The sequence below is a fragment of the Sarcophilus harrisii genome, chromosome 3, assembly GCF_902635505.1.
Source record: "Sarcophilus harrisii chromosome 3, mSarHar1.11, whole genome shotgun sequence".
In the NCBI taxonomy this organism is placed as follows: Eukaryota; Metazoa; Chordata; class Mammalia; order Dasyuromorphia; family Dasyuridae; genus Sarcophilus; species Sarcophilus harrisii.
The window spans coordinates 556,040,822-556,112,207 of record NC_045428.1 but is presented as its reverse complement, the minus strand read 5'-3'; the positions used below and the strand labels follow the sequence as shown (position 1 = coordinate 556,112,207).

Below are 71,386 nucleotides of genomic sequence, written 5' to 3'. Positions count from 1 at the left end.
GCTCAATGGGCTGTTGTCCATCTGGAGACACCTAATCATCTGAACAGCAGACGTTCTTTGTGCACTTGATTGTTCCGTGGGTGGAACGTTGGGCCTCCCTATTTCCAGATTGTGCGGTCATAGATCTCGATTGATTCCATACGTTCCCCATGAACAAGAACCCCTCGATGAGACCCCACCCCCTTGCAGGAATCCCGCTTTCATTCACCTTGCATGACAAACACTTTCTGCAACAGTGGCAAGCCCTTTGGCAAACATACGTCTCCTGGTTTTACACTTCACTTGACATTATCAGACACTGAACAGTTAATTCTTCAGGGGCATCTCTCTCAGAGAATCTCGCAGGATCTTAACTTGTGCATGGACGGCAGGGAGCCTTTAGGGTTGAATTTACCAACCAACCGTAGGCAAAGCGGATCTAATATTGTCTGCCCCCTTCCGTCAGCCGTGGCCGTGAGATGCGGCCTGCCACAGAGTACTGTTTGTGAGGACCTGCTGTCGCTGCCTCCCGCCTTTACCAAGGACACCTTGACTAGACAAGCAGGTCTTTCTCCCCAAGATTGCTTTGTGATGAGACGTTGGTTGTGTGAGCTAGACCGGTGACTCATCCAGCCAAGATCAAATGTGAACTGCGCTCTCCACCGCGCTGCTTAGTGAATAATGGAACCAACCTGATATCTCTTTCAAAATTAGATTTTTCTTCAATGAACAAAAAATAATTTTCTTTCCTCATACACTAAACTTTCCTCGTCTCCAAATTGGAAGCAATAGTAGATGTCCCAGGGCTCTTAGAAAGTTAATGAGATTGTTTCTAAAAAGCATTTTGCAGATTTTAAAGCTCTATGTTACGAGGGTTCTTTCTTTGGCTGCCCCCCCCCATACCTGCAGTTTTCTCCCACTTTATCTCCACTTCTTGGTTTCGTTCATGTCCCAGCTAAAATTTCACCTTCTGTCACAATCCTCTGCTGATCTCCTTTAATGTAAGGGCCTGTCCTCTTAGATTATTCCCAAATTTTCCTTCTTTTGTACACAATTGTTTGCAGGTTGTCACTCACATGAGGGTGTGAGCTCCTTAAAAGAAAGGACTGTTTTTGGCTCGGCACATAGTAGGTGCTTAATAAATGCTTGCTAACTGGTTGACACATAATATATGTGGATAGATCTAAGGGGAGAAATCAGATCCCCTAACAAAAAAACTGTGGCGGGCACAGAGATCAGTTCGCCAGTCCTTGATCCTACAGGGTTTTCATTCTGGATGTAAATGCAAAAATTCAGAGAAAACAGGTACAAGGAAGGAATATGGGGTGGGAGTGGGGATGGTCAGAAAAGACTCAGGAAAAAGGTGCTTGAGCTAAACCTTCAGGAAAACCAGGGATTCTCTAAGGCAGGGGTGAGGGGGGAGGGCTCTCTAGGTGTGGGGCACAGCCAGAGCAAAGGCGCGGAGGTGGGAGGTGGAGCATTAGAACTGCACTGGAGGGGGAGTGGTGGTCGCTGTCGTCATTGTAGTAGTAAAAGAAAAAGTGGAGGAGGAGGAGGAGGAGCAGTAGTAGAAACACTCCTTTTGGTAATGGTAGTTATGGTCGTTATAACAGCTAACACAGGGCTTCTTTTGCTGTGAACCCTCTACACCCTTGGGCCAGATCGGCAGCTGAGGACTGTTCATCCCCCTCACTCAGGGCTATGAAGTTTCTTATTTAAAGGCCCACAAAACAAAGTGTTTTTTGTTTTTTTACTATAGTCCAACCGCCAACAGTCTGAGGGACAGGAACTGGCCCCTATTTAAAAGTTTGAGGACCCCTGGTCTACACGGTCCATAGACCACTGAACCTAGAGTCCAGAAGACCCTGATTCAAATTCAGCACCAGACATTAAGCCTGCGGGCCCGGGTTTAACTTTTGTTTGCCTTAATCCCTTGGAGAAGAAACAGGGAGGGGCATGCCAGGGTCTCTGCCAAGAAAAACTCCTCTGAGGCTCTCGAAGAGTCAGGACGCACAGGCACGGCGCTCAATGCTTCACAGTTATCGTTTGATCTGATCTTCACAACAACCCTGCTCAACAGGCGCTGTTATTACCCCATTTAGCAGATGAGGAAACTGAGGCGGAGCAAAGTGACTTGGCTCATGGGCCTCTGAGGCTGCCCGGGAACTGGGGAAGGGGAATCTTCCCGGCTCCAGCTCTCTGTGCACTGCGGCACCCTCTAGTGATCAGGTTCTGACATACAGTAAGCACTTAATAAATGCTCGTCTAGTTCACTATTTCTCTGTTGTGAGAAAACGACGGTCTGGAATAGAGAAATGGCTTGTCCAAGAGGGGACCAGCCAGAGCAGGGCCAGGGCAGACCCTGCCCCTTTGGGCTGGACTCACGTACAGATGAAAGGACTGGAGCCCACGTTCTCAGGGAGCCCCCTGAGCCCCGGCCCGGGCAGTCTAGTGAGAGAGTTGGGCATCCTAAGAGAGCGTTCTAGGGAGAGCGAGCAAGCTCATTGTTCCTCCCGAGGGATGATGGGAAATGAGTGACAGAGCTCTGCCGGGGTCTCATTGTAGGCCGGGGCCTTGAATGGTGGCTTAAAAGAATTTGACAGCCAGAAGCATGGTTATAATAATAATAAAATAATAAGTGAGGATTTTGAAAATGTTATGTGATTTTCCTCAGCTAACAAAGGGTTCCCAAATGTGGTGTGTCTTTTCTTTAAGAACCTGGGAACCTAGTATGGTCTGGTGGAAAGGGCCCCAGCTCTGGAGTCAGAGGTCCTGGGTTCAAATATGATTCTCCTACTGAAGAGCCAGGTGGCCCTAGTTACTTTATCCCCAAAGCCTCAGTTTCCTTATTATAAAATGGGAGGGAAAGAACCAGATCTATTTGTGTTTACTGGATCTTCCTGTAGATAGAAAATTCTTGGAGAGGAACTCTCCTCACCAAGGCAGATTCAAACCTCCCCGAGATGTCAGTCTAGAGAATCATGGAGACTGAGAGAAAGGAAGTGATTGGCCAGGATCTCACAGCAATAGTTTTTCAGGCAGGATCTGGGCCTGAGATCAGCTCTCTGTCTGCTACCTCAGTGCTCTGAATTGTTTTCTCCCTCTCCTTGTTTCCCTTTCAGTTCCATATCCTGGGTTCTAAGGGCCCTCCCAGCTCTGACATCCCGGGTTCTAAGGGCCCTCCCAGCTCTGACATCCCGGGTTCTAAGGGCCCTCAGAGTAAGAGTCCAGTCAGAGGACTTGAGTTCAAGTCTCTCCCTCAACTGGTGAGATTTTGAGAAATTCCTTCTTCCCTCCTCTGGCTTCAGTTTTCTCCCCTTAGAAGTCTGGGGGGTAAAGGTGGACTTGCCCTCCACGGCACCTCAGAGGTCCCCTTGCCCCTTTTTCCCCAGGGCTTAGGCCCGCCCACCAGGGGGCACTCCCTCCCCATCTGTAAGCTCTGTCCCTCAGCAGAGCCCCTTGGGGGCAGCCCCTGTTACACTTAGATGCTGCAGATGGTTTTTATCAGACACTCCTCGTTGACTGCCCGCAGTCGCCGCCCTACAAGGGTCTGAGCTGGGAGTGGAGGTTTCTTTGGCATCAGGGACCAGGTGGTCCAAGCTCCCTCATTTTACAGAGGAGGGCACCGAGCTGTCTGCCCTCACCCAAGCGGGACCAGTGGGACCCGGGTCCTTTCCTCTTTCTGGAGTCCTTCAGTCGCTTTTCACATGTGCCCTCTCTTCATGCCGCCATTTGGGGTTTTCCTGGCAAAGCTCCTGGAGCATTTGCCATTTCCTTCTCCAGCCCATTTTACTGGTGAGAAAACTGAGGCCGACGGGGTTACTTAGCTGCGTGTCTGAGGCTGAATTTGAACTTGGGTCTTGATGCCAGGATGGTGATTCTGGGCACTCTGGTGCCACCTAGCTTCCATGAGGGGAAGTGGAGGAATCTGGTTTTGCTCAGGGTTCAGCTCAGGGGCCATTTCTATCGGGGTCTGCCCCGCACCTCGTCCCTCCCACCCAGACCCAGCCAGACAGTGTGGCTGGCCCGAGGACGGGGGCTTTCATTTTGTCCCTGCACCCAGGCCCTTGGCCGGTGTTCCAGGCAGCGTTTTATAACCTACAAATTTTATAGTGCTTTCCCACAAAGGCAGCCTGGGAGATGCATTTGGGGGATAGGTGGGATTCTGACAGGCAGAGAAAGGTGGGTCAGACGCCGACGTTCCTTGGGGAGCACCGGGCCATGGCCTCTGAGCACAGGGCTTGGGGTAGGGCTCCCTTGGCTGCCTTGGATGCAGCTGTAGGCGAGCAGGAGGTGACGGCCCCCCCCCCCCGGGTCCGGGGTTTCCCCTGGGATAGGGACCTAACCCCTGGCCAGGGGCTCCCTCCGACCCCTGGGTCTGGGGTCTCCTCTGGGATAAAGACTTAACTTCTGGCCGGGGCTCCCTCCGACCCCTGGCTGGGGTTCCCTCCAACCCCTCCTTGGGGCTGTCCCCTGGGTCTGGGGTCTCCCCTGGGATAGGGACCTAACCCCTGGCCAGGGGCTCCCTCCGACCCCTGGGTCTGGGGTCTCCTCTGGGATAGGGACCTAACCCCAGGCCAGGGGCTCCCTCCGACCCCTGGCCGGATCCCTCTTTGAAGCCAGCCACAGCTGTCTATTTTCAGAATCTTTTTCTTCCTCCCCCCATCCTTTCTCTTCCTGTTTATGAAAGCCTGATCCCACTCAGCAGAATGTGACAATGGGCTCCTTCTCCCAGGTGCTGGAGGGGCTCAAGGAGCCGGCCCAGTTGCCCCCTCCCCCAGTCCTGGGTCCCAGCTGTCCCTCTCCCCTTCCCAGGGAAGGGCCATCAGGACTGGGCCCCCAAGGCAGACATCCAGTCCAGGGCTCCCGCTGGCCGGACATCTCCCAGCCTCCACAGCAAGGCTTCCTCCCAGTCCTGATGTTGGAGGGGGAGGTGTGCAGGGTCTGGAACCCCGAGAGCTCAGGTCACGTCGCCTCGGAAATGGGACTTGAACCCAAGCATTTGTGGTGTGGCCCAAGGCTTCCTGAACTTTTCTCCCTCAATACCTTTTTTCACCCAAGAAATTTTTGTGTGTAGATATAAAACAGGTACACAAATCAAACATTTACCACGAATCATGATTTTGCGGCCCCACATTTGGTTACGAGACCTGGGTCCCAAACCAGAGTTTAAGAAGCTTTGGTTGAGAGGCCTATAACTCTCCTCTGGGAGCCTTACAGAAATGCCGGCCCGAGGATGCTGAACTCCCGAGTCAGTCCCCTCATTTTTGTGGGCTCCAGTTTCCTTATTTGAAAAATGAGAATATTGGACCCTGAGAGGTTGTATACTGCCGTATTACCCCCATTTAACAGAAGACAAAACTGAGATTCAGAGAGGTCTAAAGTGACATCATCATCCACAAGCATGTAAGTGCCTACTGCATACTAAGCATTGGGCACATAAGAAAAGGCAAAAATACAGTCCCTGTCCTCAAGCAGCTTTTAATACAATGGGAAAAACAAGACAGAGACAACTCGCAATGTAGCTGGGCGGTGATCTCAAAGGGATGGGCTTAGCATTTGGAGAAAATTGGGAAGGTTCGCTCAGGATCACAACTAATAAATTGTTTTGTTTTGTTTTGTTTTGTTTTGTTTTGTTTTACTGTCACCTGGGGCTGAAGCCCCATGAGGATGAGGGCGTGAGAAGCTCATTCCCCCCCTTCAGAGTCCCTTAGCCAGACAAACAGAGAATCTGATTCAGATTCAGAGCTCTTCCAAGCTCCTCCTTCCCTCTCTCCTGGTGTCTTACCCCTTAGGGAATAGAGATTGGTTCTAGTATACTGTAGGTGCTTAATCAGTACTTCTGGACTTAAGTCTTGCCGAAAACCCTACTTAGGCCTGCAGCAACCACACTCCCTCTCTTAGAAGCTTGGGCCCCGGAGTTACAGTTTTAATGTCTCTGGAAGAGTTTTCTGATTGAGTCTCACCAGCTGGGTGAGCTGGATCCAGAGCTGCCCCTTTCCCTGGGCTTCCCTTCTGCGAGAGGTAGAGCAGCTGTGGCCCGAACCCCTAGGCCCAGCTGTGGACCCTCACTTGCTGTATGGCTAGATCACCCCCCCACACACACACACGCACACACCAGGAGGCTGCAGAGGCTGATGGTTGGAGGGTTATAATTAGAGAGAGGAACGGCTGTTTTCAAATCCCACTCCTGACACCTTATGGTTGTGGAAGCTTGGATGAGGTATTTAACCTGGCAAGCCATTGGTCTGTGAGAGAAAGAGATCACGGCTGGGCAGCTCCCATGGCTTCCAGCGCTGGGTGGGCTGTTCCCGGCCCCGGGTGATGGCAGGGAATTGCTTCCAGGACTCTGGGCTTCCAGCTTGGCCTGGGGCTGCTTTCCTGGGGCAGTGGGATGAGAGGCTGGGCTTTGAGGAAACTTGGAGAGCAGCAGGATGCTGGTGTTGGCTCTCCTGCAAAGCTCTGGGTGATCTTGGACTAGTCTGTCCACTCCACACCCCTGTTCCTAGAGAGCAGAGAAGTGGCCAGAAGTGGGAACATTAACTTTCTTCTCCTGCATGGACCAGACTGGGGCCCACTTCTCTCTCCTTTTCCCAGCCTTGGTCTGGGAGACCCAATGTCAGAGCTGGGAGGGCCCTTAGAGCCTGGGAGGTCAGAGCTGGGTCTTAGAACATGGAATGTCAGAAGTGGGAGGGATCCTAAAATACAGAATGTTAGAGCTGGGAGGGCCCTTAGAACATAAAATATCAAAGCTGGGAGGGATCTCAGAACACAGAATGTCAGAAGGAGGAGGGCCATTAGAACATGGGATGTCAGAGCTGGGAGGGGCCTTAGAACACAGAAGGCCAGAGCTGGGAGGGCCTTGGAACAAAGAATCTCAGAACTGGGAGAGACCCTGGAACAGAATGTTGGGGCTGGAGGAGCTTGAATCTTAAAGATCATCCACTGCAGCCATCTCCCTGACAAGAAGAGGTTAATGACTTATCCAGAGTCACACAGCTAGCTATAGTATTAGGCTCTTCCCTTTCCCTTCTCCTTCCCAAAGGGGGAAGTGTGAGAGGTGGGGAGGGACCAAGGACCCCAGGCTGCACCCCCCCTTCCTTCCTCAAGCTGGGGAGGCTGAAAAAGCAGAAGTAAGTAGGGCCCAAAGCTCCCCCTGCACTGACACCCTCCTCCACCATGCAGGCCTCCACAGATGTCTCCTGGACGGAGAGAGACTCGGCCTCCTGTACCCAGAAGGTAAGAGCCCAGCGGGGGGAAGGGGGAGAGCGCTGGTGTTCAGGGTGGGGTGAGTCTGGCCCAAGTCCCCTGGGAGGGCTCCTCGCCCATGGCCCGGGGCTGGATCCCCAGGGGACACTATAAGAGGCATTGGCAGCTGGCGTCTCCCCAACACTTCTTGCTGTGAGTCCCACTGGCTGGCGGCTGGGGGAGGGTCCCAGGGGGCTCACACAGGAGGTTTGGGCTGGTAGAGTGGGAAGCCCCTAACCTGCCCCGGGAGGGGGGGAGACGGCACCGTGGGCCGGACAGGATGTGACTCCCAGCCTCGGCTGTAATCTCTCCCCACCTGCTTCCCCCGGAGCCCACAGCCCCAGTTCTGTCTTCCTGGCACCTGGAGCCTGTTTCTCTGCCCCTGAGCCGGCTCCATGGGCCCCCAGGCGCTGGCGCCCGGCCGGTTGGTCGCCCCCCTGTCTGTTCCAGTCCCATCTTAACCATTCTTCCAGCCCCTAATGGGGAGGAGGAAGCTCTGAAGGCAAAGTTTGGGTGGGAGCCGGGTGAGGGGAGTGTTCCTGAGCCCCCCAGGGCCCACAGGGTCTGAGCCAGGGTCCCTGAGTCCTTCATTTAACATATGAGGGAATTGAGGACCTGAGGGCAAGTGACTTGTTCAAGATCATCCCGGCAGTGAGCTACAGAGCCAGGATTTGGAACCTTGATCCACTTCTGCAGACCCCATCGAGCCTGGGAGCAGTTCTAGCCTATGGGATCCCACGTGTGTCCGTGGGGGGCGGTTCTGTGGCCCAAGGGACTGGGGGACAGCGGAGGAGGGGCCTGGGCCGCAGTGAGCATCTTCTCTGGCCTCCCGGGGGATGAGCTGCAGGGCAGCTTTGCCCTTGTGTACCCCAGCGCCCAGTCTGAGCCCCGAGGGGCTCCCCAGACCTGGCTCAGGACAGCCCGCCGGACCCTCCTCGCTCTTCACTCAGGTTCTGACCCATTTCAAGGCTGGTCACGGAAAGAGGCTTCCAAGGCCATTCTGTCCAATCTCCTCATGCTCAAGAAAAGGAAACTGAGTCTGAGAAGTGGCGGGGACAATGAGCCAGGACCCTTGGGGACTACGGAGTTAGCTAGGGAGAAGGTAGCAGCTGATGGGAGTAGTCCCCCTTTACCTGGTGCCTGACTCAAGGAGTGTGAGGCCCTTTTCAGATATTGTCTCATCCAATCCTCGCAACCGGCCTGGGAGGCGGTGCTGTCACTGTCCCCATTTTAGAGATGTGAAGGCTGAGGCTGAGTGAGTTTGCCGGTTTGCTCAGGGCCAGACCTCCAGGAAGTGCTTGAGGCAGAATCTGAACTCCAGGTCTCAGAGAAAGAGCGGGTTGCAGAGGGGGGATTTGAACCCGGCTCCTTGGACCCCGCCCTTGTGCATCCCCGCGTGGCCTGACTTGGTTCTGGGGTGCTTCCCGAAGGCACCGCCCCCGGGGACAGGGGCTGGCTGAGGTGACACCGGCTTCAGGCCACGGGGAGGGGCGCAGACCAGGCAGGCCGAGCTTCCGTGTTTCAAAGCGGCTCCGGGGAGGGAAGGGGGCGAGCCCAGCGCGGGGAAACCACAGGCAGGGGCTGATTGGCGCCGGGTTCGGCCTAGGCTGGCCGGCCCCGGCCATCCGCCCCCAGCCGGGCTCCCGAGCAGCGGCCCTTGAGCCACCACCTGCCATGGTGCGGCCCCACAAGTGGATGGGCGCGCCGTGGGATGGGAGGTGGGCCGGGACCCTAAAGCTGCCCGCTTCCGGGCCTTTTCAGCCTCTGGCTGCCCAGGAGCAGCAGGGCAAGGCCTGCAGGGCCCAGGGCCCGCTCTGGGCCCAGCCCTGAGCCAGGACACGGTTAGTGATGGCCAGGGGCAGGGGGGAGATGCTCCGGGAGGGAGGCTAGGGAGGAAGGAGGCTGGGGAGGGAAGGGAGGCCGGGGAGGGAGGCTGGGGAAAGGAGGCTGGGAGGGAGAGGCCCTTTCCTTCTAGCTTGGAGTCATCATCCTCTTGTAGAACAGGTGTTCTTGGGAAGCTTAGTGAATGTCCTGTGGCAGGGCACCGGCTTCTTGCTTTCCCGGCCCCGACAGGTCACTGGGACCAGCTCCTTGGGGCTCCGGCTCCAGCCTGGGTCTCGGCAGGCGTGCCGCTGTGGGTGGCAGAGGGCTGGGGACAGGCAGGGCGCCAAGGGAGATGTACTCTGAAACCTGAGAGGACTTAGGGGAGCTACGGGGGGTCTGGGGAGGGTCTGGGGACCTTTGGCCTGGGGGATGTTGAGGGGAGAACTGAAACCCACTGTGGGCAGAAGCTCTGAGACTGGGGATGGGCTTGGGCCCAGGCAAGCAGCCTGGCTCGGTGCGTTCCCCACCGCAGTGAGGGCCCTTGCCCCCCGAAGGCTTCCTTCCTGTGGGGAGGCTGGCGGGCAGGGCGTGTCCCCGTTTCAGCAGGGCCCAGGGGCTCCCTGTGCCCCTGGGCCGGTGAGAACCGCTCCTCCCCCAGCCAAGACTCAAGGCCCTTGGGGAGAGCTGACGGAGGCTTCTCACAGCAGATAGAGTGGGTGTGAGGCAAGGAGGTCAGAGGGGAACCTCACTTCCTATTGTGGCCAAAACAAAAGCCCCGGCCCCTTCCTCTCCCTGCCCTTCCCCCTCCCAGGGAGAAGGCCGAGGCAGAGCCGCAGGGGCCGGGTCCACTGTGGTCCCCTCCCCCTCCCTCAGACCCCCCTTCCTGGGGCCCCAGCTGAGGCGCTCCATGCCAGGGCCGAAGCTCTGGGGACTGGTACTGGCCGTGCACAGAGAGGCCCAGGCAACTGGCAGGCAATTGGTGCCCGTGTTGGCGCAGCCTCCCGTGTTGCCAATGAAGCAAAGGCTCCCAACTGTTACCTTTGCTGGTGCCCAAGTTAGTGGGGAGGGAGTAGAGAACCGCTCCCACAGCTTCCTCTCCTTGGCAGCAGCGTTGTTGAACAAGGGTCTCTGCCAGGCAACCACCTTGGCGCCCACCTGAGCTACCGTGGGCGGCCTGAGGAGGTTCCAGGAAAATGCTGCCAAGTCAGGAGAGTGTGTGACTTAGGACACCTGCTCTTCCTGTGGGCCTCGCTTCTTCTGTAACCTCAGGCAGTGGAGTTAGAGGCTCTCGGACTCCAGCCCTAAATCTGCCATTCTTGATCCTAAATAGTCATCCTTCCAGCTCTGACCTCCCGGGTTCTAAGGGCCTCCCAGCTCTGACCTCCCGGGTTCTAAAGGCCTCCAGCTCAACCTCCGGGTTCTAAGGGTCCTCCAGCTCTGACATTCTGGGTTCTAAGGGCCCTCCAGCTCTAGACCTCCAGGTTCTAAGGCCCTCCAGCTCTGACATCCCATGTTCTAAGGTCCCTCCAGCTCCTGACCTCCGGTTCTAAGGGCCCTCCAGCTCTGACATCCGGGTTCTAAGGGCCCTCAGCTCTGACATTCTGGGTTCTAAAGGGTCCCTCCCAGCTCTGACATCCATGTTCTAAGGGCCCTCCAGCTCAACCTCCCAGGTTCTAAGGGTCCTCCCAGCTCTGACATTCTGGGTTCTAAGGGTCCTCCAGCTCTGACATCCCATGTTCTAAGGGCCCTCCCAGCTCTGACCTCTGGGTTCTAAGGTCCTCCCAGCTCTGACATTCTGGGTTCTAAAGGTCTCCCACTCTGACATCCCATTTCTAAGGCCCTCCTGCTCTGACCTCCGGGTTCTAGGGCCTTCCAGCTCTGACCTCCGGCTTCTGGAGCCCTTTCAGTCCTGACATTCTATTTTCTGAGATCTTGCCTAGGTATAACACTCTCTTTTGAGGGAACCTATTCCCCAAGGACTGGACCTTGTGGAAAGGGCTTGGGAGATGGACCCTGCCGTTGGTTTTCCCAACCCCTGCCTGCCCCTTCCTCCCTTCCACCGCCCCGGCACCTGCTTCCCCAGGGATGAAGGGCTTGTGAGATTCTATCAAACCCCGCAGGGAGGGCTAGAAAAGGCCGACCCCTCCGGGTTTGAGCTCCCTCGGTCCTGGGCCAGGGCCCTTTGGCAAGGTGAGGTGTGGGATGGGGGAGGGGCGTGGCCTGGCTTGGCCCGGGTTTTCCGGTGTCTGGGAGCTGGGCCGGGAGGGGTGGTCGCAGGCACCGGACCCCAACCCCCCCCTATTGCAACCCTTCTCTACCCCCGGCCTGTTCTTTCCTCCCTTTCCTGTCTTGATGCTCTTCTCCCATGTTCCTTAGGTCTTTCTGGTGAGGAAGATCACCCGCCCAGACAACGGGCACCTCTATGCCATGAAGGTACTGAAGAAAGCAACCCTGAAAGGTAAGGGGCTGGGGGGTCCATGGGGGGCCCTGAAGAGAGGGCCCATCCCAGAGAGGCTTAGGGACACAGAGTGAGTGAGCAGAGAGATAAGGGGGGCTCTCGAACAAGGCAGAAGGAGCCACCATCCCTGTTCTTTTTTTTAATGGAGAGATGGGGTTAAAGGAGGATGCTGAGGTCACCAGAGTACTTCAAATGTCTGAGGCTGAATTTGAACTCCGAACAGCCACTTAGCTGCCCTTCCACATTCTTGCAAAGAATAATGTAGAATTCCAAAATGTCAGAGCCAAAAGATAATTTTCAATGAACTACTTGGCAAATTGCCTTCTCAGTCCCTCCATACCCCTCCATATCCATCCGCTTCCCTCTGGTCACACCCCCCCCCCCCACCCCATTTGCTTCCCTGCTTCCAGGCTCGCCCTCCTGCCTTCCTCCCTCTGGCTTCTCCATAGCTCACAGCTGGGGGGGAGCCGTCCCCTCACTGGCAACACGTTCTCTGAGCCGTTCCACGCTGTCTCTTGGGAACGCCGCACTCTCGCCAAACCAGCCTGTTTGCCATCCCCCCTGCCCACCCCCCTCCTCAGCCTGTTCCTGAATGCTCAACGTCCCAGCCTGTCTCTTGCTCCCTTCGATTGGCCACGGACCAGCTCCTTCAGCATCCTTTCCCCAGTACCCCCGTTACTAACAACGCACAGCCCCGAAATCTGCAATTGTTTTGTAAATCTCCCATATTTGTTTTTTCTGTAAATATATCGTATCATCTCCCTTCATTTCCCCAGTGGTCTGACTGAACTCCTGAGAGCAGGGACCAATTTCCTCTCTGTCTCTGTATCCCTAGTGCCTGACAGAGAACCTGGAAGCAACCAGTGCTTAGTGAACTACTTGTTGGGTGATCAATGGGTTAGAAGGTAGACCTTAGGGACATAAGAATTGAGAATATGGAGGTTAGAATGGGAAGACCTTAGGACATAAAATGTCAAAACTGTCTGCCTTAGAACCCTGGAGTCAGAGCCGGAGGGCCCTTAGAACCTGGGATTTTGAGGGGAAGGGCCTTGAAGACAGAGACTTATCAGAGCTAGGCAGGACATCAAATGTCCAGACTGGGAGGAACTTTACCACATAAAATCCAGGACCATGTGTACAGTGTTTCAGCTGAAGGGACCTTAGGGTAGTTTAGTCTGCCCCTTTCATTTTGTGTTCTGAGCTGTGTTAAAAGGATGACCGCTGGTCCGTGAAGGAAGGGAGAGTGGTCCAATTTCATCTTGTTGTTCTGGGAGATGTGATGAGATCCTGATGGAGGCTGTGGCTGTAGGACTGGGAAGAAGGTGGGGTGTGGGAGGCTTAATAAAAGCTGCCTCTTTGGAGCCGGAGCCCCTGATTCCAAGGACCTGACAGCGGGCTGGCTCTAGGACATGGATTCTTAATGGATTACAAGGGGGTTATAGGTAGATTCCAGGGATGCCAAGAACTTGGATGGGGAGAAATGGCAGCTTCATTTTTACTCATCTCTAGCCAAAATGTAGTATTTCCTTTAGTCCTTTAAGACTATGACGCTAAGAAGTGTCTGGAGGTTTCACTGAGCTGCCAGAGAGCTCCATTAACACAAAAAATATTGAGAACACCTGCTCTAAGATGTTGGAGGTCTGCAAGATGTCTGGGTTTCAAATCTAGGTCACATGGCGTGATTCCATAGACAGGAAAATTGGTCTAGGAAGGGAGAGGTTTTTTTCCCTCTGAGACAATTGGGGTTAAGTGACTTGCCCAGGGTCACCCAGCCAGGAAGTGTTAAGTGTCTGAGGCAGATTTGAACTCAGGTCCTCCTGACTTCAGGGCAGGTGCTCTCTCCACTGCGTCCCCTAGCTGCCCCAAGGAAGGGAGCTCTCGAGCTCGGTGGGGGATGTGCTGCAGGTGTTGGGGGTATCTGGGGGGATTTCCTGTGGGCTGGAGCTTAGTAAGGACAGAGGGCCTCGGAGATCTGGACCCAACCCTTCCCACTGTCCGGGTCTTCTTGTAACTCCACTGGATGGCCACAGTTTGAGGGGTAGGGAGGTAACAGAAGGAGGAGGAAGAGAAGCAGAAGATGGGGTGGAGGAAAAAGGAGGAGGAAGATTTCTAGAGGGAAAACAGTGAAGGAGAAAGCAGTGGGGCCGGAGCCAAGGAGGTCTCCAAGAGCAGTAATGGGTTGGCTAACGTGTCTCAGTTTCTGACAGCACCGAGAAGTCAAGGAGCCTGTGGCCAAGCAGAGGCCGGAGGGTTTGTCTCAGGACGTCCTAGAGATGGCTGTCGGTGCCATCTGGGTGGGGGCAGAGGTCAGTGTTCAGGAAAAGACGCAGCAGAGGCAAGGAGTGAGACTGGATCCGTCTCATTCAGCAGCGTGTACAAAGTGCCCCCGGTGCCTAGGCTAGAGCCCAGCATCCCAAGAAGGAGAGGTTCCTTTGGGAAGGATGTATGTAGATCAGTGAATCCAAAATATGGTGCAAGTCAGCTTTCTGCAGGACTAAGGCAGGGCAAGGTCATAGAAAGTTGGTGGAAAAGGTGGCCCTGAGCTGTCCCCTGTAGGAAGCCAAAGAGGCAGAAGGAAGATAGGGAGGAAGGAATGTCGTAACTAGGACATAGAAGCCGGCCCGTTTGGCTGGAACCTAGACTGGATAAAGGGCCGGGAGGTGAGAACAGTAGTGCTGAAGGGAAGCAGTGGAGAAAGGGAGCCCCTGCGCCTGGGGAGCTGGGGTTAGGAAGCCGCTCCCAGTGTCTGAGTTGAAAGGCAGAGGGGAGAAGGGCTGACCAGGGTCAGTGCTAAGGAGAGGAGGGACAGGGTACACGGAGGGAAACGCTGTGTGAGCCGCAACCTTCCGGTTCCTGGGAAGAGCACATGGAGTGACTGGTCTCTCTTTACCTCCCTGACAGTTCGGGATCGAGTCAGGACCAAGATGGAAAGGGACATTCTAGCTGACGTCAACCATCCGCTTGTGGTGAAGCTTCACTATGGTGAGCGCCCTGCACCACTGCCCTGGGGATCCCAGGGCGCGGGGCCCTCCTGAGTGTATCTGGTGTGTGTGTGAGACGAGGCCGTGTTTAATCAGTCCTTGGCTGCCTTGGGAGACGGGACAACTTAACTTCCACCCCAAGCAAGGACGCAGTTCTCCCCACATATCTCTGTCTCTGCCTCCTGGGGCCAGGCTGGCTCCTTCCTCGAAAAAGAAAGAAAAATTGTCCCATCTTCCACTCCTCATTCAATGGTGATTTCCTTGAGGGGAGGAACTGGATTTTACCTCTTTTGAATCCTCAGAGCTTATTTATTACCCGGCACATAGTAGGTGCTTAATCAGTGTTTGTTGCCTGCCCTCCTCCTTCCAAAGAGATTTTCTTGATTGTCACTACGCCCAGCCTGGCCCCGTGGGCACTGCCCGGGCCTTTTGGCCAGAGGGCGGCTGCGGATACTCACCTCTGAGTCCTCCGTGGCCGTCAGGCCAAGGGGCAGTGGGAGGAGCGGGAGCCGGGCTTGCAGCCCCTGACACCTGTTCCCTTGCCTCAGCCTTCCAGACGGAGGGGAAGCTCTACCTCATCTTGGACTTCCTCCGGGGAGGAGACCTCTTCACACGCCTTTCCAAGGAGGTGAGTCTAGCCCCGGGGCTCCGGCAGTTCTGCCCCAGAGGCATAGCCCCTGAGCTGGCATCTTCAAGCCTTGGTCAGGCTCATGAGGAAGGAAGAAGAGGTGTTAAGGAAATGCCCAGGGGAGCTCAGCTGTAAATGGCCAGGCCCCCGGAAGAGTGCCCTGAAGTGCTCCCAAGAAACCTCCCAAGAAGCTGCTCCCAAAATGATTGTGTCCCGGAGACTGGGAGGGGGCAAAGAGGGACGTGGCCCCCATGAGGGAAAGGCGGGCTGGCCCTCTCCTCCTGCCCCAGAGCTCTCCTGACCTTGGGTCTCAGAGAATCTGGGCGTTGTGGGTAATGGAGCTCACTGACTTTGTCCATCCCAGGTCATGTTCACGGAAGAAGATGTGAAGTTCTACTTGGCTGAGCTGGTCTTGGGCCTGGACTCACCTGCACAAGCTGGGGATCATTTACCGAGACCTCAAACCGAGAAGTATGTGTGGAATGACTGAGGGTGGGAGGGCACTTCTTGGGAGCACTGGGCTCCAGACTTGAGCCAGAAGGTGATCATAGGGCTTCCAGATGGCCCCTAGATACCCTCTTCCTTAGCTGGTCACCAGCACAGTGCCTGAAATTCCTCATTAATGAGCCATTCCTTTGACTAACGTTGCCCTGCCCAGACTCTTCTTTTTTTTTTTTTTTTTTTTTAATGGGAAGAGTTCAGTATGCAGTAATGAAAAGAGCCTGAGACAGGGGCTTGAATTCTTCTTTAGCTTTTCATTAATTTGCTGTGGGACCCCAAGCAAGTATCATAATCTTTCTGGTTCTTAGGTTTTTTTTCTTGTTAAAATTAAAGTGGGTTAATCTTTGTCTAATCTTTGTCCTATAACTTTTTCTTTTGACTGGGGCAATGAGGGTTAAGTGACTTGCCCAGGTTCACACAGCCAGGAAGTGTTAAGTGTCTGAGCCCAGATTTGAACTCAGATCCTCCCAACTTCAGGGCTAGTGCTCTATCCACTGCACCACTTAGCTGCAGTGGTGTCTTCTAATAGCCCCTTCTATTAATATATATAAATATAAATTTTTAATGTATTCAAATGTACTTCTGGGAGGAGTATATCATGGAATACTTTGGGTACTTAAATGCTTATTGATAATAATTAAGGAATTATAAGTCATTGACACCTTAGGTTGAATTAGTGTATCTTCTTAGGCAATAAGGCAAAAAAGCCCCAGAGGAGCATAGAGTGATAATTGGAAAGGATCTCCAACATTCTCTAGTTTAACCCCTTCATTTTACTGAATCTCAGATGAAATAAGTTGCCCAAATCCTACAGGTAGTAAAAGGTAGAGGTGAGATTTGAAGCTGAGTCTTGTAGTTGTATCCAACTCTTCATGATACTGTTTGTTTGTTTGTTTTTGTCAAAGATACTGGAGTAGTTTGCCATTTTTTCCCTTCACCTCATTTTGCAGATTAGGAAACAGAGTAAGTGGTTTGTCCAGCATCCTTTAGCTCTTTAAGTATCTAATAAAGCCAGATTTGCACTAAGTCCTGAACCTGAGTCACTACCGTTCTAAATCCATCAGAGAACGATAACTGATTTGGGAAGTAAAAAGGAAAGGTGATTTAGGATACAAAAAGGAGGAGCGCAGGAAGCAGGGAGCTGGACAGCTTAGCTCCTTCTTATTGAGAGGCGAGAGCAAAGGAGACTGGGAGTGGCAAGTGACTGATGCCCCTCCTCCCTCCTGCATCCTTCAAGGAACCTCCGAGCTTCTAGACTGAGGATGAGTTGAGTGTGCTCCTCATCCTGTTGAGTTTTAGGGATCCCCAGACACATTATATTTAGTTTTCATCTTCATGCTGAAGTTGAGCAAGATGCTTCTCTCCTTTTCCCCTCCCGCTGCCTTCAAAGAACTTACTAGTGCGGTAACCTACATCCCAGGTCATTGAACATTAAAGCAAAGCATTTGATGAAATCCAAGTGGGAAAGGGCTTGGTGCCGACTGAAGAGATCAGGGCAGCTCCCTGGAAGAGGTGGAGTTGGGCAGCAACTCAAGGGAGAGAGGAGCAGCTTGAAAAAAATCCCTTGAATGGGGAGTCCTGAGTAGTCCAGTCCAACGGGAGTAAAAACTAGATTAAGAAGCCTTGCTAGAGATATAGAGAGAATAGTGATGCTCAAATCAGAGGACCTGCTCCCAGTTCTGATCTTACTGTGTGCTCCTGGAGCTCCTTTGTCCTCAGTTTCCCTATCTGTAAAAGGAGGGGGATGGCTAATGCAGACATTTGTCTTAAATTTGAAAGACCATATGATGGAATTATCATTGATTTTGTTTTTCTGCTTTCTCAATGAGTGGAGGAGGGAAAGATGTAGGATATTTTCAATTCCAATTGAAAATATAATAAAATTGGTTCCTGGAGCTCCCATCATCTCCCTGGTCCTCAGTTTTCTTATCTGTAAAAAGAGAGAAATGGTTAATGCAGACATTTGTCTTAATATTTGTTTTTAAGACCATATGGAGTCATCATTGATTTTGTTTTTCTGCTTTCTCAATGAGTGGAGGAAGGAAAGGTGTGGGAATTGAAAATATAATAAAATTGGCTCCTGGAACTCCCTTCCTCTCCCTGGTCCTCAGTTTCCTTGTCTGTAAAAGGAGGGGGGTGGCTGATGCAGACATTTATTTTATAAGATCATATGTAGTCATCATTGGTTTTGTTTTTCTGCCTTTCCAATGAGTGGAGGAAGAAGAGCTTTAGGAATTGAAAACATAATAAAGTTGAATTTAGGATCTTGAAAGAAAATAAAAGTAAGGTAAAAATAAGAACATTCAATAAAACTAATTTTGGAGGGGAGGCACTTTGAGTTAAGTAACTTGTCCAGTGTCACACAGTTCATAAGTATCCGAGGCCAGACTTGAACTCAGGAACTCCTTGATTCTAGGACTGGTGCTCTATCTATTATATCACCTAGCTGCCCCAAAATAACGTTTAAAAAAAATCAAAATACCTTCATGACATCTGAGGTTTCTTCTAGCTGGAGCTCTGTGATCTAGGAGATACCACTGGGGCTGGGGCAGCGGGGTTGGTACAATTCAGGGTTCCTGAATCCAGGTACTGACTTCTTCTCCTCTCTCCCACCCTTTCCTACAGCATTCTTCTGGATGAAGAAGGACACATCAAACTCACAGGTAAGTGGCCCCGATTTTGACCCAGCAGGGGACGTCGCTCTGGGATGATGGGAAGGTTTCACTGATCCTCAGCTCTCCTGCCTCTCCTGGGCTGCAGATTTTGGCCTGAGCAAGGAGGCCATCGACCATGAGAAGAAAGCCTATTCCTTCTGTGGGACGGTGGAGTACATGGCCCCTAAGTTGTCAACCGACAAGGCCACACGCACAGCGCTGACTGGTGGTCCTATGGGGTGCTGATGGTGAGAGAGCCAGGCTGTGGGATGCCTTCATAGAATGTGGGGTAGAAAGGGCCACAGAACATCAGCCAGTAGAGCTTCCAGGACCCCAAAGGATCACCCGGCCCAGGGGTACCCAACTGGGCCACGTCCCCAAGGGCGAAAACAACATTTTCATTTGAATTTTTTGAACTGCAAAATTCTGTTTAAATAGATTTATACAACCTGGTGCTGCTACAGATGTTTAAACAAGAATCCAGTTAATCTCTTCATTTTATTTTTTATGTGCAGAATAAATTCTGGAATTTATTTCCCCAATTCCCAGTAACTAGGAGGTATTTTCTTTTCTTTTCTTTCTTTATTTTTAGTACACATGGCTTTATGAATCATGTGGAAGGAGAAAACTCAGAACAAGAGGGAAAAACCATAGGAGAGGGAAAAAACACAAAAGAAGTGAACACAGCACATGTGGATTTACATTCAATATCCATAGTTCTTTTCTGGATTCAGATGGCATTTTCTATCCAGTGTTTATTGGGAATGCCCTGGATTGACTAGGAAGGATGGGAATGAATACTGAAAACTAAGAAGTATGAAAGATAAAACCTTTTATCTGTCATATAAATATGTTTATAGATATGTATATATATAGAGAGAATTTTTGGGCAGAAAAAAGATCAAGAAGTTCTAAACTTATTTTACTTTTTAAATAATAATGATAATGGCTTGCATTTATATAGCTAATAAGGTTTGCAATATATGTTAACTCATTTGATCCCTACAATATCCATTGGGGAAAAATAGGTGCCATGTGGCTAGAGCACTGGGACTGGAGCCAGGAGGACTCCTTCCTGAGCTCAAATCTGGCCTCAGGCAGTTACCAGGTGTGACCCTGGGCAAGTCACTTCACCCTGTCTGCCTCAGTTTCCTTATCTGTCAAATGAAGGTAACAATAGCACCTACCTCCCAGGGTTATTGTGAAGATTAATTGTAAATTGCTGAGCACAGTGCCTGACACATAGGAGGCTCTCAGTGTTTGTTTTTGTTGTCATTATTGTCCACATTTTACAGATGGGGCCCAAAAAGCTTGTGACTAGTTTAAGTATCTGAGCCAGGCCTTGTCTTGTCCAGTGCTCTGTCCACTGTGCAGCCCAGCCTTAGTTTGTTTTGGTATCTTTTGGGGTTTTTTATTTATACTACTTCTATTTCTAAATCAGTCCTTCTTCCTTTCTCCGCCCAGTGAGCTACCCCTTCTAACAGAAAAATAAGGAGAAAAAGAAGGGGCAGGCGATAAGATAATCAGCAAAACTAACCACCAGATCAACCGAGTCCCTCAGTGTGTGCCGTGTTCTGTGCCCATAGCCCTAGTCCTCCCACCCCCACGCCCTATTGTAAAAATGAAAAGAGGGAGATGCATTTTCTCATTGCAAAGTTCCTCCTTTTAAAAAGGAGAAAAATGAGCATTAGGAATGACTTTTCCAAGGTCAAACAGAGGCAAAAAAAAGCAAAAAAAAATGCTGCCTGAGGGTTCTGGGAGCTGCCCCAGAGGTCAGGAAGCTGGGGAGGAAGTGTTGCCAGCCCTAAGCAGGAGGTCCCGCAGTGGCTAGGACTTGAGTGGCCTGTGTGTGTGTGTGTGTGTGTGTGTGTGAGAGAGAGACAGACAGGAGGTGATGAAAAGCAGAAAGCTGAGCCCCCGCCTTGGACATTAAGTCCAGAGGCTGGAAATGGGGGCAAGGGTCCTTGGGGAGGGACCACCAAGAAGGGCAAGAATTTCTTGAATGCGGGGAATGACTAGGGTGGGTGGATATGAAGTGGAACCCAAGGTCTGGCACCAGTGTGAATGTGTCCCTTGTTCTCTACAGTTTGAGATGCTGACGGGCTCCCTGCCCTTCCAGGGGAAAGACCGGAAGGAGACCATGACACTGATTCTCAAGTGAGCATCCCCCAGGACATAGAGACTGTCCAAGCTAGGAGCAACTTTAGAACATGGGAGGTCAGAACTGGAAGGGCATGAAAACTTAGACTGTCAGAGCTGGGAGGGCCCTTAGAACCCTGGAGGTCAGAGCTGGGAGGGCCCTTAGAACCCGGGAGGTCAGAGCCAGGAGGGCCCTTAGAGCCCAGGATGTCAGAGCTGGGAGGAAATTTCACAGGTTACTTAGTCCAACCTTTTCTTTACACATAAATAGCGAGGTTAAGTAGCTTCTGCATGGTGAGTTAATGGCCCTTGTGGCTCCTGACAGTCCATGTCGGGCCCTTCCCTCCCCCCTCCCTGCCCTTCCTCCTCAGGGGTCCCCGGGGCCTCCCTCCCTCCCCGCCACTCCGAGAGTCAGCCGGTCCCAGGCCAGAGGAAGGGCCAGCGGCCCAGGAGGCCCAGACTGACCAGCCCCAGGCCCAGGGACTCCTCCCACCCCAGGCCTGATGATGTCCTGTCGTTTGTTCCAGGGCAAAGCTGGGCATGCCCCAGTTTCTGAGCACTGAAGCACAAAGCCTCCTTCGAGCTCTGTTCAAGCGGAATCCTGCCAACAGGCTGGGTAATGTCCTCGCCCTGGGGGGCCGTGGCGGGGGGGCACTTTGCAGCTGTGGGGAATGGGGTCCTGTGCAGGCCAGGCCAGGTCAGAGCCCGCCCCTGCCTGCCTGAAAGGCGGCCTTTGTCCCTTGTGCCAGGAGAAGACAATGGCGGGCGGTGGGCTTGCACTGGGCTCAAACGGGGGGCCTGGGGCGCAGAACCATCCCCGCCCTCCACCGGCCTGGCTCCTGCCCTCACCGCTGAGGCCTTTGCTCAGATGGTTCTAGGACCACGGCATGTCCAACCTTCAAAACAGCAGCAATAATAACAAGACTGGTCCCAGGACTGGTTCAGTTGTCACAAAAGATGAGAAGAATGACACTTTATACAATGTTTTAGACTTGGCAGAGCACTTTGCATTCCCAGCCCCAGGAGGGGAAAGGTGGTGCTATCATTGCACCCCTTTTATAGATAGGGAAACTGAGGCTCAGATATGTTAACTGACCTGCACAGGGTCACACGACTAACTAGCCACTGTCTCACTGAACTCAGGATTCCAAGTCCATCACTCTGACCCTAAGGTCCAGCTCCCTGGTCCGGCCCCCTCATTTGCCGGCTGAGTCAGTAGAGGCCACAGTAAAGATGCTCGAGACCACCCTGTTAGGATGGGACTGGAACCCAAGGCTTCTGACTGCCAAGTCCCGGGGCTTTGCTACCCTCCAGATTTGGCTCTTATCTAGGGCGAGAGGGATCTTGCCCAGGCTGGAGAAAGGCAGCCGGGGAGAGGGGGGGAGGGACCTCTGGGCAGTGAGCTCAGGAAGTCTCGAGGCCGGGAGGCTGGCTCAGCCACTCACCTCCGCTGTGCACTGGGAGCAGTCGCTTCACCTGTCCGGTCTTCAGTTTCCCCGTTTTAAAAAATCCAATGATGAGTTCTAACAGGGTGGCCTGTGGGCTGAGCCCAGTAAGGTGTTGAGAGAGAGTGGGGAGGAAGGTGGGCTTCCAGGCCCGGGGGCTGCCAGTTAAAGGCGCGGGGGCAGGAGATCAAGGACAGAGTTCCAAGAACCCTGGGAAGGCTGGTTTGACCAAAGTAAAGAGCTTGGGCAATGTGAAGCCACCTTAGAAGAAGAGCCACGCCAGACTGGAAAGGGCCTTGAATGCCCCCTCCGGCCCTGATCCGCACTCGGCGGCTGGTCCTCAGAGAGACCAGGGCCCATCACTGGCCCGTCATGTGCTTGAAGCTCTCACGGCCCCTGGGACTCAGCAGAAGTGATGTAGCCTTCGGGGGGCTGGCCATGCATTGGCCCCAGATGGAGGAGATGCCCTTCAAGGGCTAACGAGGGTCTTATTTCAGGCTCTGGCACTGATGGGGCTGAAGAGATCAAGAGGCATATCTTCTACTCCACCATAGACTGGAACGTGAGTTGCCCCTCACTGTCTCACCCGGACTTCCCCCCCTCCTCCATGGTGCACTCCCTGGCCCTGACTGTCTTCCCTGTACTGCCCCAGGAAAGTTGGGGGTGGGAAGTAGGCAGGAGAGAAAAAAGATTTCCACCCAGTCAAGTCCCCGGAGGCTCCTGGTGCCTCCCCCACTGCTCACCCTCCCACAGGCCACAGATTTAAAGCCCTTTCCTCTTCATTGCTTCCTGGGGCCGTTGGTGGGGGCTCTGGGAAGATCATCCCAACCAGCACCCCCAGCCCAGCCTGGGGCTTCCTCTCTCTCACGACAGGGGCCCTGGAGCTCGGGGAAGAGCTGGTCTCTATGGCCCCTGGGACCCTGCCCGGCCCTGGGCCGGAAGATGGCCCTGGAGCCCCTGGCTCTTGGTGCCCACCCGGCAGAACAAGGTGCTCCTGGAGGCTGGCTCCAGGCCATCTCCCTCAGCCTCTGAGTCGCAGGCCTAGGAACACCTGTGACCGCAGGGGCTTGAGAGGCCGCTGGTCATTTCCAGAGGAGGAAATTGAGGCAGAAGGGACTGGGCCTTGGGGGAGGGGACGCCGTCCTCCCTGTGCTTGGGGGGGGGGGTCCGAGGCCACCTGCGAGGCTGGGACTGTGTTTCCAGAAACTGTTTCGTCGCGAGATCAAACCTCCCTTCAAGCCTGCCGTGGCCCAGCCCGATGACACCTTCTACTTTGACACGGAGTTCACTTCCCGGACACCCAGGGGTAGGTGAATGATCACAGCATCGGTCAGTGGGGACACAGTTTGTGGGTGCCTACTAGGCGCCTGGCACTTGGTGACCTGGACAGTCCCGCCCTCGGGGAGGCTGTTGGGTGAGGAGTAGCTGTACGCAGTATATACGAGGAGAGAAGCAGCTGGGTGGTGCGGTGGGCAGAGCACTGGCCCTGGAGTCAGGAGGAGCTGAGTTCAAATCCGGCCTCAGACTCTTAGCACTTCCCAGCTGTGTGACTCTGGGCAAGTCACTTAACCCCGATTGCCTCAAAAAAAAAAATCCCATCTACTGTACATTAGAGAGACACCAAAGTGGTGTGAGTGGAGCTGGCAACAAAGGCCTCGTGTAGAAGGGAGCCTTTGGACCGAGTCCCTTCTCCCCCAGAGGCCCGGACCCCAGGACTGGGAGGGAGAGGGAAGGGGAAGAGGGACCCCTGAGGAAGCCACATAGATTATGTTACTGTGAAGAACAGGAGACCTGGAGAGGGCAGAGGGCACTAGCCCTGCTGGGCCGGGGTTCTGATCCATGTCTGCCATGTAATACTGTGTGACCTTAGTCAAGTCACTGGTGGTCTCAGTTTCTGGTTTTGTAAAATGAAGATGTGACACAGATTCCTCTTCGTTCTGAATCTATCATCCTGACACTTATCAGCTTTGGATCTTGGATGTCATTTAATATCTCTCTTTGGGCCTCAGTTTCCTCATCTTAAAATGAAGGGGCTGGGATCCCTCCTCACTTTAATAATCTAGATTCTAAGGTCATGGGATCATAGATGTAGATCTGGAAGAGGCTTTCAAGGTCATATAGATCAGGAATTTTTAACTTTTTTGTATGTACTGCATCCCTTTGGCCATCTGAAAACGCCCCTTCTCAGATCCATGTTTCAAAACGCATAAAAGAAATACATAGATTTACCCCAAAAAAATTAGTTGAAATAATTATCAGGTTGTTTTTTTTTTTTTTAATAACAATTTTGTGGGCCTCAGGTAAAGAATTCCTGATGTAGGCCCACTCTCCTCCTATTTTATATATGAGGAAACTGAGGCCCAAGGAAAACTGACTTGCCCAGAATCACTCAGCTAAGAGTCAAAGTTCAGCTTTTTTCCTTCCTCTCTCCTGCATTCCATACTTCGTTCGTCTCCCATTGTGCTATCTAAAATCCCTCCAAACCACCTAACCCCCATCCCAGTTCTGTGAATCTGAACCAGCATCGGGCAGTCCGGTGACTTACCTGCTGAATGGAGCAGCCTGGGGAAGAAGGGGTCACTGTAGGGAGGGGCTAGTCAGGGCCTGGTGTATTTTGGAGGAAATGAGACATAAATAGGTGTGGGAGTGTCTACCCATCCCAGCTTCCAGGTGACAGCGGGGCATTGGTCTGGTGATGGGAATGTAGCTTTCTTTCCCTGTTGAGGAGCCCATGTCCCGCTTTCTCCTAAGTCCAGATTCATTCTCTTTTAAAATAAAATATCCCTATATTTAGAAGAACTACACATATTTAACTTATATCAGATTGCTTGCTGTTGGTGGGGGGGAGGAGGAAGGAGGAAAGGGAGAAAAATTTGAAACACAAGATTTTGCAAAGGTTAATGTTACCCCTGCCTTTTTTTTTTTTTTTTTACTGATGCATAATAGATTCTGCTCCAGCCTTTTATTTTACTCTGTATGTATCATTCTATTTTAAATGTGTTTCTGGTAAATAACATATTGTAAAATTCTGGCTTTTAATCCAATCTGCTCTCCACTTCGATTTTATGGGAAAGTTCATCCCATTCACTTTCCGAGTTAAAATTACTAACTCTGTATTTCCTACTATCTTATTTTCCCAAAATTCTACTTTTCTTTTTCCTTTCCCCCTTTACCTCCTCACCAGTGCTTTGCTTCTGATTATTACCTGCCTCAATCTGCTTCCCCTGTTACATTCCCTCCCCGCTTTCTCATCCCTTTCTCCATTTACTTCTGTTCTCTCTCCTGTTAGCCTCTCCTTTTTCTTTCCCCTTTTCTCTCCTACTCACCTGCAGAGTAAGACAAGTTTTTATATCAAACTAAGTATGTCTGATATTTTCTCTTTGAGCCAAATCCGATGAGACTAAGGTTCACACAATGCTCATCCCTCTCAAAGGTGAATGTAGAAAGCTATCTTTGCATGTATTTGGAAAAATAAAATATTCTTTAAAAAATTTTAAACTATTAAAATTTCTCCTTTTTATGAACTTAACCATTAAGAGAGACAAAAATTTCACTTTTTTTTAAAAAAGAAGAGGATGGATGAGAAATCACAAACTTATAGTTTTTTGGTAAAGAAATAGTACATTCTTAAAGGACAGAAGGAAGAAAAGAAAGAAGAGAAAAGGAAGGAGAGAAAGAAAAAAGAAAGGAAAGGAGAAAGAAAGAAAAGAGGAAGAAAAGAAAGGATGGAAGAGAGAAAGAAAAGACATTGTTTCATTTGTGGCTCCTTCTGGACTTCATTTGTGCTTTTAAAAAATGTTTTGTTAATGTTTTCATTTCTTTTTTTTTAAATGAAAATATTTTAGTATCCAATTACATGCAAAGAAAAATTTAAACATTCTTTTTAAATAAAATTTTGAATTCCAAATTTTTCCCTTCCTCCTCCCTAAGACAATAAAGCAATTTGATATAGGTTATTATATATGTATAATCATGTAAAACATATTTCCATATTAGTCATCTCATTTCTTTTTCAAAATTTGAAAACATTTTTAAAAACATAAATATTTTACTTTATGTTTTTAAAATGTTTTGTTCTCTATTTAAAAAAAACACCCACCAAGGAACTTTCCCACTGATTTCTTTCCCCCCACGTAGAGCCCTCCCTAGGAACAAAATATCAATTAAGCAGAGTAAACCAACACTTAATCCAGGTCAGATTATGTATGTCTCATTGCACACCTGTATCCCACCACCTTTCCATGAGATAATTCCCAGCCTCGTTTCCACACTGTGACCGATTCCTTGGGCTTGTTGCTTGCTATCTGGAAGGACAGAACCCCATAACTCATACTCCTTGAGGCTTTGCAGGTCTAAAGCATTTCCCCGTGTCCTCTTGTTTAAACCTCACTATCTTCTTGTGATAAAAACGATCTCCCTTTTCTAGTTAAGGAATCGGGCTCAGAGACCTTGAGTAATGGGCTAAGGTCACACAGCTTATAAATGACGAAGCTGGCTCTTTGGTTATTCCACTGTTACTCAATGGGCCCCAAGGGCTATCCCGAGCTGGGCCTATGTAATCTATGACTGGATGGTTTCTCCCTCCCAGACTCCCCGGGCATCCCCCCCAGCGCCGGGGCTCACCAGCTCTTCCGAGGCTTCAGCTTCGTGGCTACAGGCTTGATGGAAGATGATGGCAAGGTCCGAGCCCCCCAGGCCCCACTGCACTCGGTGGTCCAGGTAGGTGGCCAGAGGCTCCGGGCTGGATCAGAATGGGGTCCTGGTATAGTTGGGCCAGAACCAGGCCAGACTCCTTGCAGGGGCCATACCTAGAACATAAGTGACACCGGGCCCTTTCAGGGTGATGTTGTGAACGGTGGGCCCAGTTACAGTCTCAGAACTCGAGGAGACCCAAGGGCACGGCTTAGGGGAACCGGCAAGCATAGGGGCCGGAGGGCCGGCCTTGGAGGCAGTGTGACCTCTGACCTCTACTGGCTGTGGGCTCAGGGGCAGTTTGATCTCTCAGAGATGCAGGGCTGGGTTCCCCTTACTAACAACATCACAGTGAACTCTGATCAGGAGACTCCCTGGTCTTTGCTTAAGTACTTCTACTGGTGGAGAATTCACTCCCTCTTGGAGGCAGCCCCTTTTAAACCACCCTAAGTGTTAGGGCTGAGGAGAATCTGTGTAGCGACAATCCTTGTAATTCTGTCTGTTCGGGACTTTGTATTTATATTCATATTTGTCTGGCAGCCAGAGGCCTTCCTCCGAGGGAGATGGGGCCCCATCATTGTCCCATTTGCCAGATCAGGGGCTGGGATAGTGTCAGAAGCAGGCCTGGAATCCAGCTCTGGGGACCCCTGGTTCTTTCTGCTCCATCTCCCCTTGGATGTCAGTCTCTCTCCTAGAGAAGGCACTGCCCTGAGGCTGACGGCCGCACTGGCCCTGGGCCTGAACACCTGGAGCTCCCACCCCACACCAGGCCTAGGCCTTTCTCCTCTGGGGATGGTCCCATGTTCTTGAATGTGAATCCTGAAGGGGAGGGGGAAAGGGCACCCTGCCAAGGCTAGGGGAGAACCCCTGGAAGGACCCCTCTCTAACGTTTCCCTGCCCGCCCCCCAGCAACTTCATGGGAAGAGCTTGGTGTTCAGTGATGGCTACGTTGTGAAGGAGACCATCGGGGTTGGCTCTTACTCCGTGTGCAAGCGCTGTATCCACAAGGCCACCAACATGGAATATGCGGTCAAGGTAGGGATTGCCTCCCTGCCCCCAGTCCCCATGTCCCGGGGCTACCAGACTGCCGGATGTGCCTGAAGCTGGGAGTTAGTTTGGGGGTCACTCTCCCTTTAAAAGCCTGGGGATCTGTGGGCCTTGTACCTTTGGTGTTCCCATTACCCCTGTCCTGAAGGCCTCCCAATCTCCCCTCTTTCTTCCCTCAGGTCATCGACAAGAGCAAGAGGGACCCCTCAGAGGAGATTGAGATCCTTCTGCGCTATGGGCAACATCCCAATATCATCACCCTGAAAGATGTGAGTGGGGTGGGGAGGAAGCAGGGAGAGTCAAGGAGAAGGGGATCTGATGGCTTCCCACACCAGCTTGTTAAGCATGGCCCCCATTTTACAGATGAGGAAATTGAGGTTGTAAGAGGCTGGGACATATCCAAGGCTACAGTCACAATATGAATGGTGGAGCTACCAGCCTAGAGCCCTTTGTCCCTAGGGTCATACAGCCTGCCCTGTAACGGGCAGATCAGAGTGGTTCCTTACTTACGCCCAACATCCATTTGTTAATCCCCTTCCTGGCCCCCACAACACCTCAATCAACATTGACTCCCCTCTTTCCTTTACCTTCCTGACCCAGCTCTCAGTACCCAGACAGCTGCTTTGTACATATTTGTTTGCCTGTTGTCTCCCCCAGTTAAATCATGAGCTCCTGTCTTGCCTCTTTTTGTACCCTTAGCACTTACTGTGTCTGGCACAAAGCAGGCACTTAATAAATGTTTATCAATAATTGTTGACTGAATTGGTCCCTTCCCGCCCTCACACTATCATCACAATCTTTGTTCAGGCCCTCAACATCTCCTGCCCGGATTATTAAAATCATCTCCTATGTGGCTTCCCTGCTCCCTGTCTCTACCACCCAGATGCCAGAACAACCCTCCTGATATAGAGGTTCAGTATTTAGAGAAAGCTTTGTCAAGTGCCCATTAATAAGAGAGCCCTGGCAAAATGGAGGCTGTTGAGCCCTCTCCTATGCCATGTGCAAGCTCGAGATCTGCAAGGTCTAGAATGTGACTGTATATAGTGGAGTCTCATGTTTGTAAGGAACATCTTGAAAGGATTTTCTGTTTGATTAACTTGATTATGTTTAATGGGCCGGAGGGGCTAGAGATAAAAAGACAAAAAAAAAAATTCCCTCTTTTTCAGATGAGTTTACGTTCTCATTGCATCTAAGACAAAAGTTTGACATATAAAAAAACTTAATCCTTTATTTATTTGTTTATTTATACAGAATTCTAACTAAACAATACCAAAAAATGCATACCTATGATGTTAACTTTAGTCCCTATTCAAGTTTGTGTAGGGAATTACTATTTCTGCCATTTAGGCTCTATGGGCTATAACCTGATTTTTATTGATAGGATAGAGATAGGGGTTGGACTGTTACTTTATGGGTAAAGGGAATTTCCAACCTGCCTTTTCCAATGCTACTCAACACCTCTCTAACTTGGAATCTTAGAGAGTGGCCTAGAACATTCAAAGAGACAGCATGAACCTAGATTTACCTGGTCTTGTGGCCAGCTCACTATCCGTTATGTCACACTCTCTCTCAAAAGGAAACAAAAAACAAAAAAATGCTTTTATATTAATTTTTTTCCAAATCTATCCCTGTATCACCCACCTATGAGGACATCCCACACAACCAAGATTATAAAAGAAAAACAATTTGGCAAAACCAATCCATTACTGATGGGGCCTGATGCTAAACAAGCATAGTCCTCCCCATTGCTCAGCAGAGGGAAGGAGGCGCAATTCTTCCTGGGAGCTGGATGTGATTGCCATAATTATGCAGAGTTCAGTCTGGGGTTTTCTCTTCTCTCTTTTTGCATTGTCGTAGTCATTGTATATATTGTTTTCTTGGTTCCATCTACCTCATTCTGCCTCACTTGCGGAACTCTTTCCAGGCCGTCCAGAGTTCCTCATTCATTTCTTACAGCACATATACTCCATCATAGCTCCATTGTTTCCGATTTCTTATCCAAGAAATTTAAGTTTGACCTTTAAGGCCCTTCTGCCTTTTCCAGCCGGATCTCCCAAGCCTTCCCTACCCTTGCGGTGTCACCCGGCCCACCTGGCTCCTTCTTGGTTTCCCGATCTTGTCCTGCCCCTTTCCCAACGCTTCCTTTGTTTTGCTGTGTGCCAGGAGCTCGTTCCTTTCTCACCTGTTGCCGCTGAAGTCCTGCTTCTCTTCAAGCCTCCATTGGGTGGCTTCCAATCCATGAAGCTCCCCCCGACCTCTCCTCTGACCTCTCACAGAAGATCTCCCCCTCTTTGGCTTTTTCTAAAACCTGGATCTCTCTCTGCCACCTCAGGTGTATGACGACGGCAAACACGTGTACCTGGTGACGGAGCTGATGCGAGGCGGGGAGCTCCTGGACAAGATCCTCCGGCAGAAGTTCTTCTCGGAACGCGAGGCGAGCTCTGTCCTGCACACGCTCTGCCGGACCATGGAGTACCTGCACTCCCAGGGGGTGAGTCAGCCCCAGGGGCCGGTGAGGGGTTGGGCGTGGTAGCCGGAGCTTGGGGCTGAGCTCAGCTCCCACCTGTGGCACTTAATCTCTCTGGCCTCTTGCGAACCTACTGTGTACATCATTCTCTCCCCCTCAAGCTGTCAGCCTTCAGAGGCCTCGATACACCAGCCCCACGTTTATTCCTCTTTGCTCCAAAGTTCCTTATTCATTTTTTCTTACTCCATCATCCCTCCAATGTTTCCAAGGCCTTAGTTTCCTGGTGGAGGACTTCTTTCCCTTCATCCCAGGGGGTAAAACTTGAAGAAAGAGGCAGATTTGGGGCTTGTAGGGGACATGTTATGTCACATCTGTGGCTCTCCTAAAGTAGCATGGGCTGCCTCAGGATGTGGCCATTTCTCTGTCTCTAGAGGCAGCCAGGTGCTCAGTGATAGAGCCTGGATCTAGCTTCAGAGACACAAGCTGGGAGAACTGAATCTCCACTTAACCTCTGTCTGCCCCATTTTCCTTAACTGAAATGGGGATAAAAATGGCACCTACTTCCCAGGGTTGTGTGAGGATCAAATGAGACAATTTTTATAATGTGCTTTGTGGAATGTCTGACACAGAATAGTCACCCTTCCTTTTTTCCTTTCCACCCTTTTCTTCCTTCCCCTCCTCCTTCCTTCCTTTCTTCTTCCCTCCTTTTTTCCCTCCCTCCTTCCTTCTTTTCTTCTCTTCCTTCCTTCTTACTTCCTCCCTTCTTCCTTCTCTCCCTTCCTTCCCTTTCCTCCTTCCTTCTTCCCTCCTTTTTGCCCTTTCTCTTTCCCTCCTTTTTTCCTTCCCTTCCTTCTTTCCCTTCTTCTTCCTTCTTCCTTTCCTTCCCTACTTCCTTTTTTTTTTTGGCCTTATAAATCATGTTGAGAGAGAAAAATCAGAGCAAAAGGGAAAAACCATGGGAAAGATTTTAAAAAAATAACAACAGAAAAAAGAAGTAAACTTAGCATGTGCTGATTTACATTCAATCTCCTTAGTTTTTTTTTCTGGATGCAGATAACATTTTCTGTCCAAAATCTATTGGGATTGCTTTAGACTTCCTTCTCTATTCCCTTCCTTCCCTCCCCTCCTTCTGTCCTTTCTTCCTTTTATCTTTCCTTCCTTCCCTTCTTCCTTTCTTTCCTTCCTTTCCATTCCTTCCTTTTCTTCCTTCCTCTATAAACAGAGACTAAATAAGTACTTATTGGGGATGTTGTGGATATGAAAGTTCCTGTATTAAGAAGTGGTTAGGCTAAATGACTTCTGAGGTGCCTCCTATTGCTAAGTGGTGAGATCTGACAAATCTCTGTTCATCTTAGAGTAGACACTTCTCAAAATGAGCCTCTCTTTCCCTTCCTCATCTATTATTTCATCTTTCTTTCCTGAGAGGTGAAAGGGTGGTCCCTTGGAAGGCCCTCCTAGTTCTTCAGGTCTGTGCTACTAAAGAATTCTGATGGTGGCTTCCTTTGATCCAGGCGGTAGACAAGTATGATTTATATGTCAGAGAATTTAGAAGTGGGAATTTAGGCCTTAGAGACCTATCCTAAAAATAGATACTGTGACGCAGAGTCTGGCCAAAGTCAGGCAGTTATTGTGTAGCAGAAACCAAGATGGAAAAGATAGGTGGGATCTGGATTGTGAAGGACTTTAAATGCCAGGCTGAGAATTCTGTTTTATCTTGGAGCAGGGCTTCTTAAACTTTTTCTACTCTCAGTCTCTTTTCTCCTGAGAAGTTTTTATATAATTCCAGGTATGTAGGTATATAAAATAAAAATCAAATACTTGTTGATAATAAATCCTAAAGAAATTTATTTTAAAACAATTCTTTGGTTTACATATAATTTTATTATTTATTAAACATGAAAGCAAATTTGCACATTAATGAGATGGATGTGCTTGTTTATTTTTACATAGTTAAATCTTTTTTCTTTTTTCTTTTTTTTTTTTTTTGCTGAGGCAATTGGGGTTAAGTGACTTGGCCAGGGTCACATAGCTAGGAAATGTTAAGTGGCTGAGGTCAGATTTGAATTCAGGTCCTACTGACTTCAGGGCTGGTGCTCTATCTACTGTACCACCTTGCAGCCCCTAAAAGTTAAATCCTGATGGAATATTTAATACTGCAGGCCATAGAGCATTCAGAAACCTTTTTACTGTTGCCAAATTTTTTGCAGTTACCAGACCCCAAATGGGATCTCAAGCCACAGTTTAAGAAGCCTAGGGGAAAAGATCTCCTGTGATTACTCTGGGGGAAAAAATCTATTGTATTTTTATTCCAAATTCTCTTTCTCCACCCTTCCTGGACATATGTATAGACATGTAAAATAAATTTCTGCATTAGTCATATCCTCCCTACCCCTCTAAAAAAGAAGAAAATAGGAAAAATATGCTTCAGTCTATACTCTGAGGCTATCCTCTCTGTTTCATCTTGAATTCTTTGCTTTGTGGCTGGTCACTATGTTGAGCAGAGTTACTAAGTCTTTCACAGTTGCAATGTTACTGTTTCTGGATAAATTGTTCTCCTGGTTCTGCTCCCTATACTTTGTATCAGTTCATATAAGCCTTTCCAGGTTTTTCTGAAACTATCCCCTTCACAATAGTATTCCAAGTAGCTTGTTCAGCTACTTCCCAGTAGATGGGCGTTTCCTCAGTTTCCAATTCTTTGCTACCACAAAAAGAGCTGCAGTGAGTATTTTTGTCCCTATGGGTCTTTTCCTCTTTCTTTGATCTTGTTGGGGGATAGACCCGAGAGCCTGGGTCAGAAGGTGTGTATATACCCACCCAGTTTAATAGCTTTCAGAGCCCATCCCCCTGCTTCTCTCTCTGTGCCCTTTGGCGGCTTCTTCATCTCTGTTACTTAACAAATATTTATTTGGCGCCTAGATGGGGTGCTCGGGTCCAGAAAGAGGAGACATAGGTATAACACACGGTCCTTGTTCTCCAGGAAGTCAGGAGCATGAAACAGAGGCCAATGAATTGTTAAATTGTGTGAGCGGGAAAGTGTGTGGGACTGGAAGCCTCTGCCACACCCTTACTTTTCCCCTTCTCCCCAGCCCTGCCCTTGTCCCCATGGGGCCCTCCAGACCGAAGGGGTTATTGAGCCGTGATCTAGCTTTAAATTCTCTTTTTAATGTTGTATTCATTTTCATGGCTCCCTTTAAGGAAAACTTCCCTTCCCTCTGTATAAGCTGCAATCTATAAAGTAGCAGAAGTATGGCCAGGCCTGAGCACCTAGAAGGCCCTTAATATATGTTTATTGATGAACCACATTTATTAAACACCTCTTGTATGCCAGATATTCTGACAGTGACTAGGGGATAATACACCAACAACTAGCATTTATAGAGTGCTTTAGGGTTTTTGAAGTGCTTTACAAATATGGCATCATTTTATACTGGGACGTAGGTTCTGTTATTATCCCCATTTTAAGGTTGGAGAAACCAAAGCAGACAGAAATGAAATCACTTATTTAGTAAGTCTCTGCAGCTGCATTTGAACTCCAGGTCCTGCACTGTATCCACTGTGCCATCTAGCTGCCTCCTAAAAGAAAGATGGAAACGTTCCCATCCATCTAGGAAATTACATTCTACCTAGTTAAAAAACTGAGGAGTCTTTGTTCTTCTCCCTTTACTAGTGACTGCCTCTCTGCCCCTGCCCCTTGACCTGCCCTCCAGTGGCTGACCCCAGCAGGGTCATCTTTCAACTTCCCTGCCTTCCACCCCCTTCAGCTGACCCTGAACACTGATTCTATCCTCTACCTCTAACTGTCAGGGACTCTTTTCCTTCTGCCATGTAGTTCAGTAACCTTGAGGTTTTCTTCCTCCCCTTTTTACCTCCCAAAGCCTAAGATGCATTTTCTTCTCCATTCTCACTCTACTCCTGAACCCAGGGTGGATTTCCCTGTATCTTTTCATTAGCTCACCTACGTTGTATTCTCCCTACCTGGCACACAGTAGGTGCTTAATAAATGCTTATTGCTTGCTTGATCGCCTGCCCTCCCAACATCTGGACTTTCCCATTCTCAGATCCCTGGGTGGTTCTGGCTAGTCCTGGGGTACTTTGTCCCTCTACCCCATCGCACCTACCCAAGAACTGACCTCGGGGTCCTTGTTTGTCCCCCAGGTAGTCCACAGGGACCTGAAACCCAGCAACATCCTTTACGTGGATGAGTCCGGGAACCCCGAGAGCATCCGCATTTGTGACTTTGGCTTTGCTAAGCAGCTTCGAGCAGAGAACGGGCTCCTCATGACTCCCTGCTATACTGCCAACTTTGTGGCCCCAGAGGTGAGCAAAGAACCCTGCCCCTTCTGCCTTGGGGTTACCTCCAGTGAAGGAGGGTCTGGCCCTGGGATTGAGGCGCAGTCTGGGGGCTGCTCCTGGGTGGGTAGTGGGGAGAAGCAGCAGCATCTGTGTGACTTAAAGGGACAAAGACCTTCCATTGCAGGTCCTTGATGATGGCCCTCCCTGGGCAGTCCCATCCCTCCGGTGTCCGTCCCTATCCTGTCATTTCTGTCCCTTCCATGTATCATCTTCTGTGGTTAACAAATGGTTATATAGATTTTGCATTCATTCCTTCTTTCAAATGGATAATTTTATTAAGCAGGGTCAGGTAACCTGGTGAGTCCCCTCAACTTGGTTGTCTTTATCATTGTTTGCCCGGATAGAACGAAAGCTTCTTAAACAGAGGGGTTGGTTAACTGTCTGCATCACTAAACCTAGCCCAGCATTTAATAAATGCTTGTCAAACTGAATGGAATCGAACTCCGTTTCCCCCTCTGTAAAATGAGGGCGTTAGACCGGAGGGCCTCTGAGGCTCTGAATCTGGAATCCTGTGACTTTGGACAAGACCCTTTTCTCCACTAAGCTTCAATTTCTCCCGCTCTAAAAGAAAGGAAATAAGCTCCTTCCAGCTCTAAGTCTGATCCCATGATCAGAGTTCAAGTTACATCCCAAACACCAATTAGTTGCCTGGCTTTGGGCAAGCCCTTTGGCCTCTTAGCCTGGATTTCCCATCTGCAGAATGAGGGCCTTGGGCTCCAGGGCTACGAAGGCCCTTTCTGGCTGTGAATCCATGATTCTGTAAACTGAATGCAGGAAAAGGCGGGCTGGTGCACCTGCTTGTGCCTGGCACCCCACAGAGGGAATCCTTCCCCCACCTGCCCTGGCCCCTGGTAGGCCGGAGACAAGCAGGGCACTGAGCTCAGGACAGTCTTCTCCCCAGTCCCAGGCTCAGGGAGGCCTCCTTTTGCTGCCTCAGGGGGTTGTAGTAAGCAGCAGATGAAATACTACCTATAAACTGCTCCCACACCTCGCAATGCTATGTAGACTAGACGCTGGTAATCATTTGTGAATGTTGCTCTTCTCCCCCAGGTTCTGAGGCGCCAGGGTTATGACGAAGGCTGTGACATCTGGAGTCTGGGCATCCTTCTCTATACCATGCTGGCTGGGTAAGTGGGGCTCCCACCCACAGAGGATGGGAGCTCTTTCAGGACCCCCAAGGGGCCGAGGTTCTAGCATTTCCTCCCCTCCCCCTCCCCCAAATGGGGCAGGGACTTTTTAAGTATTTCCTTACTGCTAGAGAAATGTAGAGAATGCTGTAGACAATTATTACGTAGATAAAAATGTAGATAATGGAAAGAGGCAGATTATTTATCTCTGGAGAGGTGGTGGAGCGGACAGTGCCCAGGATCAGGAGCCAGGCAGCTGAGGTTTAAGTTCTCTCTACATCAGTTAGAACTTATGGGATCTTGGGGCAAATCACTTCATCTCTCTGAGCCTCAGTTTCCCCATCTGTAAAATGGGGATAAAATTCCTTGCCCAGTGAGTTTGATAGAAACAAAAGCTCTTTGTGAACTCAAAAGCCCCACACAAGTTTCCAAAAGAGATAGTAAATTTAACACACTTTAGAAACCTTAGAGCATTATATATATTGTACATAGACATGTATTATATATATATATAGTGTGTGTATTTGTATATGTGTATATATTATGTGTATATATGATGGGGTGAATAGACTCTAGCAAAAGACCGTGTCCCTGGAGCAGCCCTGTATCCGAGAGGGCCCCAGTGAGGAGCAGGCTGACTTATCTTGTACACACGGAGCCATCTGTTCCCTAGTTACCTTATACAGTCTGGATATTAACTCCCATGGCTGTCTTGTATAGCGGGATGCCGTGACCACCACTGATTTACTGATGGGAACATTTAGGGTGGTTAGCACAGCTTGCTCAGGGCCCTTTCCCATAAAAGGTCCTGCTCTCCCCCTGTAAAATTATGAGTTCATTAGGAACTTTGCCCCTTGGCTAAGCACCATAAAGTTATGCCCCTTGACTTGAAAATTGTTTGTGAATCCATTCCAGATGTCTTCCCTTTGTGATTTGTTGTACCTCATCATGACTTGTTGGACCTCAGGATGTATGTGTGTTTATACACATGTACGTGTGTACATACACATGTATACATATGTGTATGAATTTTTGTATAGTGTGTATATATGATGGGGTGAATAAACTCCAGCAAAAGACCGGGTCTTTTATTTTGTATATTGTGTATGTGTTTGTTTGTGTGTGTGTGTGTGTGTGTGTGTGTGTGTGCGCGCGCGCTTCTGTATAGTCAGTCATATCTGACTTTTGTGATCCTGCTAGAGAAATGTTGGACCACATTGGAATGGGTTTTTCTCAGCAAAGATATTGGAATGAGTTTGGTTTTCCTTCTCCTGTGAATTAAACAAACAGGATTGAGTGACTAGTAAGTGTCTGGGGCCAGATTGGAACTGAGGGCTTCCTGACTCCCGGCTCAGTGCTCCATCCACTGAGCCCACTGAGCCATCTAGCCAACCGACATACAAACACACAGAAATAATGTTAACTGTCACTGTTGATGTTATCCTTTCAAAAATGGTGAGAATAATAAAACTCAAGTGAGCAGCAGTACATAGGATGGATTGGAGATAATGGAGAGAGGATGACACCGAAAATGACTTAGAGTTGTTCTTAAAACAGTATTGCTATCACTATTTACAGCATTCCCTTGTTTCTGCTCATTTCATTCTTCATTATTTCATGCAAGTCTTTCCATGTTTTTCTAAAATCAACTTGTTCACCATTTCTTATAGCACAGATTCATCGGAATCACACTACAACTTGCTTAGCCGTTCCCCAATTGATGGGCATCCCCTCCCTTTCTAGTTCTTTACCCCCACAAAGAGAACTGCTATAAATATTTCATCTTTATCATCTTGGGAAACAGATCTAATAATGGTATTGCCGGGTCAATGGGTATAGACAGCTTAATAACTTTCTGGGCATAAATCCAGATAGCTCTCCAAAATGGTCAGATTAGTTCATAGTTCCACCGATGGTGAATTAGTGTCCTGATTTTTCCACATCCCTTCTAACATTTGTCATTTTCCCCTGCTATCATTTTAGGCAATCTAATAGGTATTAAGTGATATCTCAAAGTTGTTTTAATTTCCATTTCTCTAATCAATAATGATTTAGAGCATTTTTTCATATGACTATAAATTGTTTTGATTTCTTCATTGGAAAACTGTCTGTTCATATCTTTTGATCATTTATCAATTGGGCAATGACTTGTATTCTTATGGGCTTGACAAAGTTTTTTTATCTATTTGAGATAGGAGACTTTTATCTGAGAAAATTTCTATAAAATTTTTTTCTCCAATTTTCTGCTTTCCTTTTTAAAAAAATTTTAATAGCTTTTTATTTACAAGTTATGTGCATGGGTAATTTTACAGCATTGACAATTGCCAAACCTTTTGTTCCAATTTTTCCCCTCCTTCCCCCCACCCCCTCCCCTGGATGGCAGGATGACCAATACATGTTAAATATATTAAAGTATAAATTAGATACACAATAAGTATACATAACCAAAACATTATTTTGCTGTACAAAAAGAAATGGACTCCGAAATATTGTACAATTAGCCTGCAGGCAAGCAAAAATATAGGGATTGGGAATTCAATGTAGTGGTTCTCAGTTATCTCCCAGAGTTCTTTCGCTGAGTATAGCTGGTTCAGTTCATTACTTCTGCTCTCCTTTTGATCTTAGCTACATTGGTGTTATTTGTACAAGTTTTTTCACTTAATGTAATCAGAATTATCCATTGTAGTCCCCATAATATTCTGTATCTCTTGTTCATAAATTGTTTATCTATCCATAAGTCTGGTAGATAATATGTTCCATGTTCTTCTAATTGTCTTGGAATAGATCTTTTTATATCTAGGTCATTTATCCATTCTGACCTTATATTGATAAATGGTGTAAAATATTGGTCTATATCCACTTTCTGCCAGGATGCTTCTCTGCTTTCCCAACAATTTTTACTAAGAAATAAATTCTTTATCCCCAAACTTAAATCAAACAAAAGGTTGTTAGTAGTCATTTCCTGTTATATATTGTATGTCTACTCTGTTCCACTGAATCTACTTTTTATTTCTTAACTAGTCTCAGTTTTAATAAATTACTCTCTTATAATATAGTTTAAGGTCTGATACTGCTAAGCCTCTTTTGCTTCTTTTCCCCACTCATTCTTTTGATATTTTTGACCTTTTGTTCTTCCAGATGAATTTTGCTATTTTTTATAACTCAGTAAAATAATTCTTTGGTAATTTAGATCGGTAATTAAATACATTTAATTTGGATAAGATTATAATTTTTATTATATTGGCCTGCTTACCCATGAACAATATTTCTCCAATTATTTAGATCTGATTTCATTTCTGTAAAAGGTATTTATGCTTTTATTCATGTAGTTTTTGGCAGGTGTCCTCCCAGGCATTTTATACTGGCTAGAGTTATTTTCTTTTAGGGTTTTGCAGGTGAAATATAGGAATGCTGATGATTTACATGAGTTTATTTTTTATATTGCTACTTTGCTTAAAATTATTGTTTCAACTAATTTTTCAGTTGAGTCTTTAGGATTTTCCAAGTATATCATCATATTGTCTGCAAAAAAGAGACAGCTTTACTACTTCGTTGCCCATTCTGATTCCTTCTGTTTCTTTTTCTTCTTTTATTGCTATTTGCTAGAATTTCCAATACAATATTGAATAATATTGGTGACAGTGAGCATTCTTGTCTCATATCTGATCTTACTGGGAAGGTTTCTAGCTTATTCCCATTACAAATAATGCTTGCCGATGGTTTTAGGTAAATGTTTCTTATCAATTTAAAGAAAAATCTATGTATACATATTCTTTGGGCGCCCAAGTCATAAGTGACCAATCGTTAATGAAGCTCCTGCCCAGTTCCTCCCTGTTCAAGAACAGGGAGATACAAAGGCAAAGTTGAAACAAAATCTGCCCCCCAAGAAGCTTCCATTTCTAACATGACACATGTTTATGTTTATCTATGTGTATATAACATCACACAAATATGCATACATATACACACACTGCCCCAAAAGCCTTAGTATAGTTTTAAGATATTACAGCTTAATGTGTACATATAATATTAATATATGGTCTGAGCTATTAAAGATTAATATTTAAGTTTTTAGATGCTTAAAATTGAACTAAGACTTTGAGGACAGAGTGTGTGTATGTTAGGATACAATATACAAAATAATTAAGGAGTAGCTGGAAGGGAGGTCACTTATAGACAGCTCTTTCAAACTAAGCTACAGCTGACTTCATGTGTATAATCAATATCTTGTAACCTGCCTTCCTAAGAAAATGTATCTGTTGCCCCGTTTCCCTCCCTACACCAGTCCCTCGCTGGTACCCAAAGTTCTTGTCTCTGGGACTTCAGGCCTTGGCTCTTCCCTCCCCCTTCTCCAGGAATCCTTGTGCTCTGCTCCTCCCTTTTCCCTTCTCCCCTTGGACCATCCCTCGGGTCTGTCTAAGCCTCTTGGAACCAAGGCCATCAGACCTTTGGTGGACGAGGGACCCTACTGGGACCCCAAGGATCTCGGGACCTTCTATCTTAGATAAAAACAAGACAGAGTGAGACTTGCACTGACTGTCTCCCGTCCCCTCCAGATACACTCCCTTTGCAAATGGGCCCAGTGATACCCCAGAGGAGATCCTGACCCGGATCGGGGGAGGAAAATTCACTCTCAGTGGCGGAAACTGGGACACGATTTCAGAAACGGCCAAGGTAAGGCTATGGGCCGAAGGGCATTCAATATGGTCTCGGGAGGACGGAGCCGGTCAGTCAGCCACGCAGTAAGCTCTCCTAGGTGCCAGGCACAGTGCCAAGCCCTCTTGATAAAAGAAAAGCAAACAGGTCCCTTCACTCAAAGAGCCCCCTTTCTAACAGCTGAAACAACATGTAAATCATTAGGTTCCTATAAAATATATTCCAAGCATTTGGTCTAGCAGCAGGGTCTTTTCAGAAAGAGAAAACCAGCCTCCCTGCCTTATTTCTCCCACCACAGTGACAAACCAGGCATTCCATCTCTGTCTCCCCCTTCCTTCCTGTTGTAACTGTGTGGCTGTACAGCAGCAGTTGCCCCATAGAAGGAGGGAGTTTCCCACTTCTTCCCACCCCAGCACAAGGTCCCTGACCCCAATTCCCTTGGGAGAGCCGGTCCCGGGGGTGGTCTCTGGAGGTGAGCACTGGGCTTTCCCTTCTCATACCTGTTCTTTCTCCTGCCTCCCCCCCGCCAGGATCTAGTGTCCAAGATGCTCCATGTGGACCCCCACCGACGCCTGACTGCCAAGCAGGTTCTCCAGCACCCGTGGGTCACGCAGAAGGACAAGCTCCCCCAGAGCCAGCTGTCCCATCAGGACGTGCAGCTAGTGAAGGTGAGATTACCCCTCCTCCTCTGCTGACCTTGGATCTCAGAGAACCTGAGGCGCAGGGGCCAAACCCACAAGCCCCGGGCCTTGTGGCAAACACTGATACTGGATCTGTGATTTCACTGATGCAGAGAAATTAGCTTCTGATACTGCCCATTTTTCCATTTAATCCCACTTCCCCTGCCTGTATGGCAGAAAATAATGCTGTGTTCTCACACAGAATTGTCCATGTGGGGAACTCTCAGAGTGGGAATGCCTTCTACCAACCAGCCCTGGCCTTCCAGGGAAAATCTCTCAGGCAATACAGTTTGGCTTTTACTGTCCAATTTAAGTCTTTTAAAAAACTTGCATATTTTAATATAAATTAATATAAAATTCATATTTTAAAAATATATTTGTATTTACTTTGTTAACTATTTCCTAATTATACAGATTCTAAATATTCATTTTTTTAAATCTTGAGCTCCAGATTCTTTCTCCCATCTCTTCCTCCCTCCCCCCAGTGAAATCACTCTCAGCTTCATCTGAAAGAAGTGCCTAGGTTACAGAGAGTGTAAGTGACTTTTCCAAGTTCTCACAGGCAGCCTGAGGCAGAGGCAGGACCTGATGCTAGGCTTCCCTGACATTGAGGCTGATTCTTTTCTCCTACACTGTGAGAGTGATGGACCCTAGTCTTGCCTGGTCCAGTTCCTTTTTTAAGTGAGGAAGAGAGAGATCACTGTAAGAGGCCGAGCCAGCATTTGAACGCAGGCCTTTGGTGACTCCAAGTGCTGCGCTCCCTCTCCTACCTCTGTGGATGTGGGCATGTACTCCTGCCAGCCAAGGTGTTCCGGGGCCCAGGTGTAGCCCCAAGTAGAACTCTGCAGCCCATGCACAAGAAGGCAGCAGTGATTAGGGCCTCTCACTAGCAGGCAGGAGAAGAGGGGGCCATTGGGGGCTCCTTCCCATGCTCCCAGACTGCATGGAGCGCAGGCCATGGGCCCAGGCGATGGGAGAAGGATGCCCTCGGGGGCAGGCACTATATCCCCGGACCTGGCACGTAATAGGTGTTGATAGTTGCTTATTTGTGGATTGAGGGATCCACCTTGTTCTTCCCCACTCTCTCAGGGTGCCATGGCTGCCACCTACTCTGCACTGAGCAGTTCCAAGCCCACCCCACAGCTCAAGCCCATCGAGACGTCCATCCTGGCCCAGCGACGGGTGAAGAAGCTGCCTTCCACCACACTGTGAGAGATCTGGGGGCATGTCGCAGGCCGAGGGGCTGGACCGTCACCACAGACTGCGCGTTTCCCTGAGGAAATCTGCATTTAATCTGCCTGGGCAGGGAACTGGGAACCCGCCAGGTGGGAGCTCCCGGCAAGCCGCCAGCTTGGATGGGCTCCCCTGGAGCATGGGGGAGGGAAGATCGCAAAGTGCCTTTCTGCTCCCAAGCACGGACCATTCTTGGCAGGGACTTTCCTGACTAGAAACAATCACTGTACAAACTCTTCTTCTTCTTCTTCTTCTTTTTTTTTTTTTAAAGAAAAAAGGGGGGTGGTGATCAATTCTTTTTTCCAGGATCTGTTTTCAGAAGGAGAGCTGTTAACTCCAGACAGAAGGAGGGCCACAAAACAGGATGAAGATTCCCTCCCTCTCTGAGGAAGGGCTCAGCCTCTGTTCCTGAGCCGTGGACTTGTAAGAGCAGATCGGGGCATGGATGTCTGTCTTTGGTGCTTCTGAGATTGGAGGGTCCCTGCTGCCCGGACACCCATTCCAGCCTGTCTTCACTTCGGTGCCCTTGGCCTTGCAATAAAGGGATTCTTCCCCCAGGATCCTCTTGGGCCTAGCTCCAAAAAAGGTTACTGAGCTGCTTTCCTTGGCCAGGGGAGCCAGGAGCGGCCCTGCTTAAGGCTGGCTTTATCCCAGCTGAACAATTAAAATGCAGGCTTAAGCCCTCCCCCCACCCCGCCCCACCACCTGCCAGACCGGGGGGTGCCAGGGTCATGAAAGCACTTTTTGAATGACTTGAGATTCACCACTGGACAAAATTCCCTAGAGCCAAAATTATGAAAATATGTTGGACTGACGGAAGGAAAGAGAGCTTGGGATTTGTTTTTGTCTGTTTTTATAATTTGTTCCTTGGCCGGTTACTCAGGGTTCATCTGTCTGTACGCTTTCTAATAAACTTATTTCTGAGATGAGAGACTCTCCCTCTGACACTTCCTCCAGTGATGCCCCAGCCAGGTCCCTCTCCCAGCATCATTAAAGTTTGGATTCTTTATACCAGTCATTAGATTATGAATTCTCTATACCCAATGCTGCTTTTAGAATTGAGCTTGAGCGTGGTATGTAAAGTAGCTGGGGCTCTATGGCGGTACTTTAAAAAAATTATTTTTCACTTGACAAGTATTTATTCTTCCTCCCTCTCACCTCCCCATCTCCACTGGGTGAAAGGGGAAGAGAAAAGGAAAGCATAATTAATAAAGAGTATTGGATTTGAAGTCAGGAAGTCTTGTATTTGAATCCTGCCACAAACATCAGTTGTGTGATTTTGCACAAGTCATTTAACCTCTCTCTCCCCTCAGTTTTTTCAGTTGTAAAATGGGGATAATAATAGCACATACTTACTTACTAAGATTGTTGGGAGGGTCAGATAAGAGAAGACATATAAGATATTTTTCAAATCTTAAAATATTATTAGTATGAAAAAGCAGAGAGCCGGAAATACAGAATTCTAGAAAGCAAGGGATCTAGGCTTATGGCCAAGAATAACTTACCCAACAAAACAGTATAATCCAGCAGGGATTGTGGATCTTTAATGAAATAGACTTCCAAGCATTCCTGATGAAAAGACTAACACTTAATAGAAACTTTAAAATTTAAACATGGGAGTTAAGAGAAACATAAGATAAAGGTGACTATCCAATCATTGGGGACTAAACAGGAACAAATGACATATTCAAATATAGGAAGATGAGAGCTGTATCCCCTATTCTACCTATAATCATTAGGGATTAGAGAGAGAGCCTAATTAGGCAAGGCCTGGGATGTTCTTGATGATCTTAAGAATGGAGAGTGAGATAAATCATGTGAGAGCCTAACTTTGGATTCTTTCTTTCTATATTTTTTCTTTGACCCAGAAACTTGACTATGATATTCCTAGGAGTTTTCACTTTGGGGGTTATTTCAAGAGGAGACAAGAGGATTCTATTTCCAGAGCCCTCTGGTTTTTAAGAAATCTAGGTAGTTTTCTTGTAACGTTTCTTGAAATAGCATGGGTAGACTTTTTTTTTTTATCAAAAATTATGAATTGGCAGTTTTCAGAAAAAGAAATCCAAATGACCAAAAGCCATGTTTTTAAATGCTCTAAGTCATTAATAATTAGAGAAATGCAAATTCAAACAATTCTAAGGCACCACCACTTACCCATCAGATTGACAAAGTTGACCTTTTTTGATCAATAACAAATGCTGGAAAAGCTGTGGGGAAAGCCGTGATTAATACATTGTTGGTGGAGTTATGAACTGGCCTAACCATTCTGAGAAGCAATTTGGAATTAAACCTCCAAAACAACTAAACCACTTATCTTCTGACTTGGTGATACCGCTACATCCCCAAGACGTCAAAGAAAGAGGGAAATGACACATGTATACAAAGATATTTATAACATCTGTTTTCATGGTGGCAATGAATTGGAAATTGCTGGAGGATAGCTTGTTGAATAATGGGTTTAAAAGTTAAGACATGAATGTGATGGAATACTTTTGTGCTGTATGAAGTAATAAAGGGTGTGGTTTCAGGGAAAACTTGTGTGAACTGATACAAATTCAAACGAGCAGAATAAGAACAACTTATGAAAAAGAAATAAAATTTTGAAAATAAACAACTTTGAAAGATTTAGGAACTCTAATCCACACAATGGGCAATTACAATTCCAAAAGACCTATAAAAAACAGTACAGCACGTGGCTCCATAATGCATAGAGATGGGGGTCAGGAAGGCTCATCTTCATGGGTTCAAATTTGGCCCCAGACACTCGCTGTGTGATCCTGGGCAAGTCACTTCACCCTATTTACCTCAGTTTCCTCATCTGTAAAATGAGCTAGAGAAGGAAATGACATCGCTCCAGTTTCTTTGTCAGGAAAACCCCAAATGGGGTCATGAAGAGACAGACACAACTGAAAAACTGAACAACAATTGAACGTCATAAAACATTTTGCTCACCTTTAGAGAGGTAAAGGATCCAGAATGCAGATTCATCATGTATGTAATTTTTGGACATGATCAATGGGGGAATTCGTTTTTGCTTAGATATGTTTGTAATGTCAGGTTTTTTCCCCCCTTGCTTGTTCAGCGGGTAGAGGAGAGCTGAAAGAGAGAGAACATAGACCTGAAAATAAAAATAAAACTGCTTTTTTCTCCATTCCAAACATATATAGTCCATTATAACAAATTTTCACATTAGTCATGTTAGCTGCCTCTGGCGTAAAACAGACCCTGGTGGCCGTGGAAAGGTGGGGATTTGAATTTGTGGTTAAGGAGGAACTCACATAGAGAAAGAAGGAAGGAAGATAATGTAACTTCCTACTTCACTATTTTTTGCTTAGCAGCTAAAATGATAAAGAACAGTAAATGATTGTGTTCGAAGAAATAAGTCCAGAATCATTTCTAAAGCTCTTCACAACAAACCCATGAGGAGGATGGAACAAGTAGTATTATTCCTTTTTTTTTCCTGAGGCAATTGGGATTAAGTGACTTGCCCAGTGTCATACAACTAGAAAGTGTTAAGTGTCTGAGGCCAGATTTGAACTCAGGTCTTCCTGACTTCAGGGCTGGTGCTCCATCCACTGCAAACCTAGTTGCCCCTTATTATTCCTTTTTTAAGGATGAGGAAACTGCAGGGGCAGTGACAATAAGGTTAAATCAATCAATCGCAATCAGTAAACATTAGGGGCATCTTGGAGGCATGCAGGAGGACAAGTTCAAGTCTGGCCTCAGACACTCATAAGCTGTGTGAGCTTGGGCATGCCATTTAACTCTCATTGCCTCCCCCCCAAAAAAATTCAGAATAAGCATTTATTAAATGCCTTTTGTATGCCAGGGGTGCTTTTATTCTATTGGGAGAGACTTCATGTACACCAACAGGTTAGATTCAAAATAAATACAGCGTAGATTCAGGGAGAAGGGAGGACTCTAAGAATAGCTTCACATAGAAGGGACCATCTGAGTAAAGTTCTTAAGAGACAGAGGTTAGAAGAGAAGGTCCTAACCTGCTGAAAACCTTGGGATGCAAAGTTAAGGATTATATATGAGGAATAATAATATGTGATATTATATAATAATAATTAGACTATTTTAGCAGGTGGAGGCAGAAGAGTAATGTTCAGGGTATCCCCAACATCTTAATATAGTTTTAGTCCTTAACAGTTAAAACCCTGTATAATCGACACGAAAAGGCAGGCTAGGGACGTACAGAGGTCTTTAAAAGCTAAACAGCAGCTTAGATTTGATCCTGGAGACTGTGAGGAGTCACTGGGGTTATTGAGTAGTCATTGCTCAGTCAATAAACATTTAGTAAATGCTCCTATAGATCAGGAACTGTGCTAAGAGCTGCAGAAACAAAAATAAAAGATGTTCTCTGCTCCCAAGGAGCTCACAACCTAAAGGGGGAGCGTGCGAACAGTTACGTATAAATGGACTACAAGAAGGAAAGAAACAACAGGAAGAAGGCTGGACTTAGGAGGGATTGGGGGATGCTTGCTCTGGGAGGGGGGTTTTAACTGAGACTTGGAGACCAGGGAAGCTGAGAGGCAGAGATGAGAAGGAGCGAGAGCATTCCAGGCATAGGAGGCAGCCAGGGATGGAGGGTCTTGTCTGGGAAGTAGGCGGGAGGCTGGTGTCACAGGCTTGGAGACTGAAGGCAGCCACGAGCTGTAAGAAGACTGAAAAGATGAGCAGGAGGGGAGGTTATGAAAGGCTGTGAATGTAAAACAGGGTTTTATAAATGCTCCTGAAGGTATTAGGGAGCCCCTGAAGTGTACTGAGTAGGAGGATAATACGGTCAAACCTGCCATTTAGGAAATGATTTGTCTATGGTCCCATAGCCAATAAGTCTCAAGATTTAGAGCTGGAAGTCAGTCAACAAATACTTATTGGAGTCTCGTTCAGTCATTTTAGTCACATCTGATTCTGTGACCCCATTTGGGGTTTTCTTAGCAGAAATAGTGGAGTGGTTTACCACTTCCTTCTTCAACTCATTTTACAGATGAGAAAACTGAGGCAAACGGGGGAAGTAACTGGGCCAGCATCACACAGCCAGAAAGTATCTGAGGTTGGATTTGAACTCAGGAACGTAGTAAGTCTTTCCCGACTTTAGACTTGATGCTTTAGACACTATGGTGCCCCCTAGCTGTGCTCCCTCCTCCCCTCAGAGTTCTCTACAGAGTACAATTCTTCTGGGGTTACTGTTGGAGGAAAAGCATTGGGTGAAGGGTTATGGATGGTTTACAGAGGGCCCCAACGTTTGCAGGGAAGGTCCTCACCCCAAAGAGAAGCTCCTGTAGCACATGGTCCAAACTGTTCCTTCCTTGAGGAAATGGAGAAAAAATCCCTGCCCTGAGTCCTTCCCAGGGAAATCAGGGAAGGGCCTTGAGTTGGAGGACGTGGTGCCCCAATGTAGGGAGGAGCTGGAGATGTTTGCAAGCATGTGGTGAGATCCAGAGTGTTTAAATGATTTGCTAAATCAGTCACAAAATTCAGCAGTGGTAGAGAGAAACAGAGAACTTTTCGGGCCTCCTTCTAGCACAGGTGCTTTCTAAGTCACTAAAGCCCAGAGCTGCGTGTCTGTGGAGAAAGAAGTCACTTTTCCTCTCTGAGTCTCAGTTTCCCCATCTCTCCAAAGAGGATAACATACTTTTTAAAAATTTATTTTTTTATTAAAGCTTTTTATTTTCAAAATATGCATGAGGATGATTTCAGAGAAGTCTGGAGAAACTCCATGAACTGATGCTAAGTGAAATGAGCAGAATAAGATCATTGTACAGGGCAACAAAATTATACAATGATCCATTCTGATGGATGTGGCTCCCTTTAACAATGAGGTGATTCAAACCAGTTCCAATTGTTCAGTGATGGAGAGAGCCATATTCACCCAGAGAAAGGACTGTGGGAACTGAATGTGGTTCACAACATAGCATTCTCACTCTTTTTGTTGTTTGCTTGCATCTTGCTTTTTTACTCATTTTCTTTCCTTTTTGATCTGATTTTTCTTATGCAACAAGATAATTGTATAAATATTTACATATATTGTATTTAACATATATAAAAACATATGTATGAATAATTTTTCAACATTGCCCTTTGCAAAACCTTGTGTTCCAAATTCTACCCCCTTCTTCCCACCTCCTTCCCTAGATGGTGAGTTTGTTAAACATGTTAAAATATATATATATATATGTTTAATATATAGATACATATTTATACAGTTATCTTGCTGCACAAGAAAAATCAACTCAAAAAGGAAAAAATGCTTCAGGGCTGGTGCTCTGTGTCCTACATCACCTAGCTGCCCCAGCAGCATCCTCTTTTCCAGAGTCATGGGAGTCCAATGGCGGGACAAACATCAAGACCACTGGGGCTGGCCCAGGATGCACTGCATGACCTTGGCTTCTTCCTCACCTGACCAAGCTCTGCGCCTGCTTCAGCTGCCTTTGTGGCCATTGGAACAAACTACATCGGGAAGTCCCTAATTTCCTGAGGGAGACAGTCCCCTAATTCACATAAGGGTTTGAGGCCTGCAGGTTCCCCTTACTCAGCTTAGCCCCTTTGACAAGATGATTAGTTAGGTGGTGGCCACTGCACATGCTGCGGCTTTCTGCTCCCAGACCCAGCACTTACAAAGCAATACGGCTGGGAGCCCTTCTTAAGCTGTCTTACTTGATTCTCACAACTTTGTGACGTAGCTTTTATTACAGTCCCCATTTTATAGATGAGGACATTGAGAATGAAAAGTGATCCAATATGGTATTTTCACCTTTTTTTGTTGTTCTTATCTTGCATTTTGTTTTCTTTCTCATTTTTCCCTTTTTGATTTTTTTTTCTTGTGCAGCAAGATATTTGTGGAAATATGTATAGAGGAACTGCACATGTTTAACATATATGGCATTATTTGACATCTAGGGGAGGGGAGGAAGGGGAGGAAGGGAAAAATTTAGAATACAATTTTTTGCAAGGGTGAATGTTGAAAATTATCCATGTATATATTTTGAAAATAAAAAGCTTTAATTGAAAAAAATAAAATAAAATTTCTGCTCACACAAAAAAGGAAGTCATCTGTCATTTAAATATCACTATCCTGTCTCCCAGTCCCTGGCTACAGTGCCACCTAGCTGTAGAAAATAGAGTATAACTTCAGAGCCAAGAAGACTCATCAACTGGGATGGACTTTTTGGCCCTTTTCAACAATGAGATGATTGAAGGCAATTCCAATAGATTTATGACGGAGAGAGCCAGAGAGAGGACTATAGACCCTGAATGTGCTCCAAAGCATAGGATTTTCTTTTTTTCCGAAACATTTTCAGTTTTTTGTTGTTTGCTTGGTTTTTTTCTTTCTTTCTCATGTTTATTTGGTTTTTTTTCTTTTGATCTGATTTTTCTTGCTCAGCATCATGAAGGTAGAACTATATCTAGAAGAATTGCCTATATCTGACTGCTTGCTGTCTAGGGGAAGGGGGGAGGAAGGTGAAAAGTTTGGAACACAGGGTTTTGCAAGGATGAATGTTGAAAACTATCTTTGCACGTATTTGAAAACATATATATTTTTTTAAAAAGCTAAGACCTGGGTTCAAGTGTCCCCTCCACCCTCTAGTGGCTTTGGGCAAGTCACAGTTTCTGAGTGTCCCGACAACTCTCCAAGATTATAAACGCCAGAGATGGTCTCTTTGTGCCCAGGGAGGAGTTTCTCACTTGGAACTTCCCCATAGTAGGCAAATCCTATGGAAATTTTGGGGAAAAGACCAGGAAGAGACAGACATGTAAAGGAGCTTTTACCTCGTCATGTCCCTGATTTCCATCTTGGTTTCCTTGAGATCCTGGAGAGCTTCTCCTTGAGTGAGATCAGGGGGTAGAGTGAGACAGCATATTACCAGTGGGAAAGCTCATTCACTTTGTGTGTTTTCCGATACATTCTAATCTATGTAATTTTTCTCACTTCTGTTTGCTATCTTCTTGGATAAATAGATTTGCTTCCTCCTTGTCATGTGGTGTCTTATGTAAAAGCATCAAAATGATACAGTAGGTAGAGTGCCAGGTCTAGAGTCAAAAAGAGCTGAGTTCAAATCCAGCCTCAGACACTAGCTGTGTGACCCTGGGCAAGTCATTTCACTCTATTTGCCTCAGTTTCCTTTTCTGTAAAATGATCTAGAGAAGAAAATGGCTACCACTCCATTCAATATCTTTTTTGAGAAAACCTCAAATGGGATCACGAAGAACTGAACATGGCTGAACAACAAGTCTTTTGTGTAATTAGCATCTTGGGTTCTAAGGGCCCTCCTAAGGGCATCTTGGGTTCTAAGGGCCCTCCCAGCTCTGACCTCCTGGGTTCTAAGGGCCCTCCCAGCTCTGACCTCCTGGGTTCTAAGGGCCCTCCCAGCTCTGACATCCTGGATTCTAAGGGCTCTCCTAGCTCTCACATCCTAGGTTTTAATACCCCAAGTCCTGACATCCCTCCTACCTCTGACAGGATGTTCTGACTGCCCTACCTCAGAGAGCACACAGGGCTATTTTAGTAGGACTTTTGTTTAATTGGGTCAGGACATCTGCTCTCTTGACAAGCGTGCAGGCCCTCAGATATCAATTTCAGGGAGTTTCCTTGGAAGGACAGCTCCTTGGAAGTCTTTATTTCCCACCAGGAAGGACAACCCAGAGAATTCCTTCTAGCTTCTCCCAGGATGTCTCCCTGTCTCAGTGAGTCAGTTTCCTGAAAATCTGTGTTGGAACATGAGTTTGCTCCTCCTGTTGCTTCTCCCATTTCAGAGGCGTCATCCTGTCTTTGTTCCCAACACAAGATAAGAGGCCCAGCTGAGTGAAGTAACTTAACACTCATTTCGGGAAGTCTACACTTGTCCATAGGGATTGTATCTTTGTATCCTCAGGGGTCCCCACACACTGCTTAATAAACGCTTGTTAATTTGACTGGTTGATTGATCATCAGCTCCATTTATTTCTTATTCAAGAGTCAGCCTGGTCTGAGGGAAAGAATCCAGGTTTTGCATCTGACACTTTCTACCTATGTGACCTTGGGCAGATGACTTAAACACCATGACTCAGTTTCCTCATCTGTAAAATGAAGGGGTTAGTCCAGAAGCCTCATCTAGGACCTCTAAGGACCCTTCCAGTTCTCAGTCTATTATCCAAAGATCACCTCTTCCCTTGCTCCCAACTTCTGGAAGGAAGAGATGGAAGCTATATGACTAATCAATCCACCTGGTCTTTCCCCAGCTCACTCGTCCAAACATGTCTGATAGTTTGTTTTCATTCCAGACAACTGTAAAATCTGAAAGTAGAAAAGGGCTCAGAGGGCACCCGGTCTGGCCTCCAAACATCGCCCCCAACCCCGTGGCCAGCCAGAGCCTGCTTAAACACTTCCAGGGAAGAGCAGCGGGAGCCTGCTGTGCTACTGCTCTGCTGCTGATAACCCTGCCCATAGGAAATTCTGATCTTGGGTTGAGTTGAACTCTACCTCCCCTGTCGTTGGGAGTTTCCCCTGACTCAGAAGACTCAGAAGAAAGTACTTGGATATTCCAGGAGGCAGCAGCAAGTAAAAACAAGAAATAAGACCTCTGGGAGTTTAAAAAACAAACAAAAAAGTTGACTGTACCGGGCCTTTGTGTCTTAACCTAAAGGCAGACCACAGGATGGGGAGCCCCTGACTGATCTGTCCTCCAGAGTCAGAAATACTGTTGATGAAACAAAGACCTTAAGGGCACCCCCCCGCTGTGTATGTGGTTTGTGTGCACACGTGTGTGCCCAGGAGGGCAGATTCTCTTGCTGTGTGGAGGAGAGGCAGAGGCCTGCTTCCTGACCTTGGAACTTCCAGTCTGGTCCTGCCCCTGTTGCTCAAAGGGCTGTTCTCCTTTTTCTTGAATGCTAACCTGAACTTGATTCTTCCCTTGCTCCATCCCTAAAGGTCCTGTTTCCCTTCAGCTTCTTGGCCTCTTCCTCTGGAGCCAGGCCCCAAAAGTGCGGGACCCCAACTCTTGAGACACCACTCATCAGGCTTGTTTCAGGTGGGGATTGTTTCCTTCCTTGTGCTGCTCTCCCCTCACCCCCACCCCACATCTCTACTCTTACCCAGTCCAGGGACTCACCTGGCACATAGTAGGCCTTAATATTTGCTGATTGAATAATAGATTGAAGGCTGCATGCCATTTTTTTTTTAACCAAGTGCCTCCGTAGGACAAAATGCCTATGGGGAGTGAGGGATGGGAGGGTGGGAGTGGGAGTGAGATTAGGGAAAGGGGAGGAGGATGCAGAGAAGACATAAGGATTTCCATGAACTAAAAAAATGGGGACCTCTTGGTCTTCCCCCACACCTACGTATTGGGTTACTTTTCACACTGGCAATTCAATCTGAAACTTTAAAACAAAAAGAAGGGGTTTCCCCTTCTGTCATCTTCCACTTGCCTCCCACAGATCTGTGGTTTATGCTCACCCCAAGTTCAGATGCCCTGAGGAGGAGGAGGAGGAAGATGGGGGTTGGGAAGATATATAGAGTCCCCTCACCTACTGCTAGTTTCTTAGACAATAGCCTATGTGATATGATTGCAGAATCTTCTAAGGATCCCCTACCCTCAAAAAATTCCCATGTCTAAAAATTAAGACATCTGGTCTAACCAAAGAAGTCACACTTTTAGAGGGAGAGAGGAAGAGCTCTGGATTGGAAGCCATAGGTGCTGCGTTTGAATTTCACTGCTTATTTGCTTATGAGATCCCAGGGCACTTTCCTTCATCTCTAGAGACCCCTGCTTCCTCATTTGTAAAACAGGGCATCGGACAAGATGATCTGTATGGTCCTGCTAGAGCTAAATTCTAGGATCTTATGAAGTGAGAAAAGACAACTACGGGAAAGGAGGCAGACTCCTGGGCTTGAAATGCATGAAGGGTTGCTATGAATCATACTATCTGCCCAACCAGTGAAGGCAGAACCAGGAGCAATGGCTGGAAAGAAATGAAATTGGATCTTTAGCTTTTAAATATTTATCTCCCACCTACTGCCAAAGTAAGGGTAGCTGGTGGTACAGTGGATAAAGGGTGGCATCTGGAGACCAGAAGACTTGAGTTCAAATCTGGCTTCAGACATTTAATAACTGTGTGACCCTATGCAAGTCACCTTACCCTATTTGCCTCAGTTTCCTCATCTATATAATTAGCTGGATAAAGAAAAGTCAAATCACTCCAGCATATCCACCAAGAAGACCACAGATGGGATTTTGCATCAAACTGGACTAAAATGACTCAACAACAACTGCCAAAGTGGGTGGTAGGTAGAGGAAGATTATAAAATTGAGGTAAGACAGGTAGGTTTCCACCCTTCAAAAACTGTCAGGGTAAACACCAACAGAGAAGCTAAAATAACACTGAGTGTTTTATGAAGCGTATGAAGTGACCAGTAGCATGATCAGATCAGGTTTTCTCTAGAAAGCCTTTAAGCTCTGTTTAAAAGGATGGGGAGAGGGACACTACTGCATTGTTGGTGGAGTTGTGAAATGATGCAATCATTCTGGAGAGCAATCTGGAACTACGCCCAAAGGGTTATAAAACTGTGCATACCTTTTGACCCATCTTGGGTCTGTATCCCAAAGAAATCATAAAGGAGGGAAAAGGACATACATGTGCACAGATGTTTGTAGCAGCTCTTTTTATGGTAGAAAAGAATAGGAAAATGAGTAGATGCCCATCAATTGTGGAATGACTGAACGAGCTGTGGTACATGAAAATAATGGAATATGAACAAGTTGAATTTAGAAATGCTTGCGAAGGTTTACACAAACTGATGCTGAGCAAAACAAGCAGAACCAGTTACACAATGACAGCAAGAATGTGCAAGAATCAACTATAAAGGACTTGCTTCTTGGTTCTTCTAGTGATTCAGTGATCCAAAGCAATCCCAAAAGACTTTGGACAGAAAATGCCATCTGCATCCAGAAAAAGAACTAAGGAGACTGAATTTAAATCAACACATGCTACATTCACTTCTTTTTTTCTGGGTTTTTTTTTTCTCTCTCCCATGGTTTTTCCCTTTTGCTCTGATTTTTCTCTCCCAACATATTCATAAAGCAATGTGTACTAAAAATAAATAAATTTGCTAGAAAAAAAATAAAATAATAAAATAAAAGGATGGGGAGAGAATCGGCAGGGAGGGAGAAGGAGGGCATCCCAGGCATAGAAAATGGCCTGAACAAAGGTGCTGCAGTAGGAAACCACAAAGGTAGTTGAAGAACAAAGATTGCTATAGTTTAGATGGACTGTACAAATTGCTCATCATTTCTTACAGAACAATAATATCCCATAACATTCATATACCATAACTTATTCAGCCATTCTCCAGTTGATGGGTATCCACTCAGTTTCCAGTTTCTGGCCACTACAAAGAGGGCTGCCAGAAACATTCTTGCACATACAGGTCCCTTTCCCTTCTTTAAAATCTCTTTGCGATATAAGCCCAGTAGAAACACTGCTGGGTCAAAGGGTATGCACAATTTGATAGCTTTTTGAGCATAGTTCCAAATTGCTCTCCAGAATAATTGGATCCATTCATAATTCCACCAACAATGTATCAGTGTCCCAGTTTTCCCACTTCCCCTCCAACATTTATCATTATCTTTTTCTGTCATTTAAGCTACAGATTAGCTTTTTCAGAGGAAGGTTTACTTCAAAGATATAGCAAGAGCAAACAAACATGACTTCCCCAATATCTGGGAGGGGCTTAATTCCCTACCTCCCACATCATCCCCCCCCCCCTCCCTCTAGGGAGGAGAGAAAGGTCAAATTCATAACCTACCTTTATAGTTCCCAGTTCAAGATAAGTTCAAAGTCTAAAGCCCCCATTAGGCTCAATTCCCAGGCACCCCAGCTTCTCAGGGCTTCCCTGGTGGGCTGACAACAATACTGATCTGGCCTCCAGTTCTACAGCCAAGGTCATCCTAGCTTAAATTCTTGTTTCAGGGGCTCTACTGCACTTAGAGACCTGAACTTAGAGTTGAAAAGAACAAACAAAAAAGAACAAAACCCTAAACCTAAGAAAAAGTGGGGATGGGATCTAATCCTTACCCTCACCTAGTGTAGTTCATACTGCTCATGCTGTAGGTGAACAGATAGCTCATACCTCTTGGATACAGCTGGAAAGAGAGAGAGATACTGATCCAGTCTGGTCATCTTAAAGATGTAGCTTATTCCAAGTAGCCAGACAATAGAAAGAGGTTGTTCCCACCTACATAGTGGGGGAACACAGCATATCTTCTTTCAGAACTAGGTACTTGAAATATGTTTTAACATGATTGTCCATGTCCTGTCTTGGGGAAGGGAGAGGGTGAAAAATTTGGAGCTCAAAATCTTACAAAGATTAATGTCCAAAACGATCTTTACATGTAATTGGAAAAAATAAAATATTATTTATTTTTAATAATTTAATTTAATAATTTAAATAAAAAATTATTAAGTATTTTTAAAAATAGGTCCTTAACAAATCTCATGTGAGTGCCTCCATGTTAGGCAATAACTACAATGATAATTTTTGCCTTCAGAAGTTCTAAATTAAAATTTATATTATATAATTTTAATTATAAAATTATATTCTACTTTCAGAATTACAAAAAATTTAGTATAAAATTACAGCACTCTACTCACAAAATATGTTTGCTATTATCTACAAGTCTTAATATTACATTTCTTTATCATCAATTTTATTGAATATAAATACATTTCATGAAATAGGTTATAATTTGGAAGATATCTAATATAATAATCCTGTACAAACTTAAATTCAATGTTGTACTTTTTTATTTAAACAAAGATTTGTGATATTTGACTCAATATCAGACAACCACAGAATTAAATCTGGTTTCATATCTATTTTTTTCTGTACATTGATTTAATAATGACAAATAAAATGAAAATGCTTGCTCACACAAATATGTAATGGAAAAGGGGAGGAGAATTTTACAAGTCTATTACTGTGGGATGGAAATACATTTAAAATTTTTTAGCACCAATAGCAATTAAAAAAAAGAAATTGAAGGAATCAGAAAAAAAAAAAAGAACACAGTTGCTTGCTGTCCATGTTGCTGAAATTCTCAAAATCCTAAAAGCAACACAGTAAGAAAATTATGTAATTTTAGAAGTTGTTCTGTATGATTAATGTTGTAATTGTTCTTATTTCAGTAGCAGCTGACAACACCTTGCTGTTTACAGCTGAGAGTTGAAAACAAATCCTGACATTTTGAACTCAATTAATAATTTACTATATGCCTAACTATGTGATAAATTAGGAAAAAGTTTGAAATACTATCATATAGTTGTTAGTGTCTTAGAGTTCATTTCATTTCAGACAGGTAGCTAATGACAATATATTTTTATAAACTTGAGATACACAAAAGTTTCAGTTAAATTAAAGTTTTTCTTCTTTTTCTATTACTAAACCAGCAATACTGTGAAATAAAAATGTTTTTCTTAAGCAAAAAAAAAAAAAAAATTTTTTTAGCACCTAAACAATCAGTAAAAATGGCAAGGTAATTACAATATGAAAGATTTACTTTTCTATTGGCTAATGTCAAGCACTGTATTAAACGGCCATATACTAAATGATTGCTTTTTCAACAATTTTTACATATAAACCAACCTTTTTAAGGAAAGAACCTCTTCAGATGTCTTTCTTCCCTTCTAGTGCTGGCACACCAGGCTATACTCTTCTTTCTTCTTCTTTTTCTTCTTCTTCCTTCTTCTTCTTCTTCTTCTTCTTCTTCTTCTTCTTCTTCTTCTTCTTCTTCTTCTTCTTCTTCTTCTTCTTCTTTTTCTTCTTCTTTCTTCTTCTTCTTCTTCTTCTTCTTCTTCTTCTTCTTCTTCTTCTTCTTCTTCTTCTTCTTTTTTCTTTTGCTAAGGCAATTGGGGTTAAGTGACTTATCCAGGGTCACACAGCCAGGAAGTGTTCTGAGTCCGGGCTATACTTTCTTGAAAAGTGTTGCTAAAAAGGTTTATGGCAGCCCTTTATGTAGTGGCGAGAAACTGGAATCTAAGTAGATGCCCATCAATTGGAGAATAGCTGGGTAAATTGTGGTATATGAATGTTATGGAATATTATTGTTCTATGATGAATGGTGAGCAAGCTGATTTCGGAAAGACCTGGAGAGACTGACATGAGCTGATGCTGAATGAATTAAGCAAAACCAAGAAAACATTGTACACAGCAACAAGATTATGTGGGGATGATCAATTGTGATAGACTTGGTTCTTTTCAACAATGAGGTGATTCACGACATTTTCAATAGACCTGTGATGGAAAGTGCCATCATCCAGACTAACTGAGGATCAAAGTATGGTATTTTCACCTTTTTTGTTGTTGTTGTTTGCTTGTTTTTTTCCTCTTCTTATGATTTTTCCCCTTTTGATCTGATTTTTTTTTTTTTGCGCAGCATGATAAATATGGAAATATGTTTGGAAGAATTGAATATGTTTATCCTATATTTGTTAGAATTCTTACAAGGTGCTAAGTCACTGGAATTAATAGAGACAATAATTATCTAATTTAGCATGGTACTTAACAGTTCTCTTGTTCACTAATGTACTTAGTACTTATTAGAGTTCTACAAGATTCACACCTTTAAGAAAGCATATATAAGCTAGGAGCCTCAACCAGAATTCAGTCCAGGAGATTCACAAGTCAGAGAGAAGAAGCCCACTCTTGGAGGTGGGGACATATTCATTCTATTTTCCACCTTTGTGCTGGCTGGAGACTGAAGCTAGCAGAGGCAAAGGACTAGCGGCAGGAGCTCTCGAAACCAAGGAGAGAGATAGGCCTCTAAAAAAGCTAATCAGGCCCAAGGAAGGAGACAATACTTGAAAGAGACAATAAAGGATTTGGACTTTAACCCCTGGCTGCATTTGAGGTGACTATTACTCTGAACTGAAACTACGGCTGCCTCCAGAGCCCCCAAGAAACCTGCTCCCAGAGAACAATATATTTTAGAGAAGAATATTACATATATTGAATTGCTTGCTGTCTTGTGGTGGGTGGGTAGGGGAGGAGAGAGAAAAATTTGAACACAAAGTTTTGCAATGTGAATGTTGAAAACTATCTTTGCATATAGTTGGAAAAATAAAATACTGTAAAATATTTGTAAAAAGAAAAGAAAACAGGTTTGCTCTTAGATGTCAAACCCTTATGGCAGTTTAAAAACAATTTGATGATAGGTTGAAAAACTTCAAGAACATATTGTGCTTAAGGTCAGAAATGGCCAAGGCTTGGTATAATCACTATATGAACACAAATGTCTTTGTGCATATGATTGTGATGGTTTTGAATCACTGAAGAAACAAAGCTATAATGCACATTACATAGCAAAAATGCACATGCTTGTTGTCAAAAGGAAAACTATATGTCACATAATTGAGCAAATAGATACCATTTAAATACCATTAAAGAATTTTTAGTGCAAACTCCTTTGACTATAATGAATGTCCATAAGATTTGTGTACTATCATTCAGTGGGAACTACGATTCTGGGAGGTGGAAGATATAAACTCTTGCTGGGTGGTGCGAGGTTGTGGAAGGGCATTGAATGAATCTGAACTCCACTTGGTAAGCAAGTTTGCCTTGCTGTATTTTTTCTTTATCTGCCCCTCACAGAGTCCCTTCCTTCAACATTCAGTTCAAGCACCATCTTCTGCATGAAGCATCTTCTGTCCCTCTAACTCCCAGTGCCTTCCCTTTCAAACTACCTTATATTTAACTAGCTTGTATGTGTTTTTATTTATTTACTTTATATTTGTTATCTATATGATATGTTTCTCTTTTTCATTCAGATGTTAGCTCTTGGTGAGTAGGGGTTATTTTATTCCTTGAATTAGCATTCCCAGGACCAGGCATAGTAACTGACATATAGTCAGTGTTTAATAAATGTTTTGTTGATAGGTTAATTAACCCCTTAAGATTTTAAAGCAGAGTCATGATATGTTCAAATTTATATATTGCAAAGATCATTCTGGCAGCAGAATGAAGGATGTAGTGGGGGCAAGGGTGGTGGTGCAGACAGTGTAAGCAGGAAGAGCAGCAAATAGATAGCTCCTGTGACAGTTCAGGTGTTTAAGAGATGGAAGACTATGGCTGTGAAGTGCAACAAACATGGTCAGATAGAGCTGTTACACACTTTGAAGCATCTAGTATATGGATTAGCTTTCTTGGGTGGACTTCTTTACTAGAAAAAAAGGTTGCATAAGGGATGTGTGGAGGAAACAAGAGTCACTGGGAAGTGACTGATCTGAGAAGTTAGAGAGGCAGGAAAAGAATCAGGAAACTGAAATGTTTCTGAACCTGAGGGGAAAAAGAAAGGGGGTTTGGGGAAGGCTCAGTACACCAGATTGGTAGTGTCAAAAACTTTAATTATTCACTCATTTCACTTGTGAAATTCTTGGTGACCCCATTTGGGGGTTTCTTGGCAAAGATACTGGAGTGGTTTGTCATTTCTTTCTCCCACTCATTTTCAGATGAGGAAACTGAGGTAAACAGAATTAAGTGACTTGTCCAGGGTCACACAGCTGGGACGTATCTGAGGTTATATTTCAACTCAGGTCCACTTGACTCCAGGCCCAGAACTCTGTGCACTGTGGCACAAAAGCCTGACAGATGTCAAAGGGAATGGGGGTTAAAAAAATTAAGCCATTAGATTTAGTAGTTAGTTGGTCAGTCTGTCAGTAAACATATATTAAGCACCTATTATATGCCAGGGACTGAGCCAAATGTGGGGGATATGAAAAGAGAGGAAAGGCAGCCCTTGTCCCTGAGGAGCTCAGACAACAAAGTGATCTGTACAAACAAGCCACATCCACGACAAACAGGAAATGATGAGGAGAGCATCAGAAGGAAGAGGGGTTGGGAAAGGCTTCTTGTAGAAGACGGGATTTTAGCTGGGATTTAAAGGAAACCAGTGAACGCTTCCTTGGAGAGCGAGAGCATTTCAGGCATGAAGGACAGCCAGAGAAAATGTCCAGAGCCTAAAAACAGATGGCAGCCACAGGTGAGTGTTATTTCCTAGTTTGACAGCTGAGGAAACTGAGGCAAACAGGTGAAGTGACATCACTTAGCTAGTAAGGCCTGATTAGAATAGCATCCCTTATGCCATATAAGCATCCCTTATGACTTAAAAAGAAGGTGGCTGACAAGGGTCATATGAAGGCTCAGACAATCCCCGGCACTTGTGCCAGAAAGCCCTCCAGCACGCAGAGCAGACCTCCTGGGGCAGATCTGTGGAGAGACAAGGTTCAAAGTCACACTGAATGGGCAGGTATGGATGAGCTGCCACGTGCACCACTGGACAGGGCACTCCATCAGTGAGATCTTAGAGTGCCTGAATGGAAATTCAGAATGGTCCAAAAGCCTTAGCGCAGTGTTCAGCTCTCAAAGCTTCAGACAGCCCCTACGACTTGGGGAGAAACACTGTATTCTGCAGCCTACTTCTGCCCAATGTGTATCTGCCCCCCTGATCTTTAGATGACCTTTTCTTCAGAAAATACGCTGTTGCGTTAACTATGGCCACAAAGTATTACTAGAAAACATTTATGTTAAAGTGTGGAGCAGTCTGGGAGCACGAAAAGCAGAGCTGAATTTCCCGGATGCAATCTTCTCTTCCTCTAATTCAATCCTAGGACCCACTTATTGTTCACCTTCAGTGCCTGCTCAAGTTTCATCTACTAATGGGTCAATTCAACGGATTGACCTTTCTGCATGCAGACATTTTTCATCCATTTATTTTTCCCGGTGGGCATTATTTGGACAGTTTCTTTTGAGTAACTATGGATCTCCTTAAGTAGGTCCTGCAATGCTCAAGTTTCATAAAATCAGCAAACAGGAGAAATTGGTGAACTTCCCTATATATAAAGAATCTCTTGGATTTGGATTCTGTGCAGGAGGATACCTTCCATAACAGTGGCAAATACCTTTGGTAAACACATCACTGTTTTTTAACTCATTTGACAATAATCAGAAGGTCTTTGAACAGAATCATTGAAGGCACTCCATGTGCTAAGGAAATGGTCTTGTATGAGTTGGAGTTGATTCATTTGGTCTACATTTTTTAAAAAAACAAATCAATAATAAAGATAGTGAGATCTTATATTCCCTGTACCTTTCAATCAGTTTTGTGGCTATATAGATGTGATCTGCTATAGAAAATTGGTTATAAAAACTGGGTTGTTTCCATATCATGTTTTCAAGAATTTTTCCATTAAATTTGTAGACCATTCTTATAAAAGTTTACAAAAGTGAAAAAAGAAGACTTTTGAATTGGTCATTATTGAGATTGTCTCAACTGCCTTCTTGAGGTATTAATAACTTGTGATTTTTTTCTATTCTTTCTGTTGTATTTCTATTTTTTCTATTTTTTTTCCTATTCTATTCTATTTTTTCTATTCTTTTGGTATCTTCTTCTTTCCTAGAGATATCAGACAAACAGTCAGCACCTAAATTCATCACCTCTCCATTCAGAAGTGGCTCACGTGCTTCATTATTGGTCCTCTGGAATCATAGCTGGCCATTGAATTGGAGAGTTCTTCAGTTTTTTAAAGCTGCTTGTCTTTACAATGTTGTTATTATGGGTATAATGTGTTCTCCTGTGTTTGCTCACTTCATTCTGTATTGGTTCTCTGAATTTTCCCATGTTTCTCTGAAACTATTTATTTTTTAATTTCTTAAAAGTACAATAGTATTAATAATGATAATGATCATAATAATAATTAATCTTCATACAACATCCTTGTTGTCCTCTTCTGGACACTTTCCAACTCTTCAATGACCCTCTTACTGAACCAATGTGGGTTCAAAAACTGTGGGACCCAAAACTGTACACAATATTCTAGATGAGGCTTGATAAAGAAAAAATACAGTAAGATCATCACCTTTCTTCCTAGAAATAATGTCTTTCCTGATGCAGTCCGAGGTTACATAATCTTTTTTTTTTTTTTTTGGTTGCCATATTTGCTGACTTAATGTTCTTCTTGTGGTCCTCTAAAACCTCAGGAAGTTTTTTAGATCAGTTGCTGTCTAACCACACCTCAGCTATCTCATACCTGGGAAGTTTTTTTTTTTTTTTATACTTTTTTTTTTGACATGGCCAATGTGTCCATTTTTGTGTGCATCTGTTATAAGATTCTTTCCTCCTCCTCCTCCTCCTCCTCCTCCTCCTCCTCCTCCTCCTCGTCTTCTTCTTCTTCTTCTTCTTCTTCTTCTTCTTCTTCTTCTTCTTCTTCTTCTTCTTCTTCTCTCTCTCTCTCTCTGTCTCTCTCTCTTTCATTAGGGGTCGTGGGAAGGATAGAAATTCAATATTTGTCAATTAAAAATAAATAATTTTGAAGGTCACGTTGGACTTGTTCAACAAGTACATACTTGTTCCAATCTCAGTGTAAATTACCAAATTATCTAAATTCATAAGACCATTCTAACTATGATCCCACAAGCCTTTTGGATACACTAAGAACCTTTTCTGTGTGTCTTTTAAATAAAATCATCTAAAATATGCTGCCGTTCTATTTTTCCAAACTTATTACTTCTCACTCTTCTTCCCTGGCTCATGGTTCTAACAAAGTTGGGCAGCTAGCCATTGCCTATAGAAAACACTCATCCTCTTTCCCTAGGCCTTGTATAGGGTGTCTCTCATGTCTAAAATGTCCCCCTCCCACTCCTATCTCTTAGAATCCCTCCCTTCCTCCAAAGTTCAGCTAAGTGCCACTTTTTACTGGAAGTCTAACCTAATTTACTTAGCTTCCCTCCCCCCAATTACTTTGAATATTCATTTTCTGAGTGCACAGTCATAAACACACCAATATAATGTAAGCTATTGAAGGCTACTGAGATTGTCTGTATCCCCAGTGTCCTTATATGCCTCGTCTACAGTAGGTGCTTAACCAATGCTTATTTGTTCCATTTAGAGTATTCTTTCCCCTCCTAGCACTTAGGGTCCTACTTATGTCTTCTGAAAATTTAGGTTTCCCTATAAGGGATTACCGAGAGTCTCCTAAATGGTATAAACTTTCAGAGGATTATTCTGGAGACCTGGACACTCAGCAAGTTTCATTCCCTTGTCCAAGACCCTATAAATCCCCATATTCTGGTACTTTTTCCTTTAACAATACACATATCAACCATTTTCACATGGTAAGATTTCACATACCCTAGTTCATTGAAATGTGCATAACAATCCCTTCTGTGTGTCCCTGACAGGCAGAATGCACCTACCTCCTCCTACTCCCAGTTTTAAGACTCCCTATATTTCTTCAAATTTCAACTCAAGGGCCATCTCCTACTTGAGGCCTGAACTGACCGCCCAGGCTACTAGTACTTTCACCCCACCCTTATGACTTTGCATGACCTCTATATATTCTGTATATATTTATAAACATGTCTTGTTTCCCCAAGCTAAACAGTGTACTCCTTGAGGGCAGGATCTGCTTCGTGTTTTTATCTCCAGCACCTATTGCAGTGCCTGAAGCATAGTAGACACTCTATAAATATTTACCGATTGGCTAATTAAATTCTAGGAAAGAGGTAGTACAAGTGATATTATCCTCATTTTATGGATGAGGAGACAGAGAAAGTAATGACTTGCCCTGAATTACACAGTGCTTAAAATATGGAAGAGTGAATACCTAAGTCTAAGAATTCTCACTCCAAAGCAAACAATTCTTTTCTTCAAATCACATTGCCTCCCTATGACTGCTAGACAGAAATCCAGAAAAGGGGTCCAATTAACCTCTGAGAAAAGGTATAAAGATACAAGTCTTAATTGTACTACAAGCAAAAGCAAGAGCAAGAGCAAAGTAGATTCCTTCCTTGGGGCATATAGTTGGGGAATGGTCAAAAAAAAATCATGGTACACAGATGTAATAGATTATTACTGCTCCATTAAAAAAAGGATAATTATTTTTGTAAAAAAGGAAGTAGAGGAAGACTTAGATGAACTGATAGAAAATGAAAGAAGCAGAAAGAGAAAAACAATATGAATTTCATCTAAATGAAAATTACTTTGAAAAATAATTATAAATTTTATAATTATAAAATAATTATAAAAACAAGCCTAGACAACTTGAATATAAAATGAAAAAAAAAAAAAAAACTTACTTTTCTTCCTTTTATCCTGGAGTGGGAAACCATTTCTGTGAAAAATTATAAATACTATCAGATTCAGCTCAATTTTTGTTTTTGCTCTGTTTCCGAGTTTCTTTTTCATTCCTTAGTGTAAAAAAAAAAAAAAAAAAAAATAGCTGTCTGAATAGAGATGGAGGAAGGAATATATTTAGAAATCAAGTCGATGTAAAAAAAAAAAAAAGATGTTCAATAATGTGTGTGTGTGTGTGTGTGTGTGTGTGTGTGTGTGTGTGTTTTAAGAAAAGAAGTCTTTCAAAGAAATGTCTCCCTTTTGTTTCTGGGCATGTAAATGGAGTTTAACCTGACTACTTCTATCTCTGCATCTAACCTAGGGCTATGTATCACCTTCACAATTTAGCACAGGATCCTATCAGTCAGTTGGTCAATACACAATTTATTTAAGGCCTACTATGTGACAGGAAATGGCAAATCAATCCAGTGTCTTTGCCAAGAAAACCCCATGGACAGTATCCCAATAGACTTGATTCACAATCTAATGGGAAGAGGATAAAATGGAGATATTAACAGAGAAAAAGGCGCTATAATTAAGGGAAATTAGGCAAGACTTCCTGTAGAAGGTGAGATTTTTAGCTGAGATTTGAAGGAAGTCTGGGAAGCCAGGAGTCAGAGATGAGAAAGGAAAATATTCTAGGCATTGGGGACAGCCTTGAAATGAAATGCTCAGAGATTCAGGTACTGAGTATTTAATAAATGTTTGTTGAATTGAATTTATTCAATTTATCAAGAAGGTATATCCAAAACTCCTATCTCACAGACTCATAGAATGAATAATTTTTTAAAATTTTATGTCATCATCCTTTCCAAAAATATTTCTCTTCTATCTAGAGAGTCTTTCCTCATAATAACTAAAAAAGAAAGAGAAAAAAAGCAGTCATATACCATACTATAGTTGCACAGTTCTACAAAAATAGGAAGGAGGGAAAGGCCCCAAGAATATTATAATTGTAATTCATTATAATGATAACAAATTCAGTTAGGTAGCTTTTTTCCCCTTTTCATTTTCATTGGTATAGACTCAGAATATTGATGCCACTAAGTACCTTAGAGATCATCTAGTCTAATTCTCCCTTTTTATGGATAAAGAAGCTGAAGGGAAAACATTCCCAGCCTCCTCTACTTTTCCACAGCAAAGTCCCCATTTCTAGATTTTCTTTCCCTTCCCCCTTCTGTCTGGTATGACTTCCTTTAGGAGACAAAGGAACTCATTAAGTGCTAAAGGTGGAACTTTGGGTGCATAAAGGAAGAGAGACATTAAAGCCCAAAGGAAATTCTGAACCTTCTAGATTTTACTCTTTCCCTGTTTCACTTTGGAAACTCTTAGGTGACCACACACACACACACACACACACACAGATAACATATACTCTAGATCTAGATCTAGACCTACACACCCCCACACTGACCCATGTTCTACAGCCCCAGTAAGCGGTTAGCTACTTCCTAAAAAAACAGCGTTAGACATCTAAAATTCCTCCAGAAAGGTTAATCCCTGAAAAAGACAATATAAGAGGTGTGTGTGTGTGTGTGTGTGTGTGTGTGTGGTTGGGTGGGTTGAGGGGATCTGGGTACATTTGAAGGCACATAGGAAGAAGGCTGTGTTAAGCTAAGGAGACAAAGAGATAATGATTCTGTGGAAGGGCAAGCCATCATTGGTAAGCAGGGCAGCTTCAGCTCAATTTGGAGCAAAAAAGGAAAAGTATTGGGTATGATTCTGAGGTGGTTGCTTACTATTACTTATGTATTCAGTTACATTTAAACTGAAACAATTCTTGCCTTCTAGGAGTTCTCAGTTAAATGGGGGAGACAATAAACAGATAAGTACAAACAAGCTAAGTACTGGATAAATAGGAAATAATTAACAGAGGTGAGACACTAGAATTAAGAGAGGGGAAAGGCTTCCTGTAGAAAGTGAAATTTTAACAGACTCAAAGGATGTCAGGAGGCTGAGATGAGGAGCAAGAATCTTCCAGGGCTAGAGGATAATCAGAGAAAATGCTCAGGGCTGAGAAATGGAGCATCTCATTTGTGGAATGGCAAGGAAATCAGCATCACAAGATGGGAAAGTGGTTCGAGAATATAAGGTGAAGGAGACTAGAAAGTCAGGGAGGGCTAAATTAGGAAGAGCTTTGAATACCAGAGGATTTTGTATGTGATGCTAGAGGCCATAGGGAGCCACTGGAGTTTACTGAGTAGGAGGGTAATGATGAACTGAAGAAGGGAGAGACTTAAGGCAGACAGACCCATCAGGCTATTGCAATAAATACAGGTATGAGGTGATGAGGACCTGCACCAGATTGGGGCCAGTTTAATTTAATTTATTTTTAAAATAACATTTCCCCCCCAATTACATGTAAAAATAATGTTTAGCATTTAGTTGGTTTTGGATTTTTTTTTAAGTTTTGCGTTCTAAATTCTGTTCTTCTCTCTTCCTTCCCTGAGATGGTAAACAATCTGATCTTGATTATACATATACAATCACATAAGACATATATCTACATTAGTCATTTTGTGGAAGAAGAGAGAGACAGAGAGAGAGAGAGAGAGAGAGAGAGAGAGAGAGAGAGAGAGAGAGAGAGAGAGAGAGAGAGAGGAAGGAAGAAAGAAAAGAAGAAAGAAAGGAAAGAAGGAAGGAAGAAAAAATAAAGAAAAGAGAGAAAGGAGGGAAGGAGAGAAAGAAAAGGAGGGAGGGAGAAAGGAAGAAAAAATGCTATAGATATCTTTGTAAACGTGGGTCCTTTCTCCCCCCCCCCCTTTTCTTTTTTGATCTCTTAGGGATACAGACCTAGTAGTGATATTGCTGGATCAAAGGGTATGTAACAGTTTTATAGCCCTTTAGGCATAGTTCATGGTGGCAGTTTTAGAATGTCCTAGTTCTTCACAACCTGAAGATTCTGAATTTTATTGCTTGTAATTATTTTTTCTAATGTGAAAGTTATGAGGTGGCATCTTGGAGATATTTTAATTTGCAATAATTTGATTACAAATAAGACAATTTTTTCAAGTGATTATTAATGATTTGTTTTTTCTTTTAAAAATTGGTTGTTTATATCCTTTGAGAGTTATCACAAAATGAGTTTTTAATATTTTAGAGGTCAAGTTTTTGTCATGTTCATTATATAATTTTCCAAACTTTTTTTTTATTTTATTACATCAATTTCATGAAAAAAATTTAAAATCCTCAATAATTCCTTCCAGTTCTAATGAAATGTATTCCAAGGTCCCTTCAGGTTCTGATATTTTGTATTCTGATTTTGTGTTCCCTCTTAACACTCACAGTCTAGATTTTGGGATCAATAGGGTAAGCCTTGCCTTGAAATTCCTCTTCCTCCACTTCCCTTCCTTCCTTGCTTCTTAACTTCCTTCCTTCCTTCCTTCTTTCCTTTTTTCTTCCTTTATATTTCTTTTTTTCTTCTTTCCTTTTTTCTTTCCTTCTTTCTTTCCTTCCTTCCTTTTTTCCTTTCTTTTCCTATAAAACTCATTTATCCAAAACTGGGGCAAAATAGAAATCAGATAAGTATACACAAAATATATACCAGACAGAGTAAAGAAGATCTCCCAACATGAGCAAGGTAACTCAGTTCAACCAAAAGAGACATTTGAGTTCCCTGAATTCTCTGGTCTGACTTGTTTCTGAATTCTACCTGTTATGAGTTAATAAGTAGCTGCAATTCTAGGAATCGCCACACGAGGGAAGATAAGCATTCCCTCCCTCTCCACCTACCCCTCCTTCCCAAGCCCAGCTCTGCCTGAGGGCAACTGTGGTATTTCTGAGCTAGGCAGCTTGGAACCAGTTGGACTGATATCAGCCTGGTCTGCCCCTCCCCCCTCCCCCAGCTCTGGCTTTCATGAAAATGGGTAACATTTAGCACAGGGCCAATTCTCCAGATAACTAGCAAAAACCTGAGCCTCCACAGCACAGCTTTGTTCAGCTTTGCTCACCTGCCAGTGGAATTCATTCCAGAATTTTTTCCCATGCAAAGAAGAGGATAAGAATGAGTTTCATATTCCTATTCACTGATCCAGGAGCAAATATCAGTCGAGAGATAAGCCTGAAGAAAATCTGTAGTTCTAAGTAAAGACAGAAGCCTAGAATTAAGTTTAGAGACTGCCACTTACCAGCAGGTACAATGGGGAGTCCCAGGATAGAGATTCAGATTCTCCTCACTAGCAGTTACTGCTGGGATGACCAAGGGCCAATCGATTCTCCTTTCTGGGCCTCAGTTCCCTCATCTGAAAAGAGCTTGGCTGAGAACATAATCACACAAGAAGTAATCCATATTTGGCAAGAACTGCTGGGAAAATGGAAAAGCAGTTTGGCAGAAATGATGCTTAGACCAATATCTTACACCATGTGCAACAGCAAACTTAAAAGAATATATAAGTTGAATGTGAAAAGTCATATCATTAAACAAAATTAGAAGGGAACAAAATCAGGTATCTTTTATGGCTATGGACAAGGGAAAAATCCCTTGTTTGTTTGTTTGAAATAAGTTTTACTAATATCTTTTTTAAATCACTGTAATTTTAATATAACATAAATATGTATTATATATAATACATATATATATTTTTTGCTGAGGCAATTGGGGTTAAGTGACTTGCCCAGAGTCACACCTTGGAAGTGTTAAGTGTCTGAGACCACATTTGAATTCAGATCCCCCTGACTTAGGGCTGGTGTCCACCTAGCTGCCCCACCTATTATATTTCTAATCAAAGCAATGACCAACCATGTCTCCAGACTACCAGAGATAAAGCTTATTAACCATGTCCAGACTGAGAGATGATTGAGATACCCCAAGGTGAAGAAAGAAGTATATATTTATGCAAATGACTATTGTGTAGATTCCTTTTTCTTGACTATAATTATTTGTTATAAGGATTTTCTTTTTCAAAAAAAGGTAAATAAAAATTTTATTTTTAAAAACGTTAAGAATTAGCAAAGTCAGTTTAACTGGTGTGTGTGAGTGCATGTGTGTGTGTGTGTGTGTGTGTGTGTGTGTGAAGGTAAATAAAGTACAAACAGCATGGAAAGGTAAGTAGGAATCAGATTGTAAATGATCTGAAAGGTCAAACAGTTTGTATTTGATTCCAGGTATATTAGGGAATCACTGAAATTTATTAAGTAGAGAATTCATATGGTCATATCTGTTTTAGAAAAGTCATTCTGGTAGCTGTGTAGAGGGTAAAGACCAATTAAGAAGCTGTTGCAATAGTACAGGCAAGAGGTGCCTTCATCAACTAAGGTAGTAACCATGTGAGTAGGGAGGCAGCTAGGTGACTTAATGACTAGAGCATTGAGCCTGTAGTCTAGAAGAACTGAGTTCAAATTCGGCTTCAGACACTTACTAGCTGAGTGAATCCAGGCAAGTCACTTTCCCTTTCTCAGTCGTTTCCTCTATAAAATGGGGATAATAATATAGTAATAGTACTTCCCTCCTAAGGTTGTTATGAATTCAAAATGCCATAATATTTGTAATGTATTTTGTAACCCTTGGTGCTACCTAAATGTGAGCTATTGTTAGAGAGGAGGAAGAAGAAACGACAACACTTGGCAGCTAATTGGCTGATATCCTTGACAAGTATGGGGAAGTTTAAAGAGGGGAAACCATTCAAAAGCATATTCAGTTCTTGCTATGTTAGAGGAACTATGATCTGTTGTGGATACATAACAAGAAGCTTATATTCTAATGAGAGACACAAGATCTATAAAGAAGATGTATACAAGTAAGAAGAGAATAGCTTTAGATGAGGAGACAGTAGCAGCTGAGGGAACCTAGAAAAGACCTCATCCCCTACATAATGAATTTTGTTTCACTCATGGTGAGTCCGAAATGCCTATGGGACATTCAATTCAAAATATTTAGTAGGCAGCTGGTTGTGCAGGACTAGAAGTCAGGAGGGAGACTGGTCTGGATATAGAACTGCAGGAGTCATTTGCATAGAGATAATCACAACTCATGGGAACACATGAGGTCATCATGTGAGAGCATGGAGAGAGACAGAAACAAGCCTAGGACAATCTCTGGATACCCAGAGTTAAAGGATATGATGTGGATGGTGATCTAGCAAAGAAGATAGAGAAGAAAGGTCAGATTGAAAAGAAACAGAATCAGAAAAAAGCAGTATCAGGGAAATCCATGTGAGAAAGTATCTAAGAGGAGAGGTTGTTTCCTGTCTTCTCCATAAAGAAGGCATTTATAAAGCCCTTTACATGCATCATCTCGTTTCAGCCCCGTAACTACTCTATGATGTGGGCAGAATATGCATGATTTTCCCCATTTCCCAGATGAGGAAACCAGGGTGACGTAGCTAAGGATCATTAGAGAAGGAGGGGATGTGTACCCAGGTCCTCATGATTCCCCCAACAAGCAGTATCCCATGCTGTCTCTCATGGAGCAGATACTGTGGTGGAGGAATTAAAAATACCAGGAGGAAACTAAACTACAAACTAGAAGACAACTACAAATGAGAGGGGCAAAGTTTTACTTATGGTCAAAGGAGAAACAGGTCACTGCAAATGGAGGAGCTTCGTGAAGGAGCTGGGTGAAATTTTTGCAAGGGGAGATTGCAAGTTGAGGGGAACCACTACTCTCCCCTCCACAAACATGCAAGCCTGATTTTCATGTCCTTCCAAACTCCTCTCTGCTCCTCTGCTGCTCACACAATTGCCAACCGAGTTGGTTCTCAGGACAAAGTGAGTTTGTCTCCCTGGTTTCTTAACAACTATCCTTTGAGGGGAACAGCTAGGTAGCACAGCATAGGCTCTACAGTCAAGAGGCTCTGAGTTCAACTCCTGCCTCATGATATTCAACAATTACTAACTGTATGACCCCGTTGCAAGTCACTTAATCCAGATTATTTTGCAAAAACAACGAGAAATAGGTCACTGCAAATGGAGGAGCTTTGTGAGAGTTGGGTGACGTTTTTGCAAGTGGAGATTGAAAAGTTGCAGGAACCCAATAGTCTCCCCTGATTTTCACAGGCAAACACGAAAGCCCTGATTTTCATGTTTGGAAAACTCAGTAGTTTTTCCTCACCTGATCTTGCCTCAGTTTCCTGATCTGTAAAAAGCAGGGCAGGCCTGGTGATTAAACTGTCTTCGGGCAAGATGACCTGGG

At 45.3% G+C, this 71,386-nt stretch overlaps 1 protein-coding gene and 1 long non-coding RNA gene across 2 annotated transcripts in view; both read left to right on the top strand.

Moving 5' to 3' along the window:
• Window positions 1-7,219, top strand: part of LOC116422811 — a 20,878-nt gene extending 13,659 nt beyond the window's left edge. Inside the window, exon 3 of the long non-coding RNA XR_004233346.1 lies at window positions 7,165-7,219. This is a non-coding gene — a long non-coding RNA (uncharacterized LOC116422811). The remainder of the gene's footprint in view (window positions 1-7,164) is intronic.
• A 4,208-nt stretch (window positions 7,220-11,427) lies between these two features.
• Window positions 11,428-43,126, top strand: RPS6KA1 (ribosomal protein S6 kinase A1). Its single transcript, XM_031962517.1, is given in 21 exon segments — window positions 11,428-11,509; window positions 14,411-14,491; window positions 15,039-15,118; window positions 15,483-15,542; window positions 15,544-15,593; window positions 18,245-18,282; window positions 18,380-18,457; window positions 18,460-18,521; window positions 20,360-20,430; window positions 20,940-21,028; window positions 22,355-22,419; window positions 23,061-23,163; window positions 26,446-26,576; window positions 27,459-27,584; window positions 27,776-27,865; window positions 29,929-30,087; window positions 34,219-34,380; window positions 35,467-35,543; window positions 40,100-40,217; window positions 40,730-40,867; window positions 41,969-43,126. Coding segments are annotated over 21 exon segments (1,932 nt in total). The 5' UTR covers window positions 11,428-11,478; the 3' UTR covers window positions 42,092-43,126.
• The last annotated feature ends 28,260 nt before the right edge of the window (window positions 43,127-71,386 follow it).